Source organism: Rhinichthys klamathensis, unplaced genomic scaffold, assembly GCF_029890125.1.
Source record: "Rhinichthys klamathensis goyatoka isolate OS25496 unplaced genomic scaffold, OSU_Roscu_1.1 h1tg000011l_1, whole genome shotgun sequence".
Classification (NCBI taxonomy): Eukaryota; Metazoa; Chordata; class Actinopteri; order Cypriniformes; family Leuciscidae; genus Rhinichthys; species Rhinichthys klamathensis.
The window spans coordinates 16892363-16964451 of NW_026606564.1; the positions used below are offsets into that span (position 1 = coordinate 16892363).

The 72089-nt window shown below is 40.8% G+C and overlaps 1 protein-coding gene across 1 annotated transcript; it reads left to right on the forward strand.

The window, feature by feature from the left end:
- Nucleotides 1-28161: 28161 nt before the first annotated feature.
- LOC130096110 (gastrula zinc finger protein XlCGF57.1-like) lies at nucleotides 28162-43071 on the forward strand (the record flags this gene model as incomplete). Its single annotated transcript, XM_056262764.1, has 3 exons — nucleotides 28162-28291; nucleotides 37556-39337; nucleotides 43040-43071. Coding segments are annotated over 3 exons (1944 nt in total), but the record flags the coding sequence as incomplete, so codon positions are not given.
- Between the last annotated feature and the right edge of the window lie 29018 nt (nucleotides 43072-72089).

A 72089-nucleotide genomic window follows, 5' to 3' on the forward strand; every position in this document is an offset into this window, starting at 1 on the left:
ATGAAGAGAATGAAATGCAATAAAACAGCAAAAAATGACTGACTGAATGAAGTGAAACGGATGAATACAGTGTATTTCAGTGAGACAGGTTCCAGGTTCCTGGTTATTATTACCAGACATTTCAGATAATTGTTCAAATTATTATATAATGTTTTTACTGTATAAATGTTTGTTTAAACATTTCACTAAGTATGAGATGGATTTGTTGAGTCTTGTTTTAAATAAAATGAGTTTTTTGAAAAAAATGTGAATTTCATGGTACTTTCCACGATTGCATATTGTTGCCATTAGGGATGGCCCGATACCGATACTGGCATCGGGGATCGGGCCGATACTGTCCTAATATACTCGTACTCGTACTCCGCCGATACCACGCACCGATACCACGTACATTTTGCAAAACGAAACTGGCTGGCATAGGAAAGTATAATGTCGGCGGTTTGGGCTCATTTCAAGATAAGGGGTGATGACAACAGCAAGGCAGACTGTGAGTTATGTTCAGCTAAGGTGTCGAGAGGAGGGAAAGAAAGTACATCGTTTAACACCAGCAATCTAATTAAACATCTGAAGACGCATCGTAGATCTGATGGCCGAGCGCGCGCGCGGGCGGTAATGCACTCACTCTGTGTGTGCGGGTTACGGGAGAATAAAACGATTCGCGGGACTCCCGCAAACTAGAAATATCTATGAATAAAACATAAAAACTAAAAGATTTTTATTCATCTCTTGCAGAAAAGCAACAAGAACAACTACAACAAAATAGAAACGATTTACAGGACAGAGTTTCTATTCATAAAATGGTTACAGCGTTGAGCGATGTAGCCAATCACAGACATATTTGTTGATTTCTGGAACGCAATGGCCAATCAGAAGCATTTAAGATAGACTCCCCTCACCGCTCAAAACAGACTTTTTTGTTCAGTGCTGAATTCTGTATGCTGGTAAATCCTCTAATTATAACAAACAAAGTGTGGATATTATGAAAGATTGATTGTGCAGTCAGCTTCATTGATAATAACAGAGATGTGTGAGATCGTGATGAACTGTCAGCTTTTAGGATTTATTAAGGGAGCGCACTTTGCGCGCATTCAGTCATGCCAGACCATGCACGCAGTAGCCTGCTTGCTTTTATGTTAAATTAACAGTGGTTTGTGTGTTAATACATTTATTATTTTACTAATTTTTATTTATTTTTAGACTTGTTAAAACAAGCAGAGAAGAAAATAAAAACAGTCTTCTAACCTGTGTTCTAAAATAGTCGTCTTCTTTTCTGGGAGCCTATTACTTTTGCGGTAAAAATATCGGTATCGGTACTCGGTATCGGCAAGTACACAAATGTAAATACTCGTACTCGTATCGGTTTGAAAAAAAATGGTATCGACCGCTACCCATCTGTCTACCTGTACCTGTTTGTTGTTTTGATTTATAGTAAAGTTTATTGTTTATTGGAATTCCTCGTCTCCTCGTGATTCCTGCCATACACCACCCGTGACAACCTGTTGTCCTGTTAACACTAAGTGTTAACAGTTTATTAATTCTAAGAAATGTACATTTCCGGGGTATGGGAAATGTCTTTCTTACTTTAAAGTACTACTAAGAGCAAACAGTCAAAATCTGCATGATTAGGGACTCCAGTATATAATGAGCTTGAAACATGGACAACTTTACGTGTGACATGAACAAGATCTTATTAGACTAAACACTTAAACTACTCTAACATACACATACATACATGCATACAGTTTACCAAGGGAAAGAGAGCTGAAGCAGAATACAGGAAAGCAAGAAGTTATAGCATTGTTTGAAGTTCAGCAGATCAACAGCCTGAGCAAACCATCAGTTTTATTCTAACACGCCCTTCTTAAAAAGGGGTAATGAAAGTTCTACTCAATAATGAGACTAAGTTTGAAACTTGCATGTCTCGCCCATTTGATTTAAATCAGGATTTTAGAAAGGACTAAGAGGCTAAGAGACTAATGGCCTGTGCCATTTCTCCCCCCTTAAAACTTCCACTTGGTTTTGAGTGCCTTTGACAGTAAAGTCCCCTCGGCGAGGGAAGTGGGGGTGAAGATCTTTCTCTATGAAATGGGACACCATATATGCAAATCAGCGTAGCGAACGTGCTCACCTACGGCACATGCAGCGTCGACATGTCTACCGGTAGTAGCCTACTACTATTTTCATTCAGGAAAATGCCGGTTCCAGCGGTTCCATGCCTGTTGTGTGGGCTGTGTTGGTTTATCTACATCTGATTAATCAACAGAGAAGACGTGGAAAACAGAAGACGCATTCGTGGTCTTCATTGTCTTGTGGATTTGTTTCAGGTATGTCGATTTGTTTAAATATTTTGACGTTATGTTCAACTCAGCTGTTGATTTTTTTTTTACGCTAGCCCAACTAGAACTACCTGTTGTTTGTGTCGATAAAATAAGTCTACCTACACATTCAGATTGTATAGTTAAATCCAGTCTAAGGTTAAATCATTTAACGTAATGTAGCCTTTAACTGTTTTTGATAGGTATTCATTTCCTGTGTGTGACATAAGGAGAAAGTCCAGCTAGACCAGTGTACAAAACTTTCTGCAGTGTAGCTATTAGAGACCTCTAGGTTTAGGTTAGATACCTCAAAACTGCTGTTTACTGAAAGCAAGATTCACACCTTCGAGTGGAGGGGTGGGACAAACACACAAAAGCACACATACATACTATCTGGGCATCTAGAGACTGGAGTCAAATCAGTAGATTAGGGAGAGAAACATTTTATGGCTCCAGAATTTAAATCTCCATGCATTTGCATGAATTGTTATTGTTGAGAATGTCACCAATCTACACTGACTGTGGAATGTGTAATGCAAACATGTTTTTATTAGGCTACTTGATCAAACTGGTGTTGTTGGGCCACGAATTATGCAAAAATGTTGGTTGTTGTTCATTGTTTTCCAGAGTGACCGTCCAGCGTCATACTGCAGGTTGAATATCGACGTGGCCATCCTACGCCTGTGGTTTAATGTGGAGTCAGAGATCAAACAGGACTTCAGGTTAAGTAGGCGGGCCATGCATGCCCTGCAGCGCCTGATGCAGAGAGAGCAGGAGCATAGCTGGGGCAATGAATTTGAAGTCCTGATCTATGTCTATTGGCTTGCCCATGGACTTTCCTATCGTGTGGTGTCGCGAGTTTTCAGTGTCCCCACATCCACTGTTCACAGGATTATACACAAGGTGGCACAGTATATTTGGGACAATCTCCATAGAGCCATCGCCTTTCCGAAGCCTGCAGACCTGGACACTGTGGCTGATGGATTTGCCCAGTGTTCTGGGACACCCATCCTCAACAAAGCTGTTGGTGCTATTTATGGTTGTCATATAAGAATCAAGCCCCCATCACTTCATCGCCTGGACTATTTAAACTACAAAGGGTTTTACCTAATAAACATGCAAGCATCTGTGACTCGACTGGATATTTTCGTAGGCTATCCAGGTTCTGTACACGACACAGTTACTTTTATCTGGCCAGAAATTATCCACCCAATGGATACTTTATCCTGGGAGATGGTGGATATCCTTGTTTGGAGACACCAATTTGCCTCATCACTCCATATAGAAAACCTGTGAATGACCGGGTGCAAAGAAAATGTAATTACCATCAATCAAGGGCACGTTCCATTGTGGAGAGAGCTTTTGGCATTATGAAGACTCGTTGGAGGTCCACACTTTTCAGGGCCCTGGAGGTCAGTCCTACATTTGCACCCCAGGTCATAGCATCCTTTGCCTTCCTGCACAATGTTTGCATTGACAATGGAGATATCCTGGAACCAGACAATGATGTGGCAGTGGACATCCTGGACCCAGAACCTCCCCTACAAGAAGCTCCTGAGGCACACGAAACACCAGGGAATGCCACAAGGGACAGGCTTCCTGCCTTGATCAACGCACAAGCCTCTCATTAGAAAATTCTGATGAAAGTTGTAAATAGTTCAACACTCTGAGGGTGTTTTTTACATGCACATGTTCTTTTGTGCTGTTCTATTGTGGACAAATGGTACATTTTTTATAATTTTCTCTAAATGTCTATTAAACTTACCGTAATTCCTCAAATAAAAGCCGGGGCCTTTATTTACCTAAACTGCAGAAGGTAACCGGCTTTTATTTGAAGCAGGCTTTTATTAGAGGCAGAACTTTATTAAAAAATAAAGTCTGGGTTCCATATGCTCCTCAAGACATTTTCGTTTTCAATAAAGTTGTTGAAAAGACCATTATACTTACTAGCACCACTAAATTATATCTGTGTTACATCTATTACTACCATCTATTGGCTGTACGTTACGATGAACTTGAATGCGCATTAGGGGATGTTTACACCTGGCCACTTCATGCGTTTTCTCAGATCGGAAAGCTATCTGATTTATCAAAACAATTCTACTTAAATCTGCTCACAAATGCATTTTCGCAAAACGGATATAAATCGCGCTATGTGCATATTTAATGGAGTTCACGCAACCGAAAGCAACAGATATGAGATGCTGCATTTGATAGATCAGCTAATTTCAAAATCAAAAGACCGCAATAAGAGAGCGCGGCAACAGCCCTGGTAAGATCATTTCGTTTCTTTACTTTTAATGATGAGGAGTATTGTCTGCGACTTACTTTCACTTTAATTTGCAATAGTTTGCACGTTTGCTTTATGAATAGATGCTCAGCTGCCGTGATGCGTGTTGCAGTAGCGTTGTCACAACTTTGCTATAACATTACATAGCCTATAACACGCTCTCACATTTATTTCTTAGCGTTTTTGGGAGGAGTAAAATTTAGATACGTGGTTTCAACAATAAGATGCATTTGATTTACACTTGTGCAGTTTCGTCTGGAATCTCGTCTCAGATCTCCTCCTGTAGAAGTGGTTTGAGTGATCGGCTTTAAATCGTCTCGAATGCGCTTCGGATGGCATTTATACCTAGTCTTTTCACAATCAGATAGCCAGATCACAGAACACGCATGAAGTTGACAGGTGTAACATCTCTTCAATGAAAGGCATTTAGGAGATTATCCACACTAAATTTTCCCCCGGCCTTTATTTGAGACCGGCCTTTATTTGTCCACGTTGATCATGCACCCGGCCACTATCAGAGGCCCGGCGTTTATTTGAATACCGGTTTTTATTTGAGGAATTACGGTAATTCTATTTTGACAAGTTGGTAATGGTTTCTTGTATAATGATCTAGACATGCAATTAGTGTATTGGAATAATTGGTCAAAAACCTTTAACACTCACATTTTCTTTGACCCATGAAGAGGTTTATTCAAAAAGTGCACTGATCAAAGAATGAACATTTAAATGTAAAAAAACAATGAACAATTTACATATTATCAGTAATGCGCATCAGTATTGCACCAGTTATAGGCTATTTTTGAAAATGTGATAGTTCCTACTCCTATCAACTTACCATTAACAATGATGTGGGGTCCTCTGCCAGCTTGAAAGAGGCCACAATCACGGGAGGATCTATCCTTGGCCTTCCCCCCAAAACGACATTCATCGCCTCATCATAGTACCTCCAATTGGATACTGTTTTTTCTCCGCTGTCTGTACCTGAGCCCGTCTTTGGTTGTTTCATGTCCTACAATAACAACCACACACAGACACGCACGCACGCATTTTCAGTCCTAAACCTGATGAGGCCAAAGGTCTGCTCGACAGTGCCTGAAATATAAGACACCAGTTGCCGCTTAGTAAATTCCAAATTAACAGGAGAGAACAAGACGGATTTTTGAATGGTCAATACGATCTGATGAGTGTGTTAAGTATCCATAATAATATGCTAGAAATCTAATAAAGTAATCAAATGTAAAATAAAAGAGCATAGTTTACTATATATAGATTGATGCTTATTAAAAAAGTTATCCATTCAAGGGCTGCAAGTAATTTTCTCTTTGCCATTATTTGTATTATTCACATTAATGATGCATCATCAGCAGGTTTATTAGACGCTGCCACTTTAAGACAGAATGCAGATCTATTAATACACATATTTTCTCCCAACTATTAACTCCCATTTAAGACATAAACTGTGTTTAAGTGAATCTCCAAACCGGTCATTCTGCCATATTTTTGTGTGTATTTGATCGTTTAGACGCGCACACTAAACCCAAAGTATAGCTTGCTTGTCTAATTGCAGTCCGTTTCAGAGCGTGCGCCGCCATAGGAACAGGGGCAACATCTCTTGCTCGGATCATTGTGCTTTTAATAGCTCTTTTTACTATCAAACACGTCCTGCAATTTAGAAACAGTAAGCACTGCATTTTGCAACAATCCCCTATTGCGCTCAGTGCGGATTCTGACGTAAAGTTTGGGTTTAGGGGGAAATGACGGCGTGCTGTGAAGGGAAAGATGATGCGCAAGACAAACGCTGCTAGTTTTTAACAGTTTTACTTCACATATCTTCTTTTTATAATCCTTGGAAGCCAAAATCGAAATCAAAAATAAAATTAGAATAACTATGTATATTTGATGGGCAGACTCTCTCGAAGCACTCGGCAGATATCATGAACATCGTCAGATAGCTTGGTGAAATATTTTCTAACATTAGTGTTTGTGATGGCTTAGGCCACACCTGAATGAACATTTGAATTGGTTCTAGATTATTATTATTTTTTGTATGTAAAAATTTATATTTTTGTTTGATCTAAGGAATTAATGTTTTGTTTTGGTCTATTTATAAATTTCTATGTAATTTGTCTGTTTAAATATAAGTTACCCAGACCTTGGAACTGGAGAAGCTACGTTGTCTCTTTAGTGGTTTAAATATCAAGGAGCAACAAAGTCTATAACCATTTATTTCTAGAGTGCACGCTAAAGTAAATGAAACCACAACCAAAATATGGGTTTAAAGTTTTATTTAAGTTTGTTATATGTATATCTTACCCATGGTTTCGCCGGGATCCATGACTGCAGCATGGAACGGTTTGGAATGAAAAGGGTGCGGCCTTTTCCTGGTGTCCTTTATATATCTCATGGGGAATTGTGGGAAATGTAGTTTTCAGGACAATATGGGTTGGGGTCGTGTGTTAATTCACATGTGTTTAAAGGAGGTGTTTTATGTATGAATGTTTCAGTGTATTTTCTTTATTGATTTATGGTAAATGTTATTCTTATGTTCATTCGTGTCCGTGCTATATATATATTTTTCCCTTTTTATGTTTGATGTAATGGAATGAGAAGTCTTGTGATACCCCTGTAATTATCAAAATGGTTTGGTCTGGATTGTTAAAAGAGCTTCAATGACTGTGGCTGGGTTAGTTCTGGTGAGGGATCCCTTTGGTTGAGAAACATCTGAGACTCACAACTCAGTAATGTGCTGTTCACTGTAAACCCGGATTTCATATCTAATCAAACATTTAAAGTATAATGTACTTACATGACTCAAATCGATTAAGTTTTGATTGCATTACTAGCAAATATAAGTGTGTTAAACTAATTTGTAGACCTAGTTGAGTTTGTGAATAACTTTAAGTGAAATAGCTTAAAATTCCCAAGTTTTAGTCATGCAATGCACGATGGGAACGTGAAAGCCGTCACTTTGCCGCCGTGTCTATGCTTTTTTCTGAGAAGACGACGTCATTTTCCTGCCGCACACCGGACAGTCCAGTTGCTGCTAAAACTCGCCAGAGACGGTAAGTAGCTTTGGTCTCGTCCTCCCGATGTCCATTGTTTAGCTAACGTTACTGCTGAGGAGTCAGTCAACTTAATGTGTTTGCGTGTGGATATAAGGGGTGAGTAGTGGGACGCTATAACTTTAACTAACGTTAGGTCGGCAGCCATTTTCACCTGCTAGCTAACGTTACAGTTTGAAAGTTTTTTTTTCACTTGGTGCGCCGTTTGTGAGAAGTCCAATTGAAGCAGTTTGACGTCGATGGACATTAACGTTATCACCCGTTAAGGTACCTATCTTGCTAGCTAAAAGTTAATTAAGTTACTTTTATCACTGGAGGGGCTTTTTGTGACGGTCCTTGACCGGACAGACGTTTTCAACGTCAAGGTCAACGGACATCACCTGTAGCCACTGGTTTGATGGCTTTGCTAGCCAAATTGCCTTTCTCGCTTGACGCGCTGTTTGTGAACTTGGAAAACTGTCGTTTTAAACCAGTTCAACGGGACATTTTTCACCTGTAAGGGTAGCGTATTGGCGGGCGCCGCCCCGCTTTGAACTGCCTCTCGGCAGATTAAGAGACACTGCGGACGAAAACCACGCGCATTCATGGCGGGGAAGGGAGCACAACGACGTTGTAACGTTGCTAACTTTTTTCCTTACTGGAGGGGCTTTTTTGAGCAGTGTAAAACCGTTGTTGTAACCAGTTCAACTGGACGTTTTTAACCTGTAACTTTAGCGTCTTGATGACACCGCCCGATCCACGCTGAACGAGGGATACGCACTCTTTTTGCCCTAGTATTAAATGTGAATGACAACTTTGACCATTCATTTAATTATTGTCTTATGCATGACATAGGCTCCGCTTTAGTGGTTATTTTACCTTCAAGCACTTAAGTGAAAGTGAATTGCAACCGGTTTATGCAAACTAAACTGAGTATATTAGCAATACACACCCCTAATAATGACATTATGGCTTTAATGTTAGCTTATTTAAAAAAAAATACAGGTATATTGTTTCAATAGAATAACGTTACTGTAGCTTATATAAGTTCCCCTTGTCTCTTATTTTCTTTGTTTTATTGTGTTGCAGGTCATGGGAAGAGATTCTTTTGAACCCAATATCCTGAGATTAGCAACAAACTGAATATCAATCTCTGAAAAATATGCTTTGAAAGTGTAAGTATTGCGCTCTTAGCTGTGAAAAGAGAGCACAGCTATTTAAGCATTATAGGCTAAAACATGGAAGTTATGCAAGAACAGAGCCTTTTCCTATGATAAATACATGTGCAGTGTTTCCCACAGAATTAGATTCTATTTGCGGTGGTGTGGTGTTTGATTAAGGCACAACAAAAGGGTTAAATATATCATATATTACACATTTCCATTGCCAACACTTAGTGTCAGATAACTTAAAGACATTGCTATTGCTACATTGCTATGCCATTGCTACACTTTCTATGACTGCTCCACAGACTTCTTGTTGCAAATTTTGCTCATACACACACACCAACCTGGAGGTGGACACAGACACACACACACACACACACACACACACACACACACACAAACAAACCTGGAGATGGAGGTGGACACACTCACACCAAAAAAGGACATGGAGGTGGACACACACACACACACACACACTAAAACTTACTGACACACTCAAACACAGGCTCACACACACTCACACATTCAAAAAGACTCGCGTACACAGATTCAAACACTGACTCAGACTCACACAGGCTCTCACACACACACACACACACACCGACCTGGAGGTGGACACACACACAGACTTACACACACACAATGATATTGATATTGTGGCAGGCCACCACAAATTAATGATTGTATGGGAAATCCTGATGTGATTATCCTTAGCAAGATATGTTTTAACTCTTGTGTCATCTATCTTGCAGACCACTGAGCCAACAGACATCAGGTGCCTATGTCTTCGGGGACTGCCTGTAATCTTGGCGGATGATTCTTCTGCCTTCTTCAAGACATGCTCTGTAAGTTAATTTGTTTTGTAAATGTTGCAGGTGCATGCTCCTTTGGTCTAATTTTTAGCTGTTAATGAACACTTCCATTAATTTTCTGAATTATTTGATCAGCATCAGTGTCTCCATTAATTCTCTATTTAATGGCCGAACAAAGATAGTTTACCCACTTTCAGTCCCAGTCCTATTGAAAAAGTAGAAAATTTCTCCCAATAACTAAGGTTGTATGAATCCTTTTACAATTGCCCAATTAGTTTTTGACTTTACTGTCACCGGTTGGAACTTGTGAAATTGTTTTTGGGTCTAAAACTCAAATGGGAAGTTCTGATTGCACTTGTTAGATTCTGGTTGCTCCAGTCATCAAATATCTTATTGTGTATGTTACTTTCAACTGGTAAAGTAAAAAAAAAAAAAATTAAGGTGAAAGGTACTGAGAGTCATAAAAAAATGTTTCAGCACGACTGTGACTGAAAGTGGGTAAACTCCATATTTTGGGCAAAGTGTTGCAAACTCTACAGATCCGAATATGGCATTTGATAAAAATTCAAGACTGGTATCGTCCTTTTAATATAAATTACTTTCAGTGTGGTTCATATTGTACAATGCTTTTCATTATAAACAGTCACAGGTTATTTTTGGTGGACAAAACACCATGGTCTAACTGGCATGTTTATGTTCTCTCCTTGTCTGAACGTTTGTTTCACTGTTAGGATGTAACTGACAAGGACTCGTACATTGAAACTCCAGTGGGTATTCTCTGCCTTGGTCAAGAAAATACCCAGCTCAACCCATCCAGAGTAGGGATCATCTTGGAAGGGTCTGTAGTAATGGATGAACTGGCCAACCTGCCTCAGGCCTTCTGTGTCCTTTTTGGACTGATCTATGCCCTGCACCTGGACTACCCCAAATGCATGAAAAACACTTTCAACTTTATTCAGCAAGTAATGCTCAAACTGGGTAGAAGTGAGCTGGTACCCAAAATTCAAACTTTGAAAAATCAGCTGGAAGCATAAAACGGGGTTCGAAGTGGCTCTACTACTGTTCCAGATTTGTTTGCCACAGTTTGTAATGTTGGAATTTTATGAAAATGTTTACCGTTGTGTATGGTTTGAGGTACATGTGTCCTGTGGTATTTGCACTGATTTTTTGCACAAGATTCCATGACACAGGCTTTGATCAAATTTAATTTCAAATTAGTTGGGTATTTTAGTTACATTACCAACTAAAAGGCAGATGTCTTGGTGCATTTTGGATTTTCAAGATATATAGTGTAGATATTTTAGTCATGTTTAGTCATATAAATGAGAATGTTATATAAATTACATATATATATATATATATATATATATATATATATATATATAGTAACTATATAAAAAATTTCCCTTACAGGAGTGTAAGCTATAATACAGTTTTAATGTGATTTGTTGTGATGATGTACACATGCTTGAGCACGATAAGTGTTTTTGTTGGCATGATGGTGCTTTGTTTTATGCAATGTTCAGGGCATGAATGACACATTTTGCCACTGTTTCAGTCTTATGATTCAAGGTTGTTCAGGGGGCAACAACCTGTGAGTTAATGCTGTTTTCAAATAAAACGGTAAAAAAAATTACTTTTGTATTTCGTATTGGTCTTAATTTAAATGTTCTAGTTTAGTAAATTCAATGAATACAAAGGTATAGTTATTTTAACTTAAAATAGTAAGTGGAGTTCATGTGACAAGACAATTAATATTACAAGAGATTGTAAGTTAAATCAACTTGGCATTCAGTGTTTTGAACTTAAATGAATGAAAGGGTGGACTTATTATTTTAAGTTAAATGCACTCAAGTTTTCATAACCCATTACTTAAAAAATTTGAGGAAACCGGTTGCCTTAAAAACTTTAAGTAAATTCAACTTATCTGGGCTTACAGTGTTGTTGCTCCATTTATGAGTCTTTCTTTTCTTTAATTTTTGCACAATGTGTGGTCAGCACTTAATTGTTACAGTCAATAAAATGACGTTTTGTTGACTCCATGAATGTCTCCTGAAAAGTTTATGGCAAGAACCTGACAGTGTTCAAAACTCAACAGTCCATTGGATGTGCATCAAACTAACAAATTCCAACATATTTCGAATTTTTAACATGCTTATTTGCGAAAATGTACTTACACCTGCTTGACCTGCTTGTTTTGAGGGTTGATTTTAAGGGAAGAATAGCACTCCCTCTTGCTCCCTAAAGTTTTGGGCCATTTACCCTTACACGAGAAATACGAGCATTAGGGCAAAAATCTAGGGGAAGGGGAGGTATTGGGAAAGGCCCTAAAGACTAGCCTAGAAATCTAGACTCCACCTAGCGGCTGCAAAAATTATTTTGCAGCCAGTGTAGTCTAGCAACTCTCCGTTGACTTTCGAGCTGGAAAAACCAAACTCTAGTCAGGCTAATCACATCGTGTATAGAGTCGGCGGGCGGGCTTAACATAATGACAACAGAGATGCGACGGTTCACTGCTACTTGAAAACAAAGAATGGCTGCTGCTGCTGGCGAACAGCTGTCTTTCGATTCGGTTTTGGCCACGACTAGACGTACAGTACGTTTTACTTTGAAACATGAACAAAGAACCTATAGTATCCAGCTACAGACCCGCAGCACCACCAGTTTCAGAACCCCAGCGCCAGAACCGGAAGTAAGAGGCGGAGCTTACGTTCTAACACCAGCGCCAGGACCGGAAGTGAGGGGCGGAGCTAACGTTCTAAACCGAGTAACGCCACCTAACGTTTTGGAGCGTAATTTGCTTAGACACGAAACGTCATACTTTATACGTATTATAATTATACATTAAGGTATAGTACAATAAGCATTTTAAAACATTGATTTTGTGTAATATAATTGTATATAGTTATCCGTTTCATTGTATTATGAGAGATACTTCCTGATAGTGATGGTGAGAAATAATGCTTGAAACTTATGGGCATTTTATATAAAATATACTTTATTTCACAAGAACATGTGCAGCACGAAAAATCTAAAAAAGAGAGAAAATTCGGCATTGTTTTAAAAGAAACAATAAAAATGTACCGTAAAACTTCAAATAATAGCCGAGTCCCAAGTAGACGATTGTCTCTTTTACACGCCTGGTGTGGCTGCAGGTTTGGGTAAATAAAGGCCGGTCTCAAATAGAGGTCGGGTCTGTTTTTTAGTTTCAGGTTGTATTTAATCTTCTAAAACCCGTCAGATCGTCCGCTTTTTGCCGGCCGCCAAAGCAAATTTGATCGGTGAGTGATGTAGAATAGAATGACTGCTGCGCATGACAGGGCGCTTAATGAGCAGAGAGAGAGAGAGCCCTGGCCGTAATTCCGCCCCTCCCTCACTTCCGGTTCTGGAGCTGGGGTTCTGAAACTGGTGGTGCTGCGGGTCTGCAGCTGGATATATCTCCAAAGAACGGCACTTGAGTCATTTTTAAAAAGGAAGATGTGTTCTGTGTGAAGATGTGTCAGATCGCTCTGACTACGTCACCTTCTTCGTTGCTCTGGTTGGTTGTAGCGCTATCCTATTGCGTGCAGAGGGAATTTGAAAGACAACCGTTTATCCCACCCCTCGTATTAAGCCCTGTCAATGGTGAGATCCCAGACCTAACATTCTGATGTAGGTCTGGCATGCCAGGCTACCTAAAGACGTGATCTTGTGATCAGTGATTTTAAAGCGTGAAGATGTCACACCCTCTGGAGGGTTCTGAGCCAATAAGAAGTTGTTCCATTTGGAGGGAATTTACGAGCTTCTGTTCAAGCAGGCCTTTGAACATGTAATTTGATTGGGTGTTTAACAAAAAAATCTTCAAGATTCTTATAATACTAATGCGTCACAAACTTAGCAAAATGTAATGTAAATTAACAAATGGGGGACGAAGATTGGAGTTTATAGAGACTAAACATGCTACACACAATGATATTGGTTAACCATAGTATGCAAGTCTGAAACATTAATCCAAAAGTTAAAGAGAGAATAAATACATATGCCAAACAACATAAAAGGAAAATCATGAGATGGGAAAATTAGATACATGTTTATACATTTCTCAAGCGGTTAAATATATATATGCAGGTCCTTCTCAAAAAATTAGCATATTGTGATAAAGTTCATTATTTTCCATAATGTAATGATAAAAATTAAACTTTCATATATTTTAGATTCATTGCACACCAACTGAAATATTTCAGGTCTTTTATTGTTTTAATACTGATGATTTTGGCATACAGCTCATGAAAACCCAAAATTCCTGTCTCAAAAAATTAGCATATCATGAAAAGGGTCTCTAAACGAGCTATTAACCTAATCATCTGAATCAACTAATTAACTCTAAACACCTGCAAAAGATTCCTGAGGCTTTTAAAAACTCCCAGCCTGTTTCATTACTCAAAACTGCAATCATGGGTAAGACTGCCGACCTGACTGCTGTCCAGAAGGCCATCATTGACACCCTCAAGCAAGAGGGTAAGACAGAAAGAAATTTCTGAACAAATAGGCTGTTCCCAGAGTGCTGTATCAAGGCACCTCAGAGGGAAGTCTGTGGGAAGGAAAAAGTGTGGCAAAAAACGCTGCACAACGAGAAGAGGTGACCGGACCCTGAGGAAGATTGTGGAGAAGGACCGATTCCAGACCTTGGGGGACCTGCGGAAGCAGTGGACTGAGTCTGGAGTAGAAACATCCAGAGCCACCGTGCACAGGCGTGTGCAGGAAATGGGCTACAGGTGACGCATTCCCCAGGTCAAGCCACTTTTGAACCAGAAACAGCGGCAGAAGCGCCTGACCTGGGCTACAGAGAAGCAGCACTGGACTGTTGCTCAGTTTTGCATGTCATTCGGAAATCAAGGTGCCAGAGTCTGGAGGAAGACTGGGGAGAAGGAAATGCCAAAATGCTTGAAGTCCAGTGTCAAGTACCCACAGTCAGTGATGGTCTGGGGTGCCATGTCAGCTGCTGGTGTTGGTGAACTGTGTTTTATCAAGGGCAGGGTCAATGCAGCTAGCTATCAGGAGATTTTGGAGCACTTCATGCTTCCATCTGCTGAAAAGTTTTATGGAGATAATGATTTCATTTTTCAGCACGACCTGGCCCCTGCTCACAGTGCCAAAACCTCTGGTAAATGGTTTACTGACCATGGTATTACTGTGCTCAATTGGCCTGCCAACTCTCCTGACCTGAACCCCATAGAGAATCTGTGGAATATTGTGAAAAGAAAGTTGAGAGACGCAAGACCCAACACTCTGGATGAGCTTAAGGCCGCTATCGAAGCATCCTGGGCCTCCATAACACCTCAGCAGTGCCACAGGCTGATTGCCTCCATGCCACGCCGCATTGAAGCAGTCATTTCTGCAAAAGGTTTCCCGACCAAGTATTGACTATTGAGTGCATAACTGAACATAATTATTTGAAGGTTGACTTCTTTTTTTTTTTTTTTATTAAAAACTAGAGCCCGACCGATATATCGGCGGGCCGATAGTATCGGCCGATTTTAGGCATTTTCCTAACTATCGGTATCGGCATTTATAATGGCCGATAAATGAATATTTAAAAAAATGCGGTGTGGTGATTCATGTAAGGGTGCGCTGCCAATAAAGCACCTAAAAGCTGTCACAAGAACTGGCAAAAGTAATGATTATGAATACAACAAATATAGCAAGGAGACATTTTAATTGTTTATTAATAAACTAGTGTTTTCAGTCAGTGTCAGCCAAAGATGAAGTTGACGATGCTGACTCGCGATCTTCAGTGAACGCGCGCCAGAGAGAAATGCACATTTCATACGATTACATGAGTCTGTCTGTCTTTTGTTTTGAATTGTTCTGTTTAAAAGTAGACATTTCAATATAGATATATTTCAATTCTCAGGTCTATACGCTGAGTTTCGGTTCATGAGACGAGCTCCAGTTCATCCGCAGGCGCCTCCGCGTCGAGATTATCTTTCGTCTGCTATATTTACTTCTTATAAATTAAATGCAGGCAAATGGTTGATGAAACATTGATTAAAATTAAGATACAATTAATACAAAACGAAATTCACTTTGAAGCGAAAGGTTTTGTGCTTTCTGTTTGATGTCTATGTGAAAGTTTCAAAGCATATTTTAGTGCCGCTTTCAGAGCGCTCACGTCCGTACACTCTAAAAAACGATTCGTTGGCTGAACAACCATTACTTAAAAAAATTATTAGATTTAACACAAAAAATTAAGTATTCATAACTTTCCAACCTCTACTTAACATATTTACTGTGTGTAACACAAAAATATAAGTAACTAGGTGAACTTAAATGTATGCATAAATAAAATGAAAAAACATAAGTCATGTCAACTACTATAATAATTGCTTCAAAATTAAGTAAATCGAGCATAACATTTTAAGTAACTATACAAGCCACGTGATATGCAATTTCCCGTGATGCCTTTCCAGCCAAAAATTGGAGCCATTTTGTGAAGCACATATGTGAAGACGCTGAAAAGAGGTAAGCTTAACTTTTTTTAACTTAAGGTACACTCAATCGTTTATTGCATTTTTGGTCAAGAAACTAACTTTTAAACTGAATTTCAGAATTGCTACGAATTTTGCATCAACAATTAGAAACGTGTTACGAACACCTATGTAGTCTACAAGTTAATGTATGAAATGAGTGACTTTGCACGAGAGTATATTTGAATTATTAAGCGAGTGTGCTTCCATCGAATAGGCTATCAAGTGTCAAGTGTTTATAGTAGTCAGAGTATTTATTGTGTTTTTCGAAATATATGACCATGACGTTGGCACGTATGTATTAATGGTGTGTTCACACCTAACGCGAATTTAATAATTTGCGCGAGTAGATTACAAAGTCAATGCAAAGACACGAATAGACACATCATTCGCGCCGGGCGTCGCGAATGACGCGAATTGGGTGACGCGTTTGCCGCGAACGTCTTCCACGCAAGTTGAAAAATTTGAACTCGAGCAGATTCAAGCACTAGACGCGATAGACGCGTATTTGACGCTCTATTCGCGTTCGGTTTGAACACACCATAAGAGGACAATTCGGACGGCGCTTTCCCCCACGGATAAATTCGTAGGCCTACTTTATTAACGAAATGTAGTTGTCATTTATTATATGCAGGCTATGAGTTTTCGGATTAAAAATGTTTTACTTTCCATATTTACAAATTCCCATATATTCTATTCTCTAATATCTATAAATGGATCGCGGGAAAGGGGGGCGTCCAGGCCTTGGGCGCGGGTTAGCCTATTGGTAACGTTCGTTAACATACAAATATTACATTCGAAAACACATTGGCTACAGCTCCGTGTGCACGATTTATCATTAAATAATGGCGATCTTGATTCAAACACAATATTATTCCTAAATGACAGCTACAACCCTGTCTATTAACCCTTTAAAATTATTTTCAAAATAATTTAATACCCTTTAAGCAAAAGTTTGGCTTCAAACAAAGATTGTAGATCTTTATTTACTGTTTGGCTATTCCAGTAGTGACTGACTGTTAAAATGTTTTGAAGAGATTCGTTCAAAACCTCTGGACAAAAGTCTTCATTAATTAACTTGTTTTGTTTAAATTAATAGATATTATTTAATAGACTCATTTTTATATTTATAGGCATTTAATAATGGACTAATTTGTAACATTTAATTATTGTTTTTTCTTTTTAGATATATTTTTGATAACCAGAAAAAAATGTGTATATATATATATATATATATATATATATATATATATATATATATATATATATATACACACACACACACACAACCAGTAAGATTGTTTAATGTTTTTAAAATAAGTCTCTTCTGCCCACCAAGCCTTCATTTATTTGATCCAAAATACAGCAAAAACTGTAATATAGTGATTATTATTATTATTATTTTTTACAATTTAAAACAACTGTTTTCTATTTGAATATATTTTAAGATGCAATTTAAAAGTTTTGGGTCAATTAGAACTTTTTTTTAAAAAGAAATAAAATAAATTAATACTTTTATCCAGCAAGTATAAATTGATAAAAACGTGACAGTATAGACATTTATAATGTTGCAAATGTAAGAGCCTGTAAGAGATTTATTTTATTTTAAAATATAAAGGTACATTTCTTTCTCATTCTGTGTTTGAATGCAATTGATTTTTTGCAACAGTCTGAACAATAACAAGTGATGTTGCAAGTAAATGCAGATTTCCTGTTTTTTTTTTTATATACTCATAGGAATGAAGAGGAACTGGAACATCTCACATTGAGGATCATCACGAAAGGTGGCTCAGCAGATGATCCTTCACAGACTGGGGTAACGCTGGAAGGCATAGAGGTGATGAGTCACGAACGCTGTGCTAAGTGAGCTGGTCGATAGGAATTACGTTTGTGAAACTAATTACATGGAAATGCATGAATTATATCTGTTTATTAAAATAGTTTCTTCCGGAAACAACGGACCATATGAGATTCCAAGTCACAGTTCATCTCACTTAGCACGGCGTTCGTGGCTCGACTGGTCGAGACTGTTTTCCAAGATGGCTCCTGCCTGTATACGCATAATGTACTGTCTATATTAATTATCTTCTTATTAAACTGTCTGTACACTTACAAAGTTCTCAATGCTTCGGTTTGCATTGGGACCCTCATTATGCTACCGTGTTAGTGTGGGGCTATTTTGAGCCTTGTTAGTGTTATTAACTAGCGATTTACTTTTGCTTATTCTATGCCCCATATACTAGTGTTATAAGCTAAACAGTTTTTAGAGATAAAACTCTACGTACATTCGATTATCATGAAAATGCATCCCAGAGAACGATCAACTCGGTAACCATGTGTTAATTAGCCCTAGGTTCATTTTTCACCGGAATTGTCCTTTAAGAGGTTTTTTGTATGTTGCAAAAGTAAATATTGGAAAAATGTAAATCTTTTGAGAAGTGTTGCAAAGGTGAAAAATTGACCTGTTAAAAGTGATTTTCCATTTGTCGATTTGCCACATTTTGTTACATTTCATGTGTGGTTTCAGGCTTTCAAACCTTTGGCAAAAAAATAAAAAAATAATAAAGTTAAATGCTTTGTTGTGTGTGATTTGCATGTTTAATTTATTTTAAGACATAAAATGTACTGGAGCAGTGCAGTTAGCAGACCAATAGCTGAAGATCTAAAATAAGTTAAAATGGTTGGTTCAGCTCATTTAATTGTCTTATTTTAATATACAAATGGGCTTAAATGTTAAGTTAACAGAACTAAGATTTGTTTTGATCTCACATGGCCTGCACTGTGTTGGATTTACTTAAAATGTATATGCACCATTTTTGCATCATACTTTTTAAGTAATCCCAACTTGGAATTATTTTACATAAAATAAACAAGAAAACCTTTGTTATATGTACTTAAATATTTGAGTTCACATAACATTCTTTACTTAAAAATATATGTAACGTGATGCATATATTTTTAAGTAAAGAATGTTGCGTGAACTCAAATATTTAAGTACATATAACAACGGTTTTCTTGTTAATTTTAAGTAAAATTATTCCAAGTTGGGATTACTTAAAAAGTATGATGCAAAAATGGTGCATATATATTTTAAGTAAATCCAACACATCATTTTTTAGAGTGTAGTGCTGAACTGTCACGTCTGTAACATTGTTTTTTCCTCATAAATGCGAACACGAAAAATAAAATAAAATAAAATAAAATGAATATTTTATGTAGCCTGTGGAGACTGAGAGCCAACCTTCTTCATCCGGTGGGTAGTAGCCTACTTGTGATTTGCGCAGTGTAATTCACAGAATTGATTTCTCTGCTACAACCCTCTGTCACGTATGTGAGCTTTGTGACTATTGCAAGCGCGCAGCTGAGAAGTCCTGATTATATTGTCTGCTATATTTAGGCCTACTTCTTATTTATTAAGGCAATTGGTTGATGAAACATTGATTAAAATGCGTGTCGCGAGCGATCTCCGACAGTAAACTGATTCTGTTTTGTCTCGGGTAAACAGCTGTTGCGACGCGAGCAGTAACGGCCGTGTAGACACCGTGTTAAAGCTCATTCTGCCTGATAACGCTACGTTACAACATCAAGCAATATTCCAAAAATTTATATAATTATAACACTTTATATAGGGCCATTTTGCATTAAGAGTAGCCTAGTTTCACGTTTAGTACATTTTGCTTACTAATTATTTAAAATAGTATAAAAGTACTGTACATATGTAATTAAAAACGTTTTCATTATGATATTATTAATTTTACTTTAGTAAAAAGATCTGAGTTCTTCCTCCACTGGTAGAGATTAGAGGAATTAAGAGTAAAAATAGAAGATAATAAGGTTTTGTCAGTGACACTTTTTATATGTTTATTGATACAAGTTATGACTAAATTAAAAGACAAAGTCGTTAGTGAAGATTATGCAACAGTATTTAGAATATAATAGAATAGAATATAACATGCAATGCAAACTAGTTTGGTTACAGCTCAGCTGTATAATTCTCATTCTATCATTCCCCCTGCCTCCATTACATATCTGTGTCACACAAGTGTATGATTACCACATTTGAGTGATCATTGCAAAACTTGTTTATAAAATATATTTATTCTGTTTATAGCTCATGTGTAAAGTACCCATCAAAAGTTTGTACACACCAATAGGAAAGTGTCCAAACTTTTGACTGGTATACTGTACTATAATACACATAAATAATATTGCTACTGTATTATAATATACACATAAATAATATCAGCCGATATATATCGGTATCGGGCTTTTTTACCCTCTAATATCGGTATCGGCATCGGCCCCCAAAAATCCATATCGGTCGGGCTCTATTAAAAACAGTTCTTTTATTGGTCGGATGAAATATGCTAATTTTTTGAGACAGGAATTTTGGGTTTTCATGAGCTGTATGCCAAAATCATCAGTATTAAAACAATAAAAGACCTGAAATATTTCAGTTGGTGTGCAATGAATCTAAAATATATGAAAGTTTAATTTTTATCATTACATTATGGAAAATAATGAACCTTATCACAATATGCTAATTTTTTAAGAAGGACCTGTATATATATATATATGATTAGAAGGGTTTATTTCTCCTTCTCAGCAAGAATGAAGTGAGAGTCACAGCCCTCTGCAAATTCCTTTTGGGGTTGTAAAAAGTCTTATCAGTCACTGAGTTTTGTGTTAGTTTCATAAACCTTTGTTGGGACTGGGAGAGTGAGTTTGCTGGATTATTCATTAAATATAATGAATAATTTGTGTGTGTCTGATTGGTACAGATGCTACAATATACACTAGATTTTTCATAATAAGAGTTCTTCCACTACTCTTCCATTATGATCAGTATGCATGCTTCCCCATAATCTATTGTGTGCATTAAAATCTCCACACCATACCTCACTATGACTGCCTTCTCCTCCTATGCTTGTCAGTATCTCACTATTCAGTCTTTCACATGGATTATAAAAATATATTATTCCAACTTGTTGTGTTCCTTCTAAAGTTCTACTATTACTGATTCACATTCTTCCTTCACATCCACTTGCCTATAAGCTATAATAGTTTTAATGAACGTTACTTCTCCACCACCATTACCTACTTTCCTGTCCCTTCTAACTGCTGTGTATCCTTGTAAATGATTTCCATCACACGAGAGTAGATGTTAAAACTTCATACTGATTTGTACTTGGCTTTCGCCAAGATAAGCAACACGAAGACGTCGCTTTACAGTAAACTATGCTTCTCCATCCATTTACGCTTCTTTCCATATGGTGGTGTGACTCCCCTTCTGTCCGGCGTTAACGGCTGCAGTGTACTTGGCGCGTTAGCGCACGCGACGGCTGCAACTACAGGACCAGCACGACAACCGTCTGGATTGAACAGAGTAGGGGACATCTCTAGGGTCTTCAAGTGGGCACCTTCCGTCCTCAGTGTTTCGTCGACTAGCCCACGACACCTCAAGAGGGCTCGACAGTGACTCTGGCGTCCCAGAGTCACCCCCCTCCGTCCCCCACTCAACTCAGCCCACCTTACTGACCTCTACATCCCTCCTGCTGCTGAGACCTAACCACAATCTCACAACCTCTCCGCAACCCAACCATACGCGCCAACCCGTTTGACTAAGGCTGTCGAGCCCCACTGGTGCGTTAATATGCAGTTTCAGTGGCAACGGTTCCGTATGGCATACCACCTACCGCAAAACACAATATCTGCCCAACCACCCGTCATTCACGCAATATCCACAGGAACGTAATGACTGTAAATACTATACAACCTATACAAATAAACCAACAGACTCTTCAAGTTTTTCAAGAATTCTAAAAAGACGTTACTTCTCCACCTTCTTCAAGAATGTGAATCAGTGATAGTAGAACTTTAGACAGGAACACAACAAGTTGGAATAATATATTTTTATAATCCATGTGAAAGATTGAATAGTGAGATACTGACAAGCATAGGATGAGAAGGCAGTCATAGTGAGGTATGGTGTGGAGATTTTAATGCACAATACATTATGGGGAAGCATGCATACTGATCATAATGGAAGAGTAGTGGAAGAACTCTTAGTTCTGAAAAATCTAGTGTGTATTGTAGCATCTGTACCAATCAGACACACACAAATTATTCATTATATTTAATGAATAATCCCGTTTGACTAAGCCTGTCGAGCCCCACTGGTGCGTTAATATGCAGTTTCAGTGGCAACGGTTCCGTATGGCATACCACCTACCGCAAAAACACAATATCTGCCCAACCACCCGTCATTCACGCAATATACACAGGAACGTAATGACTGTAAATACTATACAACCTATACAAATAAACCAACAGACTCTTCAAGTTTTTCAAGAATTCTACGAAACCGTAGCGTGGCGGCCTGTACACAGCCAGCTAGAATCTTTCCGTCTCAACCACAGCCAGTTGCTGCTCCTTTCTGCTGCTTCAGATAAGTTCTTTACTGTGCGACGCAACTCTTGGCCGCTGAATCCGACGTCTCTGAGGAACCGGGTTGTAGAGTGTGCCACAAAACCTCGACAACCCACTTCCACTGGATAAACCTGGACTCTCCATCCTCGCTGTTCTGCTTCAGTGGCCAGATGAGCATACCGCAGTTTCTTCCTCTCATATGCCTCATCTACCGCATCCTCCCATGGCACTGTTAACTCTATCAGTTGAACAATGCGTGCTGATCCAGGCCACAAAACAATATCTGGTCGTAGGTTAGTGGTGGCAATCTCAGGTGGAAAAATAAGCTGTTGATCAAGATCAGCAACAAACAAATTTCAAATGCGTTTTGATCCATGACTCCTCTTGAATACATATTACTTAAGGTGTAAAACTACTATCCGAAATTTTTTTCTTAAATTCCTGATCATTAGTCAGTCCAATGTCTGTTGAAGGACCATCAAGAGTTCAAAAGTTAGCAGATATTAAGCAGAGAGTCTTATTATACTCTAATGAGTATACTTGACATGTTGTTCCAAAGTTACTTATAGTTAACAGAATGTTCAAAAGGGACCATGAAAATAAAGTGTTACCCAATCTTCTACCATTCCACTGAAGGATGAATAAGAAGACCATTACGATCCACCACATGCTGTTTGTGTATTTGCTATGTATGAACCTTTAATTTCTCATTTACTTGTTCCAACGTCACTTCTTCCGCATCCAAATATTTTCCAGCTGCCTTTAGGATTATTCTGATTCTTTCCGTACGGCTTACCGTTTGTGCTGAGCAATTGACCTCTTCTGCCATAAATTCATTTTTGACATATTTCAATCTCTTTACATCTAGTCAAGTCATCTTCATTAATATAGCCCTTTCAACAATGTAGATTGTTCCAAAGCGGCTCCACAGTGATAATAGGAAATTAAAGCAATAGATTGTTTTGGCTTTATGACAGCTCTAGTATAAAGTTATTGTCCAGTTAAAGTTAGTTTTGATTGATTCACTTCCGTCACAACGATCATTAGTTATTAACTTAGGGGCCACTAACACAGCAACGTTTTAACAGAAAACTCTTAAGTTCTCTCTACGCAAACTTTAAAAACTCGAACCTGTGAGAACGCTGATGGCGTACACATGCGTATTAAGAGTTCATTATATAGGTATGTGCATTTGAATATATGTGTGCAAGCATGTAGTCCTTCCCTAAAAAACCAACCATCAACAAACTACTTGTCTGGCCTTAAAATTTATAATACAGAATTTTATCACTTCGGCATAGCCACGTGAACCGGCATTATCCCGACAACTATTATCTGTACAGAGGTAAAGGGAAGGAGGCCTTCACAGGGAGGGACTAGTGACACTTCAGGACTGCTTTGTCGTCGAGTATAGACGCAGGTCCTTCATCAGATCTGGATACGGCCTGGATACGGCTGACTGCGGTAAACCTCGGGATAAACAAAGAGACTAATATTAGCGTAGATGCCATTCTTCTTATGATGTAACGAGTATAACAGGATTTATGGGAAATGTTCCCGGATCCAGCTGACATAATCTATGCAGCCTAACATTGAATTATAGAAGTCTATAATGTGTTATATGTATGCTAGGTCAAAGAGATGTGTTTTTAGTCTAGCTTTGAAGTGTGTCTGCTTCCCTGACAATGTTAGGAAGACGTGGCTAGTTGAAGCGATAGCAGGTGTTAAATTTTCTATAGAGAAAACTAAAGTGATGTTTTTTACAGGAAAGAAAATCAAGGAAAATATTAATTTTAAAACTATATGAAGTAATTTAGAGAGAGTTAAAACATTCCGTTTTTTAATAGTACACTTTGACACAAGGTTAAAATTGTCATGACGCGCACACAAAAGGTTAGATCCAATTGAACATCCGACGTAAACAATTGCTTGTAAATTATTGGGTAAATCTAAAAGGACATGGAGATAGTCATCCAACTAAACGAATACTTATACTGCAAGCTAATTGGGAAAGGGAGAGAGCACAAAAGTTCAGTTTTGGGTGGATAGGAGATGAGGCAGCTAGAGAATTGGGAGTGTATGAAAAATAATTCTGCCCAACTGTACTATGGCCTGATACACCGGTATGGAAGCTAGAAACCATGGAAGTTGATTTTAAGTTACTTCGAATCAAAGCAGTAAGCAATAGTACAGATCTGGTGGCAGAATTTTATAGATATATAGACTTTAAATATAAAGAGTATGTTCAGATTTATACAGATGGATCAAAGGAACCAGAAACAGGAAAGACTGGATCTGCAGTTTACATTTTTAATCAAAGATGTGAGGTAAGCAGACGAACCACAAATGATTTGAGTGTGTGTGCCGTTGAATTATACGCTATTATGATGTCACTAGAATGGACTGAGAAAAACAAAATAAAAAAAGCTTTAATTGGAAGATTCAGTGTCAGCTTTATACAGTCTCATGACTGGTATATCTAATAGTCATCAGGATATACTGTATACAATATTGACAATATAATCAAGAATAAGGGAAACATTTTATGATATTCAACTGACTTGGATTCCTGCTCATATTGGCATTGTGGGTAATGAGAGAGTGGAGAAATTAGCCAAGAAAAGCCAAAAAAAGAGAATATTGAAGCAAATATTAAGTTGTCAAAATCTGAAGGAAATAGTATAATATGGAAAGAATCCATTAGAGAATGGCAACATCAGTGGGACAGGGAAACTAAAGGGAGACATTTGTATGCTATTCAAAATAAAGTTGGGGCATGACATTAGTTTTCACTGTTATGCTGACGATAATCAGCTCTGGATGACTAGTAATTTCCTACTACTTAATTCTAAAAAAAAACAGAGATTCTAATTATTGGACAAAAAACTTCCTCATGTAATAACCTAGAATACTGTCTAACACTTGATGGCTGCTCTGTCAAGTCCTCGTGTCAGTTAGGAACCTGTTTGTGCTCTTGTAAGACTGGAGAAACTGGAAGAGAGGGCAAATGAACATTTTAATTTCATTTGAATGTGCACCATTCAAGACGCAAGTCTCACCTAAGCAATCCTAATCTACATCTTTTTCCCTTGAACCCCCATTCCCCGTTCCCTCTTCCTATCATGCTGAGATCACCTGAAATTCCCCCAAAAATCTATATAGGTTAATGTGAATAATTATCATACGGTATTACACATTTGATATCATTTGAAATGTCTCAGTGCGACTGGTGCAAAGGTCAAAATTCTCAAAGAAATAAAACCAAAAGGTAATAAGGTATTTAAGAGTTTAGAGATAATTCGCACACATAGAAGGGTGTGTCTTCCAGGCAAATGGTCTCCTGCTTTTAGAAGGTGTAAACTCAATTCAAATGGTTCCATGTAGTGCTGTCAAACTATTAAAATATTTATGGCAACTAGGGATGGCCCGATAGCGGATGCAAACACCAGGTAACATTGACGAGAACCGACAAAGTCAGATTGAACAGAGAGAACTAAATACAGATACAAACGACCACTAACGAGGTGAGGACAGGTGACACAGATGATTAAGACGATGAACAGGTGGATGATTGAGGGATTGAATTCAGGTGTGGAGACAAGAGGATTCTGGGAAGTGTAGTGAAGATGACGAAGACAGAATGGTGCAGACGATGACTGTGACACAGGTTAATTTATTAACAACATTAAGTTAATTATATTAACTGATCCAAATATTCATAAATAATTATAACAAGTTATGATTGATTATTAATATTACTTTAGAGCTAATTTGCTACACCGGTTTGTTAATAATAGCCTTATATGCTACTTTATTTAACTTTAATAATACACAGCACATAAGTTTCTAAATCAGCCATTGCAATAATCAAATGTGGACTAGTTAGAAGATACAATGGAAGTATAAGAAGTTCAACTAAGATGATGAAGCAGATGCCAGTGCTCAAGCAGATGATGAAGTACACCTATCTAGCATTCAACCTAAAAAGTAAAAAGAAGGACACAGATACTGTTATAACCAGGCTCCGTATAGGACAGGCTAGATCGATCATTGTTCACTGCATATTATGGGAAAATGTGAGACAGATTGCTGCAATTACTGTGGAAAATCAGAAACCGTTGAACATTTGATTTTGTAATAAGGCATATAAAAGAGAAAGAAATCAGCTTTTGAGATTTGGAAATCAATGTCATTAGCCTACAGTTTAGAATATAATTCAGATTTAATATCTAATAATAATATAACACAGAAACAGTTAAGGGTGTATGATAGTCTTCTGAAATATTTAAGAGATACAAATTTGATTAGAAGGATTAGTCTGTTTTTATATTCCTTTCGTTCATCGAGGCCAAATACTCCTTCCCAAAAGGTGGCGGCAATGCACCTCAAGCTGGTTTGCCAACCGCCAAAAACACAAAACAAGAAGAAGAAGAAGAAGTAACGGTCCAGGTCCAGTCGTCCTGTCGTCGAGTCTTCTGATGTGAGTCGAGCTGTTCACGGTGCACTTTATACAGTTTGTTTAAACGACAGGCTCATTTCTGTATCGTTTTCTTTGGGCAAAGCGATACTTGTGCGTCTTTCTGGCGTCTTCCTACTGAAATAAACATTTAGTGCTGCATCAGCTGCGAACATGAGGGAAATATGTTGAGTTCATTCAGACCTCAGTGATTTTGTGTGTTCGTTTCGATGTCTTGAGAACAACTAATAAATGTCAAGTCAAAAGTCAAAGTTTGAGATCTGTGAGGGGGAGACATTTTAAATCTATACATAAATGATAATGTAATTATGAATAGTTTGACACAGTAAATATTATTGTTTGTGTTGCTTTTTTTTTGTAAAGGTTTTATGATCCTTGTTAGTTTCTGTACACAAAACTGTAATTAACTGTAGTGGTTGATGAAAAATGAGTGTCATTAGTGTTATTGATGTTTTACACGTGTGATATTCTGAGAAATAACAGTACTGTTATTAACGTTATTGTCTTTCGGTAAAGCAATTTATAGATTTCTAACATATCTAATGTTACTCAAATAATCTGGTTAGGGTTAATGGTATACTATAATGTAGTATAATGTAATATATTATATATTATCAAATAGTATAATAAAGTGAGATATTCTGCTGATGATCCTGAATGGCTTGCCTCAAATATACTCTGAGGCTCATCAATATTAACAGAGCTGCTGAAAAAAACCTTTATTTCATGTTAATAGTTTCTGCAGAAACTATTACACCTAATTTATTATGCTGATGTCTTCAGATCTCCTGTAAATTGATACAGGTGCAATACTCGTTTGCAAACGTAGCTACATTTATTTCTGTTCATGCTTTCAACTGGTTTTCTTACCATTTGCAAGAATTGACATTACATTACTTGTATTCAACTCCCATATTTCTTGATATCTGACAATTAAAAGTAAATAAAAAATATTTTAGCAATAACAATCATTTTTAAATTAGATAGACGATGAATAGATAGACAGACATAAATGCTTAGAATCACTTAATATAAAATCAAACCCAGTAACTGATATATTTTTGATTTTGGCAGATCAGCAATTCAACAATAAATACTAAAATATTCCCATCAGCCTACAAGTGAAGACGAGCATCAACGCATCAGGACGAGCTGAAATCTGCACAGACTGAGTTTATTAAAGAGGACAGAGAGAACACGAGTGATCCAGAACCCTGCAGAATGAAACACACTGAACATACTGAAGAACAAAGAGGTTGGTGTTTATTCTTCATTCATTCAATCATGATGCTGAAAAACATTCATGTTTTAAAGCTTCATACACTTCATCACATTTATAAACCGTTAAACAGTGTTGTTTTCGTCAACGATGACGATAACGAAATGATTTCGTTGACGCACTTTTTTTTATGACGATAACGCGACGATGACTAGCTAAAAATGGCTCTAAGGTGACTAAAACATGACGAGACGTTTTCGAGTTTTCGTTGACAAGACGAGACGGAACGAAAATGATTATAAGTCTGACGTTCACAATCACAAGCATGTCATTTCTGCCTATTTTGCGTGAAATCTGTCTGTTTGGAGCTAAAAAAAGTATCAGCAATGCTGCCGCTTCCTTGTTTTGGGTAGGCTACCCATGCCGCCGCGCGCACCAGATTCCACACAACACACCTGCGGCTGCGGCTAGTCACTCACCACACATCTTCGAAGGACCACGGCAGCGATCGAAGCCAATAGACGGGCTTGGTGGTCGGAAACGACGAGATGATTTATGGACATACTTTCAGTTTCAGTATAATCCAGCGGTTCTCAAAGTGTGGGGCGCGCCCCACTGCCGTGACAGGTCTCCTCCAAACGGGAGGAAATTTTCCGTTTTATGCCTTTGTATCTTTATTCGCTCATGGCGTCCGCATCGTCAACTTCATCTTTGCTGCGACACCGAAAACTCCAGTTTATTAATAAACAATTAAATGTCTCCTTGCTATTTTTTTACACATTCATAATCATTACTTTTGCCGGTTCTTTGTGGCAAGCTTTATGCGTGCGGTCGTGCGCTCGAGTGCGGCTATAACGCTCATTATCCTGTATAGCCTATTTAAGTAATTAAATTAATATAAAGGGGCGATTTGTCCACTAATGGCTTAAATGAACAACTACTAGTCGACTAGAATAAAAACTTTAGTCGGAGGCAGCTCTTATTCCACATATTCTCGAACCAGCAGGCCATTCTGTGTTGAGCGCGCGAGCCTGAGCTGAATGAGCGAGCGGAGGGATATTCAGAAATGCGCTCTCCGCTCACATGCTCTGTTCGGAACAAAGCAATATAATAATTAATCATTAGTTTATATCTTATACACTGCCCATACACTACCCATCATTTTAATCCCATATCAAACACAGTATGTTATGTCTATTTTATCTTTTTTTTTAAAATATATCACGTTTTTAAGTAGGCGAAAGGCAGAGAGCTGTGTGCATTCTTCTTCCCTTTGCCACATCATATCTCTGTGAGATGGGCTTTTCAGCTTCACTGAAAACAAAGTACAGATCTCAGCTGAACATTGAGCATGACTTTTGAGAAATTGTGCAATGCAAAACAGGCTCATTGCAGCCACTAATGCAGGGATAAATAGACCTGTCTTGCCAAATAGATTTCTAATCTTTTCTCTTTTTTTAACAGATTGCAAAGTGGCACTTTTATTTCTTTCCCATTTTTGAACTTGATACAAATTGACACAGCTGCACTTTTATTTTCTCTATTTTTTAAAGACTCATTTTTTTTATATTTTTTTTTAAATTGACTAAAACTTGACTAAAACCTTTTTTTGTTTTCGTCGACTAAAACTTGACTAAAACTATTACGTTTATAAGTGACTAAAATGTGACTAAAACTAAAAAGCATTTTCGTCCAAAAGACTAAGACTAAAACTAAAAGGGCTGCCAAAAACAACACTGCCGTTAAACTATGAAAGGGTACAAAATGTTCTTGTTTTTAAATAAAAAAAATTATGGTCAGTAAAGAGAGGTTCATATTGATTTTTTTCAACATCTCGTCAATCTCAATATTATTTTAACTGGCGCACTGAAACGTTCTTTGTTTGCATTAGTTCAAAGTTACTGTTAGTTTTAATGTAAAGATTGTAATTACCTCGACTAACTATACTGTATCATCAAAGGTCTAACATGCAAGCTTCAGTATTTGACCTCTATTTTATTCTGAAATCATATGGTGACAGTAATATATTAATATGTGTCAGGAGTTATGAAAATGAAAAACCAAGTGAGTGCATCCATTTAATATTAATTATGAGACTCAGCTGCATCCATTAAGAAAAAACTTCCATGCGTTCGTCATGAAAGTGTTTGACTAAACAACGTTCCTTTACAGCTTTTAGTTCAAAAGCGTCCAGTTTTGGAGAAATATTGATAGTTTATCATGTTTACGTCAAATTTCTATAGAGAGGAGTAATATATTTTTGAAGCATTGACTTGAATGCAGGTTTCTTCACCGTGTTGAATGGAACCATCTCATGAACTAGTTACTTGGTAACAGCGGCTTTAAGGCATTTATGCCTGTTACTTTCACAGCTGTATTTGACAGATTTCGCAAAGACTTCAGCTACTCCTTATTGTCGACTGGTACCGGCCTCAGCTGTTCTTTTTGATGTTGCTCCGCGACCTGATGCTTGAGGCGGCAGCTGCGCTTCAATGGCTGGATGACAGTTAGCGAGATGACGCCTCAAATTAGATGTATTGCCACGTGTCACAGGAACCCTTTTTGCCACAAATTTTGCATATCGGCTCATCTAAATTCGCTGGCTTGCCCTTTTCATTGGTTTGAAAGCCGAAATGTTCCCAAACTGGCGACGTGACATTAGGTTTTGGGACGAGAGCGCCTGCCATCGTTTCAGTAGGCCTTTTCAAAATAACGAAATAACGAATGACAGCCGTGACACTCTTGTATCATTATTAATTTCTTTTAACATTAAATGTTGAATTGTAAAACAAGAAGGCCACAGCCTCATGGAGAAAAAAACCCAACAAAACTGAACACTACAGTTGCCGGGGTTTCCTTTCCTTCCTTTTGTCGGGTATTTTCATAACTATAGAGTGTATTTATTATGCAATGCTAATCGACATAGCGTATATCACTGTGCAGAATGCTACAAAGCAGGGCTCGACATTAACGCTTGTCCGGGACAAGTAAAATAGAATTGTACTTGCCTGACCGGACAAGTAGTCTGATTACAACGTCAATAACAACTAGGGTATCATCATTAAAAAGAGAGCATGATTCTGATTTTATTTCATCACTAACCCTAAAATTTACATAAATCCCGCCCCAGGAAACACCCAGTCCATGGTGAGAAGAGGAAGAGTTGTTGTAGTCGAGCACATTTGTGAGTCTGCTCAAGCTGTCGCTAGGGCTGGTCCGAATACCATTTTTTGAGCTTCGAAGCTTCGGTAGTAATGAACATCAAATATTCGAAGCTTCGTAATCTCTGTATGTCTGTCTGTGTCCGTTTGCATTTTGATTATTTCGAGAACCGTTCATCCAAACGACTTCACAAGGGAGTGCAGTGTCATATTTGTTGCAATATAGATAGACAGGCAAGACGCGACACGTTCAGAATTAATACACTTTTAATAAACTACAGAACAGCGCGAGCGGGAAGCGGCGCGCCTCACGCGAGCAGAGCTTATATGCTCCGAGAACGGACACTGCACTAGTGATATAACACACACACACACAGGTCTGTTAACTTAAAGGTTCTCTAAGCGATCCTGGGTGACGTCACTTCTTGTTGACGTTCGAACTATTGTCAAACAAAACAGAGGCTAGCTAGACCCTCATCCGCACACTAACCCCCCAAACCCTTCTTGTCAGTCATTGGCTGGAACAGATTATGTTTCGTGGTGCGGGTAAGCCCAGTTTGTTTTTGTTGCCGTTTGTGGAGCCTGGGCTGTCTGCAGAGACCGTGTTTTTTTACAGTGTGTTCAGGGGACAGGCAGCCAGCGGATAGTGAGGAGATGTTTGCTGTATGTGACAAAAAAAAAGTTTTGGCCTAAAAAACGCGTGACATCGCTTAGAGCACCTTTAAGCAATATTTTTAATAAGGTAGTCTAATATTTTTCTCACTAACAAATTACTGACAAAGTAGGGTAGATTTAAATAAAGAAGCGGCGCGCCTTGAGCAGGGCTTATATGCTCCGAGAATGGACACTGCACTAGTGATATAAAACACACACACAGGTCTTTCAATATTTTAATAAGGTATAGTCTTATAATATTTTTCTCACTGACAAAGTAGGGTAGATTTAAATAAATAAAAAAAATAAAAAAAAATTAAATAAAGAAAAACGAAATTGTGACGTGAAGTCCCAGTAAAATCTCAAAGTCTCCTATATTTCGCAGTAGATTGATTTAGATTAATAATAACGGGTAAAAAAAGATAATACATTTTGTTTCTATTATTCTATTTTCCACAATGTCAAACACAAACTCAGGCATGCACTTCTGTCCATACACACTCCGCTGTTCTGCGCTCTAGCCAGAGAATACTCCCGTTGCAGGAACACTTTTAGTAGTCCAAGAAGAAGCAAATATATTTATTAAGTAGCTATAACGAAGTTATATGTTAAGTATTATATTTCACCAGATTTTATAGTGTAAAACATATTCAAGCGCGAATGAGAACCGTTTCGAGGGGGATGCCAGGTGTGCAAAAAACAACAACAACAAAAAAAAAAAATATTCGAATGTCACATTTTCAAATCAAATACCAACCCACCGAACAAATATTCGAATGTTCGGGTCCAGCCCTAGCTGTCGCATCTATCTTTTCACATGCAATACAGTTCGCAACACAAATGAAATATCATGTCTCTCTGTAGGCATCTTACAACAGTTCCCACACGAGCGATTTATAGATTATCATGACAGAATATGCTAATCAATGACTTAAAGATAGTTAACTCCACATCAGCAACATAAATTCATCAACTAGCCATTCAGAAATGTACTGTTGCTCTACATGCTGTCACTTCTTCTTCAGTCTCTCCATCATTGTGCGACTCAAATTCAAAATTCAAATAAAAAAAAAAGCTTTATTGTCTATCCCCACAGGGGGTAGAAAATTGTCTTTAGACAAGGGCTCAACAAACAGTACAATACAAAAGACAACCACACTATTTAAGATACACCCTCCCCCCCCCCCTCCTCCCCTCCCCTCCCCTCCCCTCCCCTCCCCTCCCCTCCCCTCCCCTCCCCTCCCCTATTTCCTATTTAAAATATCAATGGCAGTCGGAATAAAAGTCTTCTTATACTTGGCCTTTTTCACCAAAGGTACTTTATATCGTCTACCCAAGGTACCAAACTGACTCCAGTTCAAAACATAAAAGGCACAACGGTTTCTGATATTTTAGTGCTTGTCTGCATGAGCTAATTGAAGCTGCTAACACACACACACACACACAAGCTCTTGAAGCTCCGCCCTTTGTGTCGGGAGCAGCAGCTAATTTGCATTTAAAGGGACACGCATGAAATAACGCATTTTTACTGACCCTCAAAAAAGGACAACTTTAACATGCTGTAAAAAAAACTTCTGTGGGGTATTTTGAGCTAAAACTTAGCATACACATCTGGGGATAACAAAGACTTATTTTACATATTGAAACATATTACATTTACATATTAAAGGGGTGATATAATGACCCTTTTTATATGTCAATGTAATATCAGGAGTTAGAAGTGCAGTCAATTTAAGACAAGAGTCAGAATTATAATAAATTGAAGACATTTTTTACTGAAGATAGTTTGCAGCTTCATCAGGCAGAAGTCAGCTTCAAGACTCACAAGGAGTTCCTAGGCCGCCCTGCTTACAGTTACAAAGATCACAGTAGTTATACCCTTCACAAAGGTCTAAGCTACGTCCTTGGTTCAAGTTGAATGATTCTGATTGGCTAAGAAATAGATAAACACACATTTTCCAATCAGAAATCATTCATTAATAGCTTGATTGTAAACTATATATGCCAATCACTCATCAAATCACTCAAAAGAAAAAGATATACTGAAGAGACAAGGAATTCCAGATTTTCCCCTTCAGTTGCTTTTTTTGAGTTCTCAGATTTAAAAACGTCTATAGATGTAGAGGCTACACTCGTTCTGTGGTACCGGTTCTCTCATGAACAGATAGACTACACATGCTTGTTTAAATTTTAAGTGTTAAATAAAAAAAACCTTTCTGCCCGTACTATCAGATGAATTCATGCAGGTGTCAGTGCTTTCTCCGTTAAATTATCATTAAATGAGGGCGGATTTTTAGCGCATTTACTTCTTAGGTAATCTATGGTTTTTAATAATGGAATTTAATATGGACTTAATGCTCTCTACTAGGGGTGGAACGGTACACACAAGTCACGGTTCGGTTCATACTAGAGATGCGCGGATGGGCTATTATTTCATCCGCAACCGCATCACAAAACTCATCATCCGTCCGCCATCCATCCGCACCAACGTTTTTGACCAATTTTCAAAACCGCACCCGCCCGCCATCCGCTGATACAAGGCGCTGCTGATGACAGCCGCGAGACTAGAAACCGCCCGCCACCCGCCCGAATTTAATTTAAAAAAAAAAATTCGTCACGTCATCCGCCCGATCCGCGGTTTATCCACGGAGTCCGCGGCTATAACCGCCAACCGCGCATCTCTAGTTCATACCTCGGTTCAGACATCACGGTTCGGTACGAGTTCGGTACAATGGAGGGAAAAGCAAAACAAAAATGCAGAAGGCCATTATTTTTTTATTGTGCATGTCTCAGGCTGTACCACCTAGTGCATTACTACATTTGAGTAATTCATGTAATTAACAAATTACTATTGGAGCATTTTCTCTGGGGGCTGGATTAAAGGAATATAAATGTCTTAAAGGTTGGGTAGGTCGTTTTTGGTCTAAAAAACTTTTTCCCAAATTTGTTTAAACTTTCTATATATATCAATGCATAATTAAAATGTAAGTACTCTGATAAAAAGAGTATAAAAATCGAGTGACTCTAGACCGTTTAATCTGCACTAAACACAGCTCATTATTTCCTTCCGGGACGAAACAAAGGATTGGCTTAGGCGACTGTCACTCTCTCGCAACCATGGCAACACCCCCGCTGCTACATGCGCTGCCCACATGCGCGCACTCGTTTGACTCGAGGAGGGTAAGAGACTAGTAAGAGACACAATTACATGCAAAACACGGCGTATATGTTATGAATCTTACACAAAATTCACCTTCATCACAGTGTAACTGATTGTAATGGGAAAACGTGTATCAATGCAACCTGTTTTTAGCTTTGCTTTATGTTACTAGCTCGTTAACGAATCAAACTCAATATATTTTAAACTTTAACAGTATCGATATGCTAGCTTGATAGTGAGTATTAACAGCCATGTTAGTTGTTTATATTCATAATGATAAAGTTAGGTATTTTATTACATGTGAGTCTGACATGATGTCACTACATGCACTGCTCCTCTCCGCTCGGCGCTAGTAAGCGCGTCCTCCAGCTGTGAGCTGTCGGCATCGCACGTTCATGTGTTTTGGGGGCGTGGTTTTGGAAGGAGCCCAGAATGGAGGGGGTGGAAGTGAATGGAGATAAGTAGCTGTGTTTATTACAGCCCTGAGAGGACTACAGACACTCGATTTTTATACTCTCTTTTCCAGAGTACTTACATTTTAATTATGCATTGATAAATATAGAAAGTTTAAAAAAAATTGGCAAAAAGTTTTTAAAAAAAATTCTACCTACAATACCTTTAAGCCTTGTATTTTTTAAATAAGTTTTATTAATAAAGTAAAGGCATAGAACCAGTTTATTTGTAATGCATTGACAATAGTTTTATATAATTAGTTTATTAATTAAATTAATAAAAAGACAAAAAGACCTTGAGATATGTTTGGTAATTGTATCTGAATCAATTTAAAATGAATTTGCTATATTTCAGATCAATATATTTGTTTTCCTTAAAATTTTAATTAACACTAACTTTATTCTCATCTGAATTATAAATAATGTATTTCTGTATAAAATAATACTACCATTAATACTACCTTTGATTTTCTTTTTTTAATCAATGTAGAATGTGTAACTTAAAAATAAACAGATTAGTGCTCTGTTTGAGGACAAGAAATGAAAACCAATGCAATATGATGAATGTCCAAAAGATGGCACCGACAGACTGTTTTTAAATGGGTTGGATAAATAGATAAGATAACCGCTGTCATCATGACTCATGAATGTTTTGCTGGTCAAACGGAAAATATATATAGTTCTGATTTTCCCCTCCCGTTTATCTACAGTTCAGATCTAGAATTCTGAAGTGAAATAAAGTAGCGCTGTAATAATTTTTTTTATAAATTAACCAGGGCAAGAGAAATAGAGAGAGAGAGAGAGAGTGTGCGCGCGTGCGCGCGCGCAAGTGAGTAACCTAATATTGAAGCTTGTTGGTTTAATTAATTGTAACTGACTGGGAAACCGAAGTTTTCCCAAACTTGCGATCTTAAAGACAGGTGCTCTAACTCTTGTGGGTCGCCACCACTCGCCATACTCGTCCTTGGTGCTGCTATCTTTGACTCACTCTCTGGACCGTCGACTTTACAAAGAAACTGCATACATAGGCGGAGCTCGGCTAACGCAGGGCTACAGATTATATGGCCCTAAAGAACCTGCGTATCTAACAGTAGTTCCGCTTTACATCAATTAATTTGCACGCAAGTTTTATTTAATTTTATACCATGTGTTCTCCGTGTAAATTCATGGACCGAACCGTGACGCCCGCACCGTTTCGGTTCAATACGAATACATGTACCGTTCCACCCCTACTTTCTACGAACTTGACGTGCAATGCCACACTGACTGAAGAATATGGTTTACGAATAATTTTGAATTGTAAAGCTCACTGAAATGTTTATTTTTTCAAGAAGGGTATTTGATAGTGTCAAAGAACGTGAAGTGAGAAGTTTGATCAAAGAAATGAGGGATTAAAACAGTAATTATAATGAAGACAAAAGAAAAGAATGATTAGAGCTATAACCTGGCCGGAGAGGTGTATATGTGTGCAGGGAAGAATGAAAATGAAGACTAAAAATTAATTAAAAAATGACATAAAACTCAATGGGCTCAGGGGAGGCAAGAGAGGCCCGGCATCCTGCTGTAACTTCACCTGAAGGTGTCGCTGTTGGACAGTTACTTTTTAAAAACAAGTAAATTTTACACTTTTTAATGTCACATTTTTAATTTGCGTTTTTATTATTTGTAATATCTATTATTTTCGCATCGTTTTTTTTTTTTGAGGAGACACCGCCTCCCTTTGCTGCCTCAGAGGAAACGCCCCTGATCATAAAATGTTACAGCAGTTGTCAACTTTGTTACTTCAGGGCTCACTTTTATGTCCTTTTACTTCATGATCCTCTTTATGAATTGTTTTGATGTACTGAAAAGGAAATTTTCTCTTTCATTTCAGACCTGATGGAAGAGAACGAGGAGAGTGAAGTGGAGGAGGAACTTCATGTCAAACCTGGAGAAAACCAGTTGAGTCGATCAAAGACTAAAAAAACATTTTTAAAGAAAACGAGTGCCAAGAAATCTATAACCTGCACTCAGTATGGGAAGAGTTTTTCAAGGAAATCTAGTCTAGAGATTCACATGAGGATCCACACAGGAGAGAAGCCGTTCACTTGTGATCAGTGTGGGAAGAGTTTCTCAAGGAAATATGGCCTAAATATGCACATGAGGATCCACACAGGAGAGAAGCCGTTCACATGTGATCAGTGCGGGAAGAGATTCCCCCAAAAAGCAGGTCTTGAAATTCACGCAAGAGTTCATACTGGAGAGAAGCCGTTCAAGTGTGATCAGTGTGAAAAGAGATTCTCTACCAAACAATATCTTCATGATCACATGAGAATTCATACTGGAGAGAAGCCGTACACATGTGATCAATGTGGGAAGAGCTTCACACTAAATAGAGGCCTTGCGCTGCACATGAGGATCCACACTGGAGTTAAGCCGTATGTATGTGAACAATGTGGAAACTATTTCACACAGAAACAAACTCTTGATGCTCACATGAAAGTTCATACTGGAGAGAAGCCGTTTAAGTGTGATCAATGTGGGAAGAGTTTCACCCGATTAAGAAACGTCAAAGAACACATGAAGATCCACACAGGAGAGAAGCCCTTCACTTGTGATCAGTGTGGGATGAGTTTCTCAAGGAAATATGGTCTAAATATGCACATGAGGATCCACACAGGAGAGAAGCCGTACACATGTGATCAATGTGGGAAGAGCTTCACACAAAAACCAGGTCTTACGGTGCACATGGGGATCCACACTGGAGCGAAGCCGTATGTATGCGAACAATGTGGAAAATATTTCCCACACAAAAAAAATCTTGATGCTCACATGAAAGTTCATACTGGAGAGAAGCTGTTTAAGTGTGATCAATGTGGGAAGAGTTTCGTCCGATCAAGGGACCTTAACGTACACATGATGATCCACAGGGGTGAGAAGCCGTTCACTTGTGATCAATGTGGAATGACTTTCAGACAAGAAAAAAGTCGAGAGATTCACATGAGAGTTCACACTGGAGAGAGGCCGCATGTATGCGATCAGTGTGGGAAGGGCTTCATCCGACCAGGAAACCTTAAGAGTCACATGATAATCCACACAGGAGAGAAGCCGTTCACATGTGATCAGTGTGGAAAGAGTTACCAACGCAAAGAAAATCTTAAGCGACACATGAGAATCCACACTGGAGAGAAGCCGTTCACATGTAGGCAATGCGGCAAAAAATTTATTAGGGCATCAATCCTGAAGGCACACCTGACAGTTCATACGAAGGAGAGGCCACATTCATGTTCTGTTTGTGGAAAGAGTTTCTCACGGCGGCAAACTTTACAAATACATGAGAAAATACACTCTGGTGTGAGAGAGTACATGTGCTTTGAGTGTGAGAAGACTTTTATTTTAGCAAGCAGATTAAAATTACACCAGATAATTCATACTGGACAAAAACCTTACAAGTGTTCACACTGTGACAAGAGATTCTGTCGGTCAACATCTCTGAAAACACATGAGAGGATCCACAGCAGAGAGTACACGTGTGATCAGTGCGGAAAGAGTTTCACTATTAAAACTCATCTGAAGCTACACATGAAGATCCATGAGGAGGAGAAACCACATCACCGCAGTCTGAGATCACGGTTAGTAGTTCATCTTTATGTGCTGAGCAAACAGTCTCTTATGTGTAAGTTACTGTGCGTTCACACCGGACGTCTACCGCGTCTAGTTTGACGCTTGACCACTTTGTGTTAATTCGCGTGTCAATGGCGAAATTGACGCGCGTAAAAACAACAGTTTGAAGCGAAATTTACGCGCGTCAGAGGCGAAATCCGGAGGTGAAAGTTTCGAAACCCGTTGGCGGCCATCTTTTTAGATGTTTATCTAGCATTAGCATTATTCGAGAGAGTCACCGCTTGTATATGCTCTGAAGAGCAGAAACAAATGCCTAGGGGACATCGTCGCTGTACTCGGGTCCACCAGACCCTCCAGAGGGTTTCACAATTTGCTCCAGGAGCTAGGTTTGGTGGACCTAACGGTGAGGACGCTGACGAGGACAGCGTAGGCCGTATAAGGCCTCGGCCTCGAGTAGTCTATGCCTGTCGAGCCCGTGCTCTACAGCCCGGCGCGAGGTTCACCCTCGCCCGCATCCACCTAATCTGTCATTTATTTTTGTTTTGATAATAAATGGAGCCAGCCTCCAAAAGTGAAACCTATCCTGTGATTTTTTTAAATGTTTGTATACACTAAATTGTGTTTGTTGTCTTTACATTAGAATAATAATGTTTCATATAACGTTAATCTAGAATAGATATGGAATAAATAGCATTCAATACAAAATGAGTATCTCTCATATATTGAAATCGAGTTTTTATGTGAAAGATTTGCTTTGCACACCAAGCATTTTTGTCATATTACAAAATAATTTATTGAGGCCAAACATAAAATAACATTATAAACTGTCACTTTACCACGTGACAGCAGCAAGCAGGCTCCTGATTGGTTAACGCGGCGCGAATTGACGCAGAAGTTCTGATTTTTCAACTCGGGCGGCAGACGCGAGTTCGCGTCAAACGCGAGAATCCACAAAAAGCACTACATAAAACATTCGCGCGTAACGCGCCAGACGCTCAATTCGCGCGAACGAGGCGTATTAGCGTCTACCGCGCCGCGCTCTACGCCTCATTCGCGCCACAGGAATTTTTTACGCGCGTAACGCGTCTTTGCATAGACTTAACATTGAAATCACTCACGCCTGACGCGCTATTCGCGTCTGGTGTGAACGCACCATTAGGCACAGACAAATCACCCTGTAGCCCAAGACTGGTCGCCCACTGAAGCTAAGCAGTGTTGAGTCTGGTCAGTACCTGGATGGGAGACTCCTGTTAAAACTGGGCTGCTGCTGGAAGAGGTGTTAGTGAGGCCAGCAGGGGGCGCTGCTCACCCTGTCGTCTGTGGGTCTTAACGGCCCAGTATATTGACCAGCACATTATACTGAAACAAGCACCGTCCTTTAGATGAGACGTTTAGCCCAGGACACACCAAGGCGGCTTTATTTTTTTCTGCCCCGTTGGCTCTAGTCTCAGGTTTTTTCGGCTGATTCGGCATGTATAGTCAACGTCGGCCTCTCAGTGAGAGAGACGATTGGCTATTCAATTAAGTGAAAAAGTCAATAATAGCAAAACAGCGAGCAAAGAAGTCAAAACGGTACAGTTAGAAGGCTGTTATAATTTGAAATTTTACCTGAGTATTCCATCGCTCAAATATTTTCATAATAATCATGAGTGGAATGAAGAAAATGATCGGCATGATTAATATATAAAACGGTAAGCTGAGTTTACGGTTTGTATATCTGCAGTCCTAGTTTTGGTTTTGTGTTTTGATTGATGAAAATAGACACCAGCTAATATAGAGAGCCAGTGTTTCCTCTAGGATTTTTTCCAGCCGTGGTGGCAGGCCTATTTCGCCAGGGGGAGGGGGCGTGGCCCATGAGTGATATTCCCATTGGCCACGCCCCCTTATCCCAGGTGTTTAAACCTCCCCTAAGCATTATAACATGAAAGGCGCCAATAAGAGCGGCAAAGCGATTATGCGCATCGCGTGCGCAGAGTGATGCACTTGAAGCAACGCGAAGTCACAGCGTGCAGCGCTTCGCATTGAGAAGTTCAAAGCACAAAGCGAAGAGATTATATCTATCTATGCTTAATGTATTATATCTATGCAACAGTTTATTGAGCCTTTTCTTTTAACAGTTTTAAATTTCAGTTAACTTACAGTGCGCATGAAGAACAGTTCATAGTGCTCTCTACTCCAGTGCTGTAATCTAACAGACACCCGGGAGAAAGGAATATGATTTAGAAAGCGCTATAAACTCCAGCAAGATAGTAATTTTATGCAAACTATAGACCTTTATCTACAAATAAAGTATAATAATGGGAACATTGATCTTGAAGAAAGTGTCGTCGTGTTACTGTCGTAACCGAACGTGACGCGCTGTTTGAATGCTGAATGTAGAATGACTGAGGAGAGATGAGTTTCCATTAACTTTAACTTAACGACTTAAATATACATTTTTACCTCACATTATGCTATTGAATGACTTTAGAAGTCTTGGAATATAGTGCAAAAACTTTATGGTGCTTTACAATGTTTTGTATGCCTTTAGTGGGGCTTAACAATAACACATACAATATCGGACCGAGAAGCTGCAGCCGTGGCGGGATGATTTTAGGTGTGGCGGCCCGCCACGGCAGAATGAATGTAGCGGAAACACTGAGAGCTACTTCCTTACATGAACGCACCTGCAAGTTGACAGCCGGCTGTAGTACTTTTGGTTTAAGTGTGTTTTTTGGCCAACATGTAGGGGATGAGAGGCGACAACACAGTCAGCTTTCAATTCCGCTATTTTTTTTTACATCAGATTGCTGTGTCCCTACACTTAAAGCGAGGTCCTGACTCTCCGTGGTCAAAAAAGTCTCATGGCAATTCTAGTAAAGAGTAGGAGTGTAACCCCGTTGTCCCTGCCAAATTCCCTCCATAGGTGCTTATCAATCATGTACTCCTGATAATCCCCATCCATTAAATTGGCTCTGGGCTATCTCTCTCTTATCCACCTGTAGCATGTGTGTTGTAGGGGTGCAATGATTCTCTGTAAAAAATCCACCCACGGATCGGCCCGCATTCTGACGACATCTTTATTATGGTTGGTTGAAAATTACATGTAAAACAGACAGAGTTCAGATAATGTATGTTTCTGTTGATGGTTACGCATACTGGCTTTCCAATACGTTACAAGAGCGATGATCAAAAACGTGGATAAACTGGTCACTTTTTGTAAACTTTGTTCAATAGGAGTGCCCATCTCAGACAGCGCGCAATATTGAGTTTTCTTTCAAGTCTTGCACTTGAACAGACAGCTTCACACACCAATTATGTCAACATGCCCGTCTTGGCAAGTATTCTAGCTAACACAGTCTATTGTGTCTTATGTGAACGTAAACCGTGGAGAAAGACAATGCATGTGTATCAGTATCAGTGTACTGGATGCATTATGCCTTAAAGGGACAGCAGCCTAATTTTCCTGCTGTCTGTGTTTTTAATATTAATAAAACAACAAAAGACACGGAAATCACTCACTGCTCTTGATGAATAGCTTTTGTAACTAATAAGGATTAATCCTTAATTTATACACTTAAATATTTAATGTTATTTTACATTTGATTACTTTATTACATTTCTGTACCTGAAAGCTAATGTTAGATCTACCTGAAAATCCGTGTTTATTTTATAAGTATTCAAAGATTATGTGTATTTTCAGTTAACTTTAGTCCGATGCATTTACACTGTTACTGTGCCTCAGATGTAATCAACTCTATCTGTGTCTGTAAAGGTGTGAACCAAATGGCCCATACAGATGTATGACCTATAGAAACTGAATAGCCCATACAGGTGTATGGCCCATAGAAACTGATTGGTGTGAATGACAAAGAAACAGCATTGCTCAGAGTAGATTGCAGGGTAGATCGATCTCCTGTGGATGGCCCTAACAGTTTTCTATTGTTTGTAGCCCATTTGTCTTCATGTATAAAGTTCTGTCTCACAGACATAACTTTGGGTTAAGATTTTTGAAGGGCAACATGCTAACATCGCTGCTGAAGGACTGCTACACTACAAACCTTCAATAAATTCTTCACCCCGCAATAACTCTTTTTTATTTGACCGTTGTGTTTTTTCCCTGAACATAGCACATACTTTACCGTACCAAAACCAGGGTTCCCGCGGATCCTTAAAAAGTCTTAAATTAGATTTTTAAAATTTAAGGCCATAAAAAATCTTATAAAGTCTTATTTTTACTTATGAAAGGTCTTAAATTTTAGATGACACTTTTACTTAGACATATCTAAAAGCTTTCCAAATTAAAACCATCTAATTAGCGTACGTATTTTTATTTATTTATTATTCTATCTTTGTGGAGTTGCTAGTTCACGTGACATTTCGCGTCACTCGCGAGTCGCGGCAGCATAACTGTCTCCTCCACGCGAGAGGAGAGAAGGAGAAGAAAGGTCGTAAATGTCAGTTCAGTTGTAAGTTCATTCTTTATGTGCGTATGGTGTGCGATGTGTATTGTCTATTATGATCTTGTAATCATTGTTTTAACAATGTACGAGGCACTGCGAGCTGACATCGCATTTCTCTCGTGCTTTCACTGCGTGATGTGTGCAGTGTAACTGTTTTGTCCCCAAATTAGTTTTTGTCTTATATTTATATCATATTATGTTCTTATATTAGAATATCACATCAGAAAGAGTGCCGCTTTCCCGTGCACGATTCCAATTGTGATATTTATGTTATACAACAGTTAAATTAACAATAAGTTAACATTGAGTTACTTTTTAGACACAATATTGTCAATATTGTTTGTTTTCCCTTTATTTCGCCGACTATAATTTCAAAATGAAACCGTAGCAGAGTCTCAATGCAACCGACAGCGATGATTTCTTGACTGAAATCCGCGTTTTGAACGAATCACTTGCTTCTTTCCCGAATGAATCAGCCGTTTGAACGAATCGGTTGAATGAATGACTCCCTCAACTCACTTATTAAGACAGTGATTTGCCGCTGCGGTTTCATATTTAAAGTACCCTTTAAATAAAATGTTAAAATTAGAAATCATTTCATATTTAAATATTGATTTAAAAATATATATCTCATAGCTTTATTTATGCAGTTGTAAATGGAGTGTAAATAAATTAATGCCACTTCTGATGCCGCTTCTGTCACCTCTGCACTGCAAAGATGGATTTTGATTGAATGATTTAATTTGACTGTAACAGTGGTACTGTATGATTATTATATAATTAAGTATTATTGTATAATTACTGTATAATTTCATTTGAATGATAGTATTTGAAATTAAAGGTGATGCATAACTCTAAATAAGTTTAGAAAAAATGTCCATATATAGGTGAAAATGCCCCTGAAAAAATCAATTTAAGGTGGCAAATATTGCCCCTTAATTAAAATATTAATTTCTGTCACTGCTGTGAACTGACCACTGCATAGAATATGAAAAATATGAATATCTTCGTGAGTCAGCTGTCAACAACAAACCTAAACCAGCCATGGCACCAGCACAAAAACACAATCAGTAAAATATCATCTAATTATTATCAACAAAACGTTGAAAATATCAAGATATATTTTTGTCAATACTGCACAGCCCTAATGTACGGTATTAATTTTGATTTCTTCAGGTCTTAAAAAGGTCTTAAAAAGCCTTAAATTTGACTTTCAAAAGTGTGCAGGAACCCTGAAAACCGTGATACAAACCGAACAGTGAGCAATGTGAATCGTTGCACCCCTAGTGGCGACGGATAGCATCATAATGCGCCGGTAAAACCTTGTGCCATTTGCCGATAGATTGATTCATGTGCCACTAAAACTTGTGCCAGCGGATTGTGTCATGTGCCATTAAAACTTTTGCCATGTGCAGACGGATTGATTGATGTGCCACTAAAACTTGTCAACATGACATCATGACTTTGCGTAAACATACACGCCACTTTCAATTCAAGTGGCGTGTTATCTATACGCATTTTGTGCTATCCGCGTGTATGTCCACGCCGAAATCTTTTGCGTGTATGTCTACGCCATTAAATGTCCGAGTGATTCCGCGTGTATGTGTACGCCGTTAAATGTCCGAGCGAAACGAAGCAAAATCTATATCTACATCTGTGGAGCGATATTTCTTTTCCTAGGATGGTAGGAGAAGACTCATAAAATGGTATTAACCCCAGTGACGGGTAGGTTTAGGGACGGGGTTGGGGTAGGTCATATATTTATATATACATAATACAGTAATATAACGTTAAGTCAAAGGCGTTGATAAACACGCTGAAAAGCGATTATGCGTGTTGATAGCACGCCAAAAATGGAAATACGAATTGGCGTGTCATACACACGCCATTTCATGAGATCAGTCTGAACTTGTGCAATGTGCAGACGGATTGTGTCATGTGCCGAGGGATTGATTCATGTGCCTCTAAAACTTGTTGTGCTGAAGAATTGTCATGTGCCACTAACTTACTTTATTACATTTTTGTACCTGAAAGCTTATGTTAGATCTACCTGAAAATCCTGAAAAGTATCTGTGCTCTATTGTTTATTTGTTCTATTGTTTGTAGTTAGATTATTTCTTTTTTTACCCTTTTTTTTTATTTGACCGTTGTGTTTTTTCCCTGAACATACCGTATATACCCGAATATAAGACGACCCTGAATATAAGACGACCCCCCCCCCCCCATTTTCCAGACTTATTTTTGTGGAAAAATTTATTTTTGTGGAAAAAATATGGTTTTCAACAGAAAATAATTTTAAGAGCAAATTTCCGAGGCGTTGTTCCAAATGCCTCGCATCACCTATGCCTCGTGTAGAGGCCCACTCGTCGGCGGAGACCAGCACATATGCGCTTCCTGATTGGCCATGACTGCGGCTGCCCTGAGTGCGACGGGATGGATTTAACCACCCTGCGGGGTCGTCTGGCCGTTTTCAACGACGATCCGGCTCCCGCTCTCTCTCTCCCCCCCTCTGCTCGAGCCGCGCAAGAAAAAGCGCCGTTCACAGAGGATGTCTGTCAGAATCTAATTTCCTTAATGTGCATGCAAGGAAAATTAGGCATAAAACATGGTGTTAGTGCATCAGATAACAGATCTGTTTACAGCATATTGATGTAAAAAAAAAAAAAAAAAAATACAGAAAGCAGCTCTCATACAAAAATAGAAAAAAGGCCACAATGAAATTATTCCAATTTTCCATATGTTAGCTTTTAACGAAGAGGGTGCCGTTCGGTGCTGTTTTCCAAGATTGAAAAACTCACATGACTTTCTAACATTTAAAGAGAAGTAAATAATTGTTAAAGTTATCCAATGGGAAAAAAACATCTCAAGCCAGATTAACCAACACAGGCAAACAGGACAAACTGTGTTAAACTGAAATCTGAAAAATGATTTATCTGTTAAAATAAAACTTGTTTGTGTTTTTGGCAGAACTAGCAGAAAGCATCTGGAAGGAGAGGACAGAGATAAAGCCAGTGATGCAGAATGAAACCTCATGATACTGAAGATTAAAGAGGTTGGTGTTTATTCTTGAGTCCTCATTCATTTATAATGCTGAAGAAAATGCTGATACTCGCTAGATTTACATTGTTTCAGGTCGAGAATAAAAAATGACAGAGTAAAGCACATAACCCAAGTGTATTATTCTGACTTTGAACTTTTAAACATTTTATTTCTTTCTTTTATGGTGTGCGGTGCAAGTGCGGTGCTCTATTGTACAGGCATGAATTTGCTTTAACTTCAGTCCAACACATATTGACGTTTGGTTTGAAAGGGGACCGTCTGTCAACAAATTCTCAAATTTTATGCATAACTATGTGATTGCTTACAGATTACATGTCAAGCCTGCGCCATCTAGAGCTTCATGACCAAACTAGTGATTTAACACAAATCATCTTCATGACATTACAATAGATCATAATCGTGCACAGCAGTTGTCGACCAGATTTGATGGGATTAAAATCACTATTAATCTCATCAGTGATCTTGACTTTAAGATTCACGTTTGTCTCCTGTTTGAAATCTCATATTATTTAATGTTTCTTTTAGACCTGCTGGATGTGAACAAGGAAGGAAAAACAGAAGCCAAAAATCACATGAGATTCACATGAGAGTTCACACTGGGAAGAAGCGGCTCAGGCTTTCGCTCTGAAATCACATCCATCTCATTCTGCAGACAATCTAATGAAATATCTGATTTATCCTGACCGATGAAAAGTATAAGAATAATATAATGAAAATGTTAGTACCGGTAGTTTTGTCAGGATAGATGATGATTAAACCTGTTCCTTGAAGTCATTTTAGACCTTCAGCAAAATGTTTTTCAGTTTATACTAATGCCTGTTAGGCCTGCTCATTGTCAATTAAAATAATTTAAAAATGAATAATTTGTAAACTATTTTTTTCTGTGCTTTTGCCTTACTAAGAATTATTTACTGTGCATAATATATATATATATATATATATAATATATCCCATAATATATACATCAGTGATCATGTGCCCTTTCTCTTGGTTTTGTAACCGTCCCCTTAAGATATCTGCATCGCCATTGCTCAGCAAAAATATTAGTGAACTTGTTATCTGTGCCAAAGAACAAGCAGAAAATTTGCTAAATATTAACAGCAAAACAAACTATCAAAGATGAGTTTCTGCAAATTCACCATAGGTGGGAATGTCAAATTTCCACATAAGAAATGAAGGGAGCTTTTACGGTTTAATTAAAGGGTTTGTTCACCCAGATGTTTTCCAACAAAACTTTATTTTGGTCTCATCTGACCATCAAACCCAGTACTACTGAAAGCTCTAGTAATACCTGGCAAACATGAGTTTGCTGTTTGATGCTTACCAAACACATTGTGGTTATATATGTGAGGTCTGATCATAGTTTGGGACTTTCTGATCTCAAGACCCAACTAACCAATCATTTTAGCACACATAATTTTGGAGAAAAAACTTTTTGTATCATCTATTCCTATGTCTGTGTAGTTTAACTGGAGTTAAAAGTAAGTTTATATTTTTATATTTACCAAGGGCCATTATTTCACACGGTCAATGTTTGTATGCAATCTGTAATACACAAAAAGTGTATAGCACAAAAAGTCTTAGCCAAATATGAAGAGTCTAGGTCCATGAGGGCAGAGGGTGTTTTTTTCTGAGAGTAAAATATCTCTACAGAAATCTGATGAGCTTCAGTTGAAGACTTTACCAGAAGATTTCATCTCTAAACATACAAAGGGCACACAGACACTCCAGGTAATACATCATTTTAAAACAATATGAACAGCCAGGTAATGTTAGTGTTAATGTGCCGTTTAGAGCTCAAGCAGAATATTCATTTAAATGTGATCACATGGGATTTACAGACATGTTTTATTACAATAAAAAACAAAACTAGATTGCAAAGTAACTGATGTTCTTTTTAGTATCTTAATTTTGGATTATATAACCATCCGACATTTAAAACATTGAGAGAATTAATGAAATGACAAAGTATTTGTATAGTAAAGCAAGTTTTTTTTCATGGAACCAGAAAATGAAACTCAAAACTTCCTTGCTAGTCCAAAAAACTGCCATGCCATGACTTTTTTTTTTTTTTTGCTTTTAATGAGACCAAGCTGCCCAAAACAACTCGTCATATCTGCAGAAGATCAAAACCCACTTTTACATCATTGCCTCTTTAGCCCCGCCCAACGATTCGCTCATGTAGTTGTTTTTTATGCAGATGCAGTTACTAAAACAACAAAATGATAGAGACACCTCTGAGGATTACATGGTGTTGTGCATTCTTTGCATTGCCTTGTGAACATGCCTCCAAAACATTAAGCGTGGATGAACGTTATTTTTAACAAAGTTCCAGATCGTGTCAGTTAGACACAAGCTGCTTCCCCACGGAAAGTAAACACTAAAGTAAAGACAACTACAACCCACAGCAGTATAAAGTGTAAAAGTAGCCCAATTCCAGGCTTGGCAACACTGAACCGAGTGTCTGTAATTGGCCTAGCAGCTTTGTGACAGCTGACATCAGAGGATTGTGAGGGAATTTTAAAAAGAGAAATGAAGCAGGGAAGTTTATGTAACAAGGTTAGTTGTTCAGGAAAGAAGGAGATGGGAACTGGCGAACGTTTCAACACTTTAATAATCAAACGAAAGTAAAAGCAGCAGCCCCTCATGGACGACTGCCACACACACATAAACAAAACATCAAGTAAATGTCCTGGCCTGGTCTTCTCTTGTCCTTGTACCAACAGACTTGGCAATGCGATCAGTTCGCCTGACGCCCCCTACCCCCTTGGACCTGCGAGTTTTGAATCGCAGCTGGAATTGCTCCATATGGGGCCGCTTCACTGGCTTCACGGCCCAATCCCAAAATGGGCGTGGCAGAACGGCACGCACCGGGTTTCCAGAAGGATCTGCGGCTTTTTCATTCAATTCACATCCCAGGCGTGCTCAATCGTGCAGCCGACGAGCTCTCACTACAGACTGGGCTTCCGGGAGAATGGAGACTCCATCCCCACTCTATCCAACTGATTTGGAGACTCTTCGGAGTAGCACAGGTAAACCTGTTTGACTCTCCGGACACGTCGCATCGCCAGTTGGTTTACTCCCTAATTGAGGGGCCCCCTTTGAACGGACGTGCTGGCACACAGTTGATCACGGGGCCTACGCAAATATGCGTTTCCCCCAGTAAGCCAACTCGCACAGACACTATGCAAGGTTTGGGAGGACGAGGAGCAGGTCTTGCTAGTTGCACCCTTTTGGCCCAACTGGACCTGGTTCCCAGAACTCGCGTGCCTCGCGACAGCTCCTCCCTAGGGCATTCCTCTGAGGACGGACCTGCTTTCTCAGAGACGGGGCACCCTATGGCACCCGCATCTAGATGCCAGCATGATGACTCCGACTTCCAACCAGATGGAACTAAATAAATATTCTGAATGTTCTGATCCAATCTGACTTCTGACCTGTAATGCTGCCTGAATCATAATCATACACTGTTCGTTTGTTGGCCAGAGGAAAACTTGCACCTGACTGAGCTGGTTTCTTTTTTAGTTTAGTTTATTTAAGAGTTTGACAAGGCAGGATATTGAAGGACAAAACCCTGAAATGTATCAAACAGAACACATACTCAAGACAACCATATATACCTAATTAAAAAGTACAAAAAATAAAAATAATAGAAACAAACAGGAGGGGTAAAACAGATGCATACAAAAACCTGAAATACATCAGGCTTCATACAAGCAGAACCTGCAAGTTATTTATAAAACAGTTTAAGAGCACGTGGAATAAAAGAAAGTTCATGTCTTTTTGATTTACTCCTGGGCACAATAAGTTCTCTACGCTGTCGTAGTAGGTAAGTAGGTGTTGGAGCCACAGACAGGAAACAATGCAGTGGTGATGAACTGTCCTTGAGTAGTTTTGTAAAAGTACGTATAGTGGCCTCGTCACGCCTCTCACTCAGTGATGGGAGAGAAGAAGTTGGAACACCTATTATCCGACAGCAACGTTTTTGGACCCTTTCTAACTCATCAGAGAGACCTTTTGGTAGTCCACCCCATACTGGACTAGCGTACTCAAGAACTACCTTGTTTCTCCCAAGGTTTTTTCTCCATTTTGTCACCTGATGGAGTTTCGGTTCCTTGCCACTGTTTCCTTGGCTTTTGGCTTGCTTTGTTGGGGACATTTATATTCAACAATATTATTGATCTGCCTTACTTAAGGTGGACGATGATGCAATTTTCTTATAGAAACAAACTTTGTTGTATTATTTTTATGTTATCACTGTGAAGCTGCTTTGATATCATCTGTATTGTAAAAAGCGTTATATAAATAAAGGTGACTTGACTTGACCTCTGGAAACTCCACGTCGCGGTGGTAGACACCATGAGTGTGAATGAGAGTGTGTAAGAGGATGCAATAACAAGTATGACCAGCAGAGGGAGACAGAGTAAAGGAGAAGGATACCAGGATCGTGACAGTACCCCCCCTCCCCCTCCCCCCTCAAGGAGCGCCCCCTGGCGCAGATGAGGAGGAAGACTGGCGGGAGCGGTAGAAGTCATCGATCAGCGAGTGGTCCAGGACGTCCCGGGATGGAATCCAACTTCTCTCCTCAGGACCATAACCCTCCCAATCCACCAGAAACTGATGGCCACGACCTCGAGGGCGGACGTCAAGAATCTTGCGAACTCTATAGACGGGGGCGCCCTCAACTCGGATAGGAGAAGTGACCGGACGAGGAGGAGCGCGAATAACGGGCTTTATACAGGACACATGGAAGACCGGGTGAATGCGCCGAAGGTTTGCGGACAATTTAAGCTTGACAGAGACAGGACTAAGAATGTCAAGAACACGGAACGGGCCGACAAACTTTGGTGCCAGCTTACGCGAAGAGGATTGGAGAGGAAGATTAGTTGTGGACAGCCAAACCCTCTGACCCACAGAATAACGAGGGCTCTTGACTCGATGCCTATTAGCAAACCGTCGGGTACGGGAACGGGACTTGCAAAGAGCAGATCTAACCCCTCTCCAAGTGCGTTTAGCACGCTGAATAAAGGCTTGGACGGATGGTAACTTAGAGTCAGAGTCTTGTGAGGAGAATAGCGGGGGCTGGTAACCAAGACAACACTGAAACGGGGATAATCCTGTAGCGGAGGACGGCGGAGAATTGAAGGCGTACTCAGCCCAGGGAAGCTGTTCAGACCAGGAAGCAGGATTGCGAAACGTGAGGCTGCGGAGAATACGACCGATAGTCTGGTTAGCTCGTTCGGCCTGGCCATTGGTTTGAGGGTGGAAACCGGAAGAGAGACGACAAACCGCCGAAGCACCAATCAAACGACAAAACTCCTTCCAAAATAAGGAAGAGAATTGGGGACCCCTATCGGAAACAACATCCGTGGGGAGACCATGGATCTTAAAAATCTTGTCGACGACAATTTTGGCCGTCTCCTTGGCAGACGGGAGCTTGGGTAACGGAACGAAACGAGCGGTCTTAGAAAAACGGTCAACGACAGTAAGTATCACGGTGTTCCCCCCAGAAGGAGGGAGACCCGTGATAAAATCCAAAGCGATGTGCGACCACGGGGGAAAGGGCAACGGGAGAGGACGCAGCAGACCGGCTGGAGGAGAATTACAAAACTTAGTCTGAGCGCAGACCGTACACGAGGCAATGAAACGACGAACGTCGCGCTCATAAGAGGGCCACCAAATCCTCTGGCGAATGGTGGCGACGGTGCCCCGGACGCCGGGATGGGCGAAGAGTTTGGACAAGTGCGCCCACTGGAGGACAGCTAGACGAGCAGAAGGCGGAACGAATAAAAGACCCTTGGGACAAAGACGAGGAGTAACGGCGTGCGTAAGAGCGCGCTTAACCCTCTGGGGACCAAGGGGTTTTTGGGGCCCTTGGGATGTTTTGACATGCGCTGACATTTGTGCTTTTTTCAGTTATTTATAAACATGTTAATGGCAAAGGTGTAAATTCACTCTATATAGCACAAACGGGGCTACCATAATATGTGAGCAACATGTATGTACATGTTTGTATTTTTGAGAGAATATTATTTATGCATGGCTATTGAAAAACTTAAAAATAAAAGTTTCTGAAATAAGGCCACAAAACACATATTGATTATTTCTTCACAAGACTATTGAAAATTTTATCGCATAGTCTAGAATATTTGCTCCAAAACTTTGTGAGAATCATCCTGACTACTCATTCAGATAAGTCAATAAAGTCTTTTAGAATGTGTATGACGCGTTTAGTGTGAGAAAGCTTCTTTAGATGTATGTTTCATGTTTGTGTGATAAGTATTAGCGGAGTTTCCGTTCATTTTCCAGACATGTTTCAGAAAGATTTTTGCGGAGACAGAGTGAGCTGAAAGCGCACCGTGTTTATTTTATTTATTTTTTAAAAAACACAAGGTTTTGATGTTAATGTGAGTGTACACAAAAAAAGAAGACCCTCTATAGTTTATAATCATGTATTGATTTTATTTATATGACCATAAATGTATTTTAAGTCTATGTTGCTGCCATGTGAAAAAAAAACAGCAAAACGCGCCGGCGCGTTCTTGGTCCCCAGAGGGTTAACTAAACGTTCTATTCCCCAGACAGCTGCACCCACCACCATGCCCTGAGGAAGGATCTCCTCCATACTGGGAACAGCCTCAGAGGAAGAAAACTGTCGTGAGAGAGCATCTGGCTGGAGGTTCTTAGAGCCGGGACGGAATGAGATAGAGAAATTGAAGCGCGTAAAGAAAAGTGCCCAAAATGGGAGCGGACAAAAAAAGGGATTTAAGACGATCAAAAGCAGCTTGCGCATCCTCCGTCCAGGAAAATCGGACCTTGGATGACGTAAGGGCAGAGAGAGGCGCGGCAATCTGACTAAAGTTGTGGATAAACCGACGATAAAAATTCGCAAAACCTAGAAAGCGCTGTAGGGCGACGCGGGAACTGGCCATTCTGTGATGGGACGAACCGTGGAAATGTCCATACTAATACCCTCAGCAGAAACCACGGATCCGAGAAAAGGAATAGACTGCGCGTGAAACTCACATTTTTCGGCCTTAACGAACAGTTGATTCTCGAGGAGTCGTTGGAGAACCTGACAAACATGTTTAGTGTGCACTTGGAGAGAAAAACAAAATATCGTCAAGGTAGACAAAAACGAAAATGTTTAACATGTCTCTGAGAACGTCATTAATCAACGCCTGGAACACGGCAGGAGCGTTGACCAAACCGAAAGGAAGAACCCGGTATTCAAAGTGCCCTAAGGGGGTATTAAACGCAGTCTTCCACTCGTCCCCCTCCCTGATGCGGATTAGACGGTACGCATTACGAAGATCCAGTTTAGTAAAGACCTTGGCCCCCTGCAAGATCTCGAAGGCAGATGACATGAGCAGCAAGGGATACCGATTCTTGACCGTGATGTCATTTAAACCTCAATAATCTATGCAGGGACGTAATGAACCATCTTTCTTCTTAACGAAGAAAAAACCCGCACCGGCAGGGGAGGAGGAGGGAACAATAGTACCTGCGTCGAGCGAGTCGGACAGATACTTCTCAAGAGCCTCGCGTTCTGGGACAGAGAGAGAATAGAGTCTCCCGCGAGGAGGAGGAGTAGTGCCAGGAAGGAGGTCCATACCACAGTCATACGGTCGATGGGGAGGGAGAGAAGTGGCCCTGGAACGACTAAAGACCGCGCGAAGATCATGGTACTCCTCTGGGACCCCAGACAAATCACCTGGCTCCTCCGGAAAAACAGAAACAGAAGAGACAGGAGGAACAGCTGACATCAAACAATTAACATGACACGACAAACTCCAAGAAAGAATGGAGCTATTAGACCAATTAATCTGGGGATTATTTTTAACTAACCAGGGATGGCCTAAAACAACATGATTAATAGGTGAATGCAGAACTAGAAAAGAAATTGTCTCTTAATGATTGCCCGAGACGGTGAGACTCACCGGGGCAGTAGAATATCGCAGAGAATACTACCATCGAGGGCGTGGACAGGAGAGGATTCCTTCTGAATATTGAGGAGGATCCCCTGCTCTCGAGCCCAGGTCTCATCAACGAAATTGCCCTCGGCGCCCGAATCGATAAGGACCAAACATGAGACGGAAACTCCTGGACAACGGAGACGGGCCGGAAAAGTAGTGCGAGTGCGTGGCGGAGGGTCTAGGCTTGAAGTGCTCACCAGTAACCCTCTCTCTACTGGTGAGCCCTGGCTTTTACCGGGCAGGTGGCGACAAGATGGGAGGTAGATCCACAATACATACACAGACCGGCCAAGATGCGGCGTTGACGCTCAGCCGCGGAGATACGCAGCCCTCCCAGTTGCATGGGCTCGGTCTCGGCAGTGGCGGAGGAAGCTGAGGAGGTCGGAGAAGCAGAGAGAAAAGACCTGTCAAAACCGCGGCTGCGGCGGCGAACCTCGAAACGCTTCTCCACACGAATGGCCATGTCGATCAGGGTGTTCAGTCGAGTAGGGTTCTCGCGGGCTAGGATCTCGTCCTTGATGTCGGCGTTGAGCCCCTCGAGAAAACGGGCTACCAGAGCTGGCTCGTTCCAATCGCAGGAAGCAGACAGGGTTCGGAATTCAATAGAAAAGTCTGCTGCTGTCCTCCTCCCCTGGCGGAGAGAAGACAAAAGCCGGGAAGCCTCCGCGCCACTAGCAGAGCGATCAAAGACACGTAACATCTCCTCTTTGAAAAAGGAATATCGGCTGAGACATTCGACCTCGGAGTTCCAGACAGCTGGACCCCACTCTCGCGCACGGCCAGTCAGCAAGGAGATGACGAAGGCGATGCGAGAGCGATCATTAGCGTACGTGGTAGTCTGTAGTGAAAAGACAACTTCACACTGGGTTAAGAAAGATCGACACTCCTTAGGCTCACCAGAATAACACGGCGGATTGTTCACTCTAGGTTTAGGAACGTCATGACTCTTTGCCGGAGATGAATCGACCCGGAGCTGATGAAGCTGTTGGGAAATCTCTGACATGCGAGCCGCGAGAGAGTCCATGGCATGACGAGTGACGGCCAGTTCATCCTCATGTCGTCCCAGCATGGCCCCCTGGATCTCAAGTGCCGACTGAAGAGAACCTTCCTTCGCTGGGTCCATTATGGTCAGATTATTCTGTCAGGTGAGTGAACAGAGAACCCAAACGCAAAGGTGTGCTGATAATCTTTAATCTCAGTTCAGGAGAAACACAGGTGGCCGCTTGGCAAAACTTGAATAGAAGACAGTCTTTGGCTTATGTAACAAAAGTCTCTTAATTAATGAAACAGAAATTCTTGGCATTAGCCGAAACAGGAATCCCAGATGATTGAGACAGGCTGGGTCCGTAGAGAGAAGTGCGGGAACGCCAAACCGAAGACCACTCACGTTAACTGAGGCTAGGATAAGCAGAGGCGAAGAACAGTGTCATCTGAATAATTCTGACAGCACACGAGACAAGACGGGACAGGACAGAGTACAAAACCACTGGATCAATCAGCAGGTAGATACACAGCATATGGCAATAATCTGACAAAGAACAAAGGAAAAGGTAAGCCTAGAAATAAGGAGTAGAATCAGAGAAAGTGGGCAACAGGTGCGGAGAAGAGGAAGGACAGATGGGATAATGAGAAACGGCTGGAGATGAATGAGATAATGAGTGTGAATGAGAGTGTGTAAGAGGATGCAATAACAAGTATGACCAGCAGAGGGAGACAGAGTAAAGGAGAAGGATACCAGGATCATGACAATAATAATAAAGTGCTAAGATTACTGTCCAGTCCTCTATTAAGCTACCTGCTATAACTCAATAAACTCCCCACTGGAAGGGTTTCAGGAAAAGTACGGCGGATACAACTCGAGTCACTTTATGAGCTTTTATTGCGAACACATAAGTTACACAATCCTCATCCACAAAGGTAGCCTGAATGCTATACGCTAGTCTGTCAGCTGTATAGTGACAGTTTGCGTTGGTTAGGTTGTAAACCTGCAATGAACATACAAATACCAGAATTAACTAATAAATTTACACAATCATGTGATATTAATTCTTTATCTGAATTACTAGCAATGCTAGTTCATAGTCACTCACCGGCAAGGCGTACCAATCCTGAACATCAACTAAATGAAAATGAAACCTAAAGGCAAAGACGCCTGCGCACTGTAACTAATTAAGCATACACAGACAAATAGTCTGGAGACCAGGAATAATAATAAACAAACCTATAACCTAGTAAGAATATAACATATAATATAAATATGCCTTCATTTGGAATAATAATTATTATTTTCACAAATACCCCAGAACATAATAATAACATCCATCACTAACATATATTATATATGTAAACACTAGTTATACCCGATGGAAAGTTCTACACCTCCCACTTGGTCTACTGATTCTAGAATCTAAGTAGGCCACCATAACCAAAACAGTTAAACTTCTAGATATGAAATTCTCCCCATGACCATGCAAATAACATTGCATACTTGGATATTACCGTACTATGTTACAACATGAATAACTATCTCTTCAAGTTAGTTTTAATGTCCATGAACAACACACATTGTCCTTGCTGACATTACAACCTCCTTTACCGAAACACACCACCAGCCTTCGGGAGGATGGTAGTGGGGAGAGTCTTGTTCCTTCACCGAAACACACCATGGTGGGGATCCTTTACCAACCGAAACACACCATGGTGGGGATCCTTTACCAACCGAAACACACCATGGTGGGGATTCTTTACTGCTCCTCCACTGGAAGCAGAACCACCAACCTCCTAACGTCCCTGTGGAGGATGGTGGAGGGATAGTTCTCCACACCTTGGTTTTCCTTGAACTGTCCGCCGGAAACTGGACAGCTTCGACATGTTCTCACCCTCACATCTCGTACTACGCCCTTCACATCAGGACACACCTCCACGACTCGACCCAGCCTGAACTGGCCCCTCAGCGCGTTCTGGTCAGCTAACCACACCAGGTCCCCCGCTGCAACATTTCTAGCAGGCGCGTGCCACTTCTGACGGATGTAGAGGCCCGGACCAGCCAGCTGGCTCCACCGCTTCCAGAACTTGTCAACCTCGATCTGGATTGCTCTCAGCCGCACGACGGGGTAAGTTGGATACTTAAACCCTCGAGAGTCCCCACTGGGTCCTGCACGGCCAAGCAGAAGAGAGTTGGGAGTAATAACTTCCACGGTCTCATCTTGTACCTGGGCTCTGGCACCGATTGGTCTCTCATTTGACAGGTTAGCAGCAAGGTACAGGAGGGTCTGGAACTCCAGTGTTGTCAGGTTATCTTCTTTGCCAACACTGCTTAACGCTCTCTTGAGTACACGGACAGCTGCCTCAGCTGCCCCATTTCTGTGGGGAGAGTCTGCCGGGTGAAACACCCACATCCAGTCGGTTCCTACAGCTGCCGCCTTCTTCTGGACCTGATCCTTGTCAATGCCACTTAGAAACTCATAAAGCTCCTTTAATACTGGCCCGGCGCCCACAAAGTTTGTCCCTTGATCTGACCAGAGCTTTCTTGGGTGACCCCTGAGAGCTGTAAAGCGCTGGTATGCTTTCAGGAATCCTTCCGTCGACAGATCTTCCACAATGTCAGCATGTACTGCTCTCGAAGCCATACAGCTGAACACTACACCCCAGATTTTCATCTTTGCTCTTCGTCTTATAGTATCTTTAACAACATATGGTCCGAAAAGGTCCAATGTTGTAAACTCAAAAGGTGCGGCTGGTTCAGTTCGTTCGAGGGTAAGCTCACTCATCACCTGTTTACACATTCTCGCTTTGGTCTTTCGACAGTGCATACAGGAGTCAATGACATTTCTGGCAATCCTTGGTCCCAGCACCACCCATGCTTTAGACCTTACACGGAGGAGTGTGCCAGCAACACCCTCGTGGTTAACATTGTGGGCCTCTCGTGTGAGAAGGGTACTAATCCACGCATTGTAGGGGATCAGGGGCACACCGGTATCTCCCTGGGTAATGGTCTGGACTCTACCATGGCATTTTAGGAGCCCTGAAGCCTCATCCCTGCTGACAACGAGTCTGTTTAGAGTTGTCACAGGAAACGTAACTCCCTTCTGGGCGGCTAGGCACAGGTCTTGGAATGCAGCTTTGCGTTCCTTTACTGTCAATACTGCCTCCCACTTTGCTGGTATAGAGGCCCTGCCTACACGGGCCAACCACTTCTTCACAGCTCTGCGGACATAACCAACTACTCCACAAAGCTTTACTAGAGAACTGCACCTTGTTGGTTCCACTTGGTCTATGAGCATGGCTCCCCACAGTGTCTCCGTTTCTTTGGCCTCAGCTAAGGTCAATTTCATCCCATTTTCTGAGGACGCTGAAACCCCGCTAACTCCAACTATGGCTATTGGATCTTCACCACCAGGACTGTCAGGGTTCAACTGCTTCTTGGCTTGAGCTCTGGTGAAGACTGCCGAAAAGGCCTTTCTCTGGAGTTTACTCACCACCTCCCTAGCATCAGCTGCCACTTCTGAAGCAGACTTCATGGGCCAATCCTCGACTGGACTAGACAGGAACTCAGGACCCTCCTGCCACACAGAGTTTTCACCCAGCAATTCAGGAGAGCACCCCCTCGTGACTAGATCAGCGATGTTGACCTCGCCTGGTATCCACCACCAGTCAGTTACGGGTCCAGCCTTCTGAATCTCTCCGACTCGGTTCGCAAAGAATGTCTGGAATCCGTAGCTCTCTCTCTGGATAGCCCCCAGCACCGTCTGACTGTCAATGAAGTGGTACCACTTCCCCACGTTTAACCGTCCATGCTTCAATATGTATCCCTTTAGACGTGTGGCGAAGACAGCCCCGCATACCTCAGCCTTGACTGCGTCACCTTTTTGGTTGAGGGGAGTTAACTTGGCCTTTGACTCTACCAGCCGGGTGACCACACCATTTGACGTCTCCCATCGCAAGTACAGTACAGCGCCATAGGACTCACAGCTCCCGTCAGAAAACGTGATTCCCCAGGGTTTACCCCTCCAGTCAGAGGGTGTGAGGCTTCTGTGGAACTTAATGCTATTCAAACGAGCATACTCCTTGAACAGTTCAATCGCCTTTCCTCTGAGCTCGTCAGACAGAGGTTCATCCCACGTGTCTTTAGTAAGCTTGCCTGCTTCCTGGAAGGCTCTTCTCACAAGGATCACTCCTTTCTGCTTCACAGGTGTGACTAGACCGATCGGGTCATACAGCCCGGCGATCTGGCTCAGTAGGACACGACGAGTCAGTGGGTTCGGTGTCTTTACTTCCACTTCTCCTTCAGTGAGGTCAATCTCAGTCCTAATCTTCTTCTTCCTTCTGGAGAAGTTGATGGAGACCATCACAAAGAGTTTGTCCTCTTGCACGAGGTAACCAACCCCCAGGGCTTTGTTATCTTCCTCCCTTAGCTGGTTGGGCAACGTCAGAGTCATTGGCTTGGACTCTGTCCCGTCCCGCCTCCCACTTTGACCGGACCGGACCCAAGGTTTGAGGTAGAAGCCTCCAGCTTTCAGTATTTTCTCTACTCCCTCTTGGATCTTGTCTAGACAGTGTGGGTCATTGTGGGACGTAAGGAGGTCATCGACGTAGGAGTCTTCCTCGATGACTCTTCTTTCCTCCTTCATTTCAGAGAACTGGGGCAACTTTGCGGTCTCGCGCATGGCAACCTGTGCAATGCACCCCGCTGGTTTGTCCCCCATGTTCACCCTCACGACAGCATAATCCTCAATCTCATCTTCTGGTGAGTCTCTCCATAGGAACCGATGCACATGGACCTCTTGTTCCTCCAGCCAAACCGAATTGTACATCTTGGTGATGTCTCCGATGGCTGCATGTTTTCCTTCCCGGAATCTGAGGAGCACCGCTCTGATGGGATTTAGGACGTCTGGGCCTTTGAGCAAAATGCTATTCATGCTCACCCCTCTAAACTCCTGGCTGCTGTTCCAGACGAGGCGCACCGGCGTAGTCACTGAGTGGGGATTTGGAGCGGTTAAGTGGCTCACCCACCACACAGCACCTTTCCAGCCGTCCATCATGTCTTTAGTGAGCTTAACAGCAGCTCCTCTCCCCACCATCTCGTGGACTTGCCTCATGTAAGCCTCTTTCCACAGGGGGTCTTTCACAAGCCGCTTCTCAGCCCTCAGAAACGTTGCTTCCACAGCTTTTCGGTTGTTGGGAAGAGAGGCTGGGTTTTCCTTCCAAGGGTACTTCGCATCCCAGTGTGGCTGGTCGCTGTGGGCGTCTCCCTCCCTGAAGGTTAGACCTGCCTTTATTATCTCCAGCTCTTTCTCATCAGCCAGGGACATCTCCTTTCCTCCTGGTGGACACTTTCCACAGCGACACCCTCCACAGGTAGGGTCACAGGCAGCACCGATGCTATCCCATTTTAGCCACTCAAGGATCTCTTTATTGCACACTGCTGTCGTTCGAACTTCTACACTGCTTTCTTGCTCCAAATGGCATCCTGGCCTTCCCACGAAGTGTTCTTCAACTTTGACGGCTACCGACCTCATTGAGTGAGCAAAGTGCGTCTCTGACTGCCATGTTGTCACCTCCACTTCTTCGAAGAGGTCTGGATGCACACCACTCACGATCTTACCCAGAGGACCATCCCACAACACCAGGTCGCCGACCCTTTGCAGCCTTTGTGGAGCTAATCGACCTTCTCGAGTACTGATCAATAGATCGATCTTCTCTGGGCGGGCCAGTTCTCCCGGCTTAGCTTCAGGGAAGAACTGCTCTAGTCGCTCTGATCTCACCACTCGATCCACTTTGGCGATGTCTTCCATCCCGTAGCAGATCATCTCGTGAAACTTCAGGGTTCCGATTGAGGTCCACACTTTTATTGTCACGAGATACCTTTTTGTATCAACCTTCACCTTCATCGTGCCGACACCATACACGACAAGGGAGATTGGTTCACCCGTCAGTCCGAGCCTCTCCGCAGCTTGGTGCGTAATGTAATTTGTGTCAGACGCGAGATCAACCAAGGCTCCAAGACTGTCTCCTCTCTTCGTTGTGACAGGAACGAGCATCATGAGGACTGGATGTTCTTTCAAGCCACTCTGTTCTATCAAACCCTCGCCAGAACACACTGTCGACATTGCCTTGTTAGTACAGGCTTTGCGGACAGCCTCCAACTGGTGAGGAGTCAGTCCCAACTCAGCGAACACAGCCTCTTGCTCCTCTGTCGGACCACGAGGTCCCCTCTTTTCCCCTGCTTTGTTTTCCCTCTTAGTAGCATCTTTCTTAATTGATGCCTTAGGGCAGAGAAAATAGTGGTGGTCCACTGGAGTGTCGCCTTTCTTACACTCCTCCTTACGACATAGGAACTTAGGAGTGCAGCCACTGTCAACCCCGTGAACATCCAGGCACTTTGCACATGCTTTTGCCTTTTTCACCTGAGATTTCTTCTCCGACAGACTAGCCTTCCTGAAAGTTTTACAGCGAAACAGTTTACCTCCATGTTCTTCATCACCACACACAGCACATGGTAACTGCTTGGAGTCTCTTTTGACTTCACTTGCCGTAGTCTTAGTGAATGACTTCTTTTCTCTCCATCGGTCACCTGGTTTCTCCCGGTAGCTTGGTCGCTCAGGAGCATTAGCAGGCCATGGCTTACTGGGCAGCAACTGCTCCAACCTCACGAGCAACGACTTCTGGTCTTCCAGGAACAGCAAGAGCCTGTCGAAACGGTTTCCTGGGTGGACGTTGTTAACAGGGTTTCTCACACACATGAGCCACTCTCTTTTCATGACATCAGGGAGTTTGCTCTCCAAAGACCGTATCACCAGCTGATTCTGTACAGCGTCTGCGCACCCCAGGTCCGTGAGGTCCAATGCTGCCCTCTCCACCGCTAGGATTAACTCTAACGTCTCTCGTGGCTGGTGGTTCTTTACAGCAGGTCGTGATTGAAGCTCCAACACAATCTCTTCTGCCGTTTGTGCTTTGTCACCATAACGGTTTTCTAATTCCCTGAAGATATCGTTTGCATCTCTGCAGCGCAACAGTCTGAGTTCACTTTTCACAGACTCTCCTATACTGTCTAGCAAGTGAAGTTTCTTGCATTCCTTTGACCCCGTAGGTTCCGCCTGCACCTGGATACTCTCCCATTCAACCTTCCAGCGCCAATAGTCTCTCCTATCCCCGGAGAACTTAGGCAAACTTATGGGTGTGAGCCTTATTTTTGGTCGGGCCCATTGAGAGCTGTTTTCTCCGCCAGCGTACAAACCAGGGCTGCTATATGGCATGCTACTACCTTGTCCCATGCTGAGATTAACGGGCGGAGCGGTACGAACACTCATCAATTGTGGCGTGCTGGCATGGGTCGGAGGTTGAGCGAAACTGACACCAAGTCCACTATCAGACCGTCTTGACTGCAGGTTGGGCTGTAACGTCTCTTGGGGGTTACTGTGTGTGGTAGATGCTACATACCTGCTCTGAGGTCGACTAGTGACAGTAGAAACTTGAGCAGCACATGTAGAGATGCTTGCTCTATCAGAGAACATGAATGAAGGTGAGCTCGTAACATATATAGTTCCCTGCTCGTCAGTGGGCGGACTGATGAAAGCATGCCGGGTGTTAACAGGTGGAGTAGAAATAGCAAGGCTTACTGGTTGGGTAAAGGTGATGCTATCTGCAGCTGTAAGGCTGTCGATGTCAGGCCCACCAACCGCATCATTGGCTCCCACATCTTCATCCTCTCCCTCCTCACCTCCGTCTACATCGTCTTTTAGTCTGTACTGTTCCTCTTCATGACCTCATTATCACGTCGGCATGTCCACTCATCCATCAGTTGCTCCTTGTCCTCTCTTAATGATAAAAAGAGCATCAATTTCTCCTTTCCATGTGGCCGATAGTCTCTCCAAGTGTACACAGCCTCCCTGAGTTCATGGAGTTTCCTATCCAGCTTACCACTCTCGACCCCTTGCTGCGTCCATGGCACTATCTCACCCGAGCGCCTCAGACCGATCAAGAGCAGACTTGAATTGTGTTACAAGAACGTCTATGTCCGGCGCTGCATACTTAGACCACAGCATTTCCATGATCTTGCTCTCAGATTCAAGGAACCTTTGCTCACTGGCATCTCTCCTCGCCAGGGCATCCCTCAACTCACTGTCTTCACCCGTAGGGTCTATCTGGCTCTGTGCGTCAACATATTCATTACTGACATCGAGGAGTTTGTCATAATCATCCTTCAATCTCGCTAACTCTTCAGACAACTCAACTTCACGTAAACGGCAAGCACTAACGTTAAGGCGGTTTATTCGTGTTGTAAAGTTTCGTTGCGCATTTGAGCGTTTTCGCTTTAAGCTCTCTAGATCTGGCTTGTCATCTGCCATTTTGACCTTTTCTTTATTTTATTTATCTGCTTACTTCTTCTTTTTCTGTTTTTCTAGTGAACAGAATCTCTAAAATCACCTTTTAGAAAAATGACTTGTTCAAAAGAATCGTTCAAAAGAATCGTTCAAAAGAATCGTTCGTTCGCGAACAACACAGACGTCTTCGCCAGCTGTTATGGCTAATAGCGGCGTTACAAAGTCACTATATTAGCCACGCGGCTGTCATCATAATCCACACAGTCCTACTCACGGTTGTGGAAGTTATTCAGCCTTTTAACGGCCCCGTTAGTCCTCGACTTCGGCTCTTCCGTTGTAGTGGTGTTGTTGACGGTCGCTTTAGAATCTGAATCCGATCACGGCGCCGGTCATCAACAATGGCTTTCTTCCGCTCGGGGTCCGCGTACTCTCTTTCACGGCTCCGACGACGGTTTACAACTGTCCAGTCCTCTATTAAGCTACCTGCTATAACTCAATAAACTCCCCACTGGAAGGGTTTCAGGAAAAGTACGGCGGATACAACTCGAGTCACTTTATGAGCTTTTATTGCGAACACATAAGTTACACAATCCTCATCCACAAAGGTAGCCTGAATGCTATACGCTAGTCTGTCAGCTGTATAGTGACAGTTTGCGTTGGTTAGGTTGTAAACCTGCAATGAACATACAAATACCAGAATTAACTAATAAATTTACACAATCATGTGATATTAATTCTTTATCTGAATTACTAGCAATGCTAGTTCATAGTCACTCACCGGCAAGGCGTACCAATCCTGAACATCAACTAAATGAAAATGAAACCTAAAGGCAAAGACGCCTGCGCACTGTAACTAATTAAGCATACACAGACAAATAGTCTGGAGACCAGGAATAATAATAAACAAACCTATAACCTAGTAAGAATATAACATATAATATAAATATGCCTTCATTTGGAATAATAATAATTATTTTCACAAATACCCCAGAACATAATAATAACATCCATCACTAACATATATTATATATGTAAACACTAGTTATACCCGATGGAAAGTTCTACAATTACCACAAATAAACAGATAACAAATAAACACTGACGCAGTTAAGACAATTTGATGTATTCCACCTAATACACAATAAAACAATATACAATAAGATTCGTTAACAACGTACCTCCTGGTGTTCTTCCAAAATGAGGGCAAGCCACAAATCTGTGAGTACAGTTTACAAACCCGTGAGAACGGATTGCGAAAGCGTGGGCACGGTTTATGAATTTGTGGGTACAGATTGCAAAAACTGAAGCCACGGTTTACAAATCTAAGAGCGCGGATTAGAAACTTGTGGGTACGGTTTATTAATCCGTGGGCACGATTTGTTAAACCGAGGGAACAGTTACAGAATTTGTGAGTATGGTTTATAAACTGAGTGGACGGATTGCAAAACCGTCACCACGGATTGTTTTTTCTCCCACAGGTGACTTCCCGGGCTCCGTACAGACCAGAACATTAATTTAGTGAATTCAAGAATAATTTCACATCAAAGATCGAAATAATCAAAGATAAACAATTAAACATACAATTACAAATACCATTTTTACAAGAATATATATATATATATATATATTGTACTCATTTACGTCTATATCAATAGTTTTTTCTTTTACACAGGTGCATGTGACTAATAACCACACGGTTCACTGTGACCACATTTATAACCACTTAGATTGAAATAATCAAATTAAACAATAACACATATACAATACACGTAATTTTTACAAAGAAATTATATATAATACTCATTTACCTCCATATCAATCTTTTTTTTTTTACACAGGTGCGTCTGACCAACTATGCTGCCGGTGAACGAGTAAAATGTGACTCAACAATTTAAATTTGCTTCTTCAGATACTGGATGGTACGAAATAAATGAATTTGAACACTTTGGTACACTTGTCAAAGGTTTTTTAACTACATTTCTTTAATTTACCAATCAGCTCACGTCTTTCCTCCTCTGTCATGATGACGAAGTGTTCTCATTGGTCAAATCACTAATAACTAAATACGGCCTCGTTTACGACTGTAACCTCGGTTCCCTGAAGAGGGAACGAGCGTTGCGTCGAGATTGACGCTATGGGAACGTTTTGCGTGATGACGTCTTGAAGCACATGTAAAATCAGTCCAATGGTGTGGCGGAACATCAGAGGCGGGTGACGTCACAAACCAGGAAACTATAAAGCCTGCTTGAAAACAGAGAGCGCCAGCTTCGTAAAAGTCTGAAGTAGTCGCTGACAGGCATGTAGGAGATATGGCAAGGTGACGCAGCGCTCGTTCCCTCTTCAGGGAACCAAGGTTACAGTCGTAACTGAGGCGTTCCCTTTCAAGGGAACTCGCGCTGCGTCGAGATTGACGCTATAGGAACCACCAATGCCACCAAAGCGACGAGTGTCTGTCCAGTGTGAAATCGTGCGAGCAGCACTAGGACGAGAGCACCTGAGACCCTGGTCTAGAGTCCAAGTCCAAAGAATAAAACCTTACGAACTGGGCAAAGCAGATTACTCTTTTCCTGGTCCGAGTTCTGGAAGGGAGGAGGACAAAGGCCTGCAGCATAATCGATCTGGCCACGTTAGTGAGGACCTTTGGAACATAGCCTGGTCTAGGATGAAGGAATGCTTTAACCATGCCGGTGCAAATTCCAAGCACGAGGGAGCATCCGACAGTGCTTGCAAAATCTCCTATTCTTTTAAGAGAAGAGATAGCGAGGAGGAACAAAGCTTTCAAAGTCAGGTAAAGTTTCCTCGTGGAGGGAGCTCTGGAATGTAGAATGGTCTCTACAACCTCAGTTCCCTATAAGCTGGGCTCAGAGGCCAAGTCCACAGGTTCCACAGTTCTGGTCAGGGGTGAAATATCGAGCCCCCTGCATGGGACAGAAGGTCCCTCCTGACGGGTAGCTCCAGTGGAGGCCCGTCGAGGAGAGACACTAGAACGGGGAACCATACTCTGCCTGGCCACCGATGGGCTATAAAAAGAAGACAAACCTGGTCCCTGCAAACTCTCTCCAGAACTCCCGGGAGCAGAGCGATTGGGGGGAAAGCATACAAACGTAGCCTGGCCACATTTGTTCCATAGCATACAGTCCGAGAGGAGCTGGATGCGTGAGGCATAACCAAAGTGGGCAATGAGACGTCTCTCGAGACGCAAACAGATCCACTTGTGCCTGGCCGAACACCATCCATATCTGCTCCACCACCTCGGGGTGGAGCCTCCATTCCCCGGGCCTCAGCCCCTGTCTCGACAGGATGTCTGCTCCTATATTCTGGGCCCCAGGGATGTAAGCCGCCCTAAGTGACAGTAGCTTCAGTAGACCACAGGAGGATTTGGCGCACCAGTTTGCAGAGTGGATGCGAACGCAAACCCCCCTGGTGATTTATATAGGCGACCACCGATGTGTTGTCTGTGTGGACAAGCACATGGTGGCCCCTGAGTAGGGCTTGCACAGACTAGTCGAGTAGTCGATAAATCGACTAATTCAACCCCTAGTCGGCGCTGTTGGAAACAATCGACCACTCGAGCGCCCATTAACCATAAATTAATTCAAAATGGTGAATGTCCCCAACAGACACCACACATCAGATGTGTGGAAGTATTTCATCAAGGATGACAAAAATATCGTAATTTGCCAACTCTGTAAGAGGTCGTTCATATATCGCGCCTAAAAATGCTCTCCTTCTTTCCACAAGCGCTCGCGTTCCCATGGCGTCTGCCGTTGCTACGCAACCATGAACTGCGCTCTCTCCATGATGATGAGGAAGTATCAGCAAAGGATTAATGATTTCTAGCCCTTGCATTAGCTTTACTACTAGATATATTTATGGAGATGAGAAATAAAAACCCACAGTGAACAGCTATGATCAGCTGTTCAGCCGAGCTTTGGATGTTGTTACGGAAATGCAAGCTTATCGGTTGGTTTTTGTCTCATGACCTGAGGTGTGCTTGCAGCATTCTGAAAAGTTTAGATGTTTTCATCTCGCCGAGGCATATGCGTGCCTGGAAAACGAGCGTGTCGCTTCCATTATGAGTGTGCTTGCCGCACACCCACATTTGAAATAACGAACTTGAGCGCAAAAGAAGCGATATTTGAACGGGCCCTAAAAGTGGACATTGCGTCGGTAGTGAAAGGCAAGAACAGCTATTTATTTGGCTTTACTCTGTTACATGAAAATTAAAATATGTAATGTCATTTTTATAATGTTTTGAGAGTTTACTTATGTAATTGTTGCATTAGGCTATGAATTAATAAACATTTATTGATAAGAACTATTTAATGTCTTTTAATTTACAGTAGCATGAACCACGAATAGTCGAGTAACTTGAGTATTGTTTTGATAAGAAATTGACTGGCAGAAATCAGTAGTCGTGCAACCCCTACCCCTGAGATCTGCGAGAAAATTCTTTAGAAACATCTCCAGATGGTTGATGTGCCATGACAGATGGTTGTCCCTCCACAGACCCTGAGTTGAGCACCCTTCTAGGATCACTCCCCAACCTGTGAGAGAGGCATCTGTTGTTAGGGTGGATTTCCTGCAGGGGTTCAAGCTGCAAGACTGCCGAATGACTAAAGAAACGCTGTCAGCAAGATGGTAGAAAACTGTAAATTTCTTGTCTATTCCATCCACTGCCCCTTATACCAACAACGGAAATAAGCGCAGTTACAATTGCTTAATATGTGGGAGACTGTTGCTATGTAGAGTGACAATATTGTATTGCAATAGGTAGCACTTCAAAGTCAATACCAAATCAAAACTAGTTAGCACCGTAGATGTAATTGAAAATGTTTAATGACAAAATATGGTTATGGTTACACTTAAAATAGTTACAAAATAGATGTATGAGATGATGATAACTTATACCAATAATCTTACCTTGCATGTAAAATTTTACCTGAGAGAGAGAGAGAGAGAGAGAGAGAGAGAGAGAGAGAGAGAGAGAGAGAGAGAGAGAGAGAGAGAGAGAGAGAGAGAGAGAGACAAAGAAAGGAGGGGGCAAAGGGAGAGAGCCCCAAGAAAGGGACCCAGAGAATAATTCAATTCAATTCAAATTTATTTGTATAGCGCTTTTCACAATACATATTGTTTCAAAGCAGCTTTACAGAAAGTGCATTTCAGAAATGTACATAGAAGAATATAGTTAGTTAATCATCATGTATTAATTTAGGGCATAACATATCGCCGGCGTTGAGTCGTCTCTTCACAGGCGTTTAGTCGTCTCTTCGCAGGCGTTGAGTCGTCTCTTCACAGGCGTCGAGTCGTCTCATCGCAGGCGTTGGGGCATCAGAAGTCTCCGTGAGAGGCTGGATACAAACTGGAGCTGACGAACGCTATTTACCTCGGGACTAGCGTCCCGAGATAACAGCAGAAAAGCAGATGGGAAATAATTAGCGTAGCTGCTGTTCATGATATTAATGCATTCGATCTGATTCAACAATAGAAGGTAAGCATTATGTGAATGCTTGGCTGAAGAGATGCGTCTTTAATCTAGTTTTGAACTGGGAGAGCGAGTCTGCGCAATGAACAGTATCAGGAAGGCTATTCCAGAGTTTAGGAGCTAAATGTGAGAACGCCCTCCCTCCTTTAGTGGACTTAGATATCCTAGGAATGACCAGAAGCCTCGAATTTAGGGATCTTAACCCTCTGGGGACCAGAAACGCGCTCGCGCGTTTTGCCGTTTTTTTTTTCACATAGCAGAAAAATAGACTTAAAATACTCTGTTGATTTTGATCGTACATATAAGTGTTATACATCAATCGATCCTGTTAATTGTCTATTATTTTTCTGTATACTCACAATAAAAACAAAGTTTTGTGCTTTTTGTCAAATAAAGAAAAATAAACATGATGCGAGTTTTGCCTTCTCTCTGTCAGTGCAGTCCATTCTGAAACACGTCCGAAAAATTAACTCTAACTCTGCAAATACTTGTCATACAGGCACGAGAGATTTTTCTTTATGAAGCTTGAATTCTCTTCTTTTCAATGAAGTAATTTATATAAAAAACAAATATTCTCAGTTTATGTAATCTGTATGAAAAGAGAGTGCTGTCAGATTTTTTCCCCCCAGCTCATTACACTTCATTACGCGTTAATCTGACACGCCCACGGAGGACGCGCGCTATTCAAACGCAAATGTTGAGGCAAGCCATGACAACGCCCACATCAGCCGTTCCACCGCGGCGGTAAAATGTGGGGTGTATTTTCTGCCTTTTACCGCCAAGAGGCGCTACAATCATAGACTCTGAAAAGTGTTTGTTTATTCTCTCTAATGCGTAATCTGCTGCCGCACCGCACTGATTCAGAGCGATTGAAAGCTGGTAGCAGATGAATTCAACAAGTGAAACGTAGTTAAAATAATTCATAATCACAATACTGAAATTAGGCTACTGAAATGAAATTGAATAAATAATGAAAAAATAAAACATTGCAATAAAAACATTTACAGACGTACAGACGATAGCTCAGTGGTTAACGCAGCAACAACACGAGCTTCAAGGAGCTTCAATCGACCCGAGATCGAATCTCAATGTAGCATACATGTTGTTAACCGATGTTGGCCAACAGCGTTTATATTTAACCTTCTTGATGCTTAAATAGCTAACTGTTTATAACTGTTTACTTATTTAAAGTCAAGAGTTTTGTTTAATTATTATTACAACATAAATTTGCTACATTCCTGGAACCGCAGCGCTGCACAAACGACAAAAACTGATGAAGGAAGATTGTCAGCCGATTGCATCAGAAAATGAAAATGAAGAAGCACGTCTTTAGTCTGCTAAATTGTTGTGTAATGTAAAAGAACACTAAAATTACTTAAGTTTGAAACCAAGTTCGAACATTTCAAGGTTTAAATAAAGTGTCGGGAAAGTTTTTTTGAAATTTAAAACAGGGTTGCATCGGGTTTAGAGTTTATTTCTTTTGCGATGCAAAATAAGAAACACTAGGCTAATCTTATTCTTGCGACATTTTAAATTTGTATTGCCAAAGAAATGACAGCTATATTAAACAATTAAAACAGCAGGGCTGCCAACTTTTGAGTTCAGCTTAGAGTGAGATTTTGGGGGGCGGGGCTTGGGTTATGGGGGAGGGGCTTATTGAGGGGCGTGGCTTGGTGTGGGGAAAAATATAAACACAAAATCCTTGCATTAGCAGAAGTGTATTAAGTATATATTGATTGTCAAAGTATTTGGTATCTGTACAGAATTTCTTGGGAGATGTACATTATATTTAATTTTACATTTAACATTTTAATTGACATTCTGTTCTTAGAAAACAATAATTAACATTAACTACTAGGCATGTCCAGATATTTGTCATCTGGAAATGCTTTTGTACTGTTTTTATGATAAAGTTATGTAAAATAACTGCTCAGTGCTGCAAAACAAACAACTCTGCTATTGCTAACTTAATTCTATATAAACTATATAACAGGCCTATTAGTTACCAGCCTAAACTGGATGGAGACAAGGAGCGCCCTGTAACTCACTGACCTGCCTGCGTTCACAATTCACACGGTGCAGATGGGAGGGAGAACGGCTGACTACACAGTTTATGGGAATAAATTGTGTATTTCCCTCACAATTGTCACAAAAAAACTCACACTGTCTGTCTGGTCTCTAGAGCCGGTCCGAACTTTTTGGGGGCCCTAAGCAGAATTTGATTTGGGGGCCCCCTCCCACTACGCAAAGTCCCCCTTGACGATTATTGACAAAAATGTCACGCAATAATGATACATTATGAATGAATACAGTAAGGTCATGTATTAATACAAAATAAATAGGCCTTCTTAATAAAAAATAGATGCCTACTTAAAGTTTTAACTTTAACTTTACTCTTTTACTAACTCTTTAAAACTTCTTAAAACAAACTGTCTCAAAACATATAAAATAAATTATTTGCTCAAATAATGACAAAACTGAGAAATCAGAAATATAATAAGAGCAAGGGTTCAACAAT